Here is a 72,089-nt window from a genome sequence, read left to right as displayed (position 1 = left end):
TCTATCAACCACAACAAAAATTGAATCCCTCCCCTTCTTAGACCTCGGTAGTCCTAAAACAAAATCCATAGAAATATCTACCCACGGTTCACTAGGAATGGGAAGTGGAGTATACAAACCATGTGGATGTTGTCTAGACTTTGCTTTCTTACAAGTCACACATCTTTCACAAATTTTCTCAACATCATGCTTCATATATGGCCAATAAAAATGTTCATGCAAAATTTCATAAGTTTTAGCCACACCAAAGTGTCCCATTAAGTCACCCCCATGTGATTCGCTCACAAGTAAATCACGAATAGACGACTTAGGAATACATAACTTATCCTCCTTAAACAAATACCCATCATGCATGAAGAATTTATCTTTTGGACCATGCAAACATGACACATATATCTCACAAAAATCAAGATCACTAGTATATAACTCTTTCACATACTCAAATCCTAAGAATTTAGAATCTAGAGTAGATAAAAGTACATACCTTCGTGATAGAGCATCCTCTACCACATTTTCCTTCCCTTTCTTGTATTTGATAACGTAGGAAAAAGTTTTCACAAACGCCACCCACTTAGCATGCCTCTTGTTTAGCTTTTGTTGTCCTTTGAGATGCTTCAATGATTCATGATCCGTATGAATCGCAAATTCCTTTGGCCTCAAATAGTGTTGCCATGTCTCAAGTACCCTTACCAATGCATAAAACTCCTTTTCGTAGGTAGGATAATTCAAGGACGCCCCACTAAGCTTCTCACTGAAGTAAGCAATCGGTCGCCCACCTTGCATCAAGACACCTCCAATTCCTACACCTGACGCATCCCATTCAATTTCAAAAGTGTTAGTAAAATCAGGTAATACAAGTAAAGGAGCATTAATTAATTTATGCTTGACAATAATAAAAGACTTCCCTTTTCCTCGCCCCAATGAAATGAAACGTTCTTATTGATCACTGCAGTCATAGGTTCCGTCAAAGTACTGAAATCTTTCACAAATATCCTATAAAAACTTGCAAGACCATGAAAACTTCGAACTTGACCAATAGAAGTAGGCGTTGGCCAATCTCGAATTGCACTTACCTTGTCCTCATCAACTCTGACACCTTGGGAACTCACAACAAAACCAAGAAACACAAGTTCTTTTGTACAAAACACACACTTCTTCAAGTTAGCATACAATTGTTCAGCTTTTAGTGTGATTAGCACAATTCTCAAATGTTCGACATGCTCATCCAAATTTTTGCTATATACCAGGATATCATCAAAATATACCACAACAAATTTTCCAATATAAGCACGCAACACATGATTCATCAATCTCATAAAAGTGCTAGGTGCATTAGTTAGTCCAAAGGGCATAACCAACCACTCATACAAGACGTATTTGGTTTTAAAAGCAGTTTTTCACTCATCACCTTCTCTCATCCTAATTTGATGGTAACCACTTTTTAAATCAATTTTACTAAAGACGCTAGAACCATGCAACTCATCCAACATATCATCTAGTCTAGGAATAGGATGCCTATACTTGATGGTAATGTTATTAATGGCTCTACAATCCACACACATTCTCCATGAACCGTCTTTCTTAGGAACTAACAAAACAGGCACAGCACACGGTGACATGGACTTACGCACAAAACCTTTATCTAAAAGTTCACTTACCTGTCTTTGCATCTCTTTTGTTTCCTTCGGGTTGCTCCTATACGGTGGACGGTTTGGCAACGCACTTCCGGGCACAAAATCAATTTGATGTTCAATCCCCCTCAAAGGTGGTAAGCCTTGAGGCAAATCCTCCGGAAATAAATCTTCAAATTCCTGCAAAAGAGAAACAACAGTGCTCGAAAGATTTCCGGCTATATCACTTGTGTTAAGGAGAAACTCCTTATAGAAAATCAACACAAGTGGAGTATGCACATGTAAAATCTCTCGCAACTCACTCTTTTGGGCCATAAATATTTTTTTATCGGCCTCTTTCCTCTCAATTTCTTTTTCATCTTTTTTTTCTCAATCTTTTTTTCTAAGGCCATCTCACTTTTTTGTTCACTCTTTTTTTCGGCCTCCTCTTTCTTTTTCTTTTTCAAATGGTCCTACAACACTTGCTTTGGAGTCATAGGTAATAATACAATAGGCTCCTTTTTCAAGGTAAAAGAATAACGATTTTTAAAACCGTCATGTATCACCTTCCTATCAAATTTGCACGGCCTACCCAACAAAATATGACAAGCTTGCATAGGCACCACATCACACAACACTTCATCTACATACTTACCAATGGAAAACGGTACTACCACCTGTTTATGCACTCTCACCTCCGAGCTATCATTAAACCACTGCAATTTATAAGGTTGAGGATGCTTTATAATAGGCAAACTCAACTTTTCCACCAGCTCATAACTCGTTACATTAGTGCAACTCCCACTATCAATAATAACACTACATACTTTGTTATTCACAAAGCATCTAGTATGGAATAAATTCTCCCTTTGAGTTTCTTCCTCCTCCTTTTGTTGTACATTCAACACTCTCCTGGTCACTAATAATTCTCCAACCACCGCATCATATCCCTCTTCATCAGGATCCTCCAACGCAGGCATACTATCATATTTCTCATCCTCACTCTCCGACTCAATCTCACCACCAGCATTCATAATCATAATTTTTTTATTAGGACACTGACTAGCAATATGACCAAGTCCTTGACATCTAAAACATTTAATATCTCTAGAACGAGTATTAGTAGTTTCAGGTGTACCTTTACCCCCTTGTTTTGGTGCCTCCAATTTGGTGTCAAATTTTGGCTTGGATACCGACTTGTTGTCCTCCCGTTTTGCAACGTTTGGACGCCAAGGAGTCGACGATACTCCACCGATAGGAAGTCGACCAGCTCCTCTCCTCTTGAGCTGCTGCTCCACCTTCATGGCCGTCTGCACCATCTCATCCAAATAAAAATAGTGGCGAAGCTCCACTTGATCTTGGATTTCTTTATTCAAACCGCACAAAAATCTGGCCATTGTAGCTTCATTATCCTCCTCAATGTTGGCCTGGATCATTGTGGTTTCTAACTCCTTGTAGTAATCCTCCACACTTCTTGGACCTTGCTTCAGAGTTTGTAATCACCTGTATATGTCACGATAATAATAGTTAGGCACAAAATGCTTCTTCATGACACGCTTCATCTCCTACCACGTCTCAATAGGCGTCTCTCCACACCTCCTTCTAGTGGTCACTAATTGATCCCACCAGATTAACGCATAGTCTACAAACTCAACCACTGCCAACCTCACTTTCTTAAGGTCAGAATAGTGATGGCAATCAAACATAAACTCCACACGCTTCTCCCATTCCATATACGCCTCCGGGTCAGACTTCCCATGAAACGCTAAAATTTTCATCTTAATACTACTAATATTTCCATCCTCCTTACTGCACTCCGTATGTTTTCCTTGTACTGCTTCTCGCCTATGTCTACCCCCATGTACTCTCCTCTCTCCATCCCAATTCTCATCAAAACTCTCCTCATCTCCTTCAAAATTATTCCCCTTCCTATCTTTATTTTTTTTTCCACTACCACTACTCTCTTCCAATCTACTCATCCGCTCATTAAGAGGTTCCAACTCCGTCCTCATCACCCTAGTAAATTGACCCATCAACGCATCCATTTGAACCTTGGAAATTCCTCACACAAGTTCTCACAGATCACTCCAAACGAATCACTCCAACACTCTTTTTCTTTCCACTCAATTTATGTAGGCTTTTCCTTTGTGTAAAAGTGAATCAAACTCTCAAGTTCACAACTTTTAGACGCTTGAAGATCGACTCTCGAAGATCGACTCTCGAAGATCGACAAAAACAAGAAGAAGAAAATTTATGTATGCTCGAATTTTGACTCGCACCCAAGGATGAACAAGAACGAAAATTGTCCACAAGTTATCTTGCTTATTCTTTTTTTTTTTTTGAAGCCCCCTTTTTTTTCGATCTCTATCTTTCTTTTTTTTTTTTTGAATTTATAACTTGTAGCACAAGACACGAGACTTGGATAACAAGTTTGAAAGAATGACACAGAAATTTGAGATGAGATAGATGAAGAACGAAGAACGACGAACGATGAACAAAGAATGAAGAACGAAGAAATAATATAGATTAAAGAAGGATACGACTTACTTGAGTCAAAACCTTAAGCTTTGATACCAAATGATATGATTCTTATGTATGAAAGGCAACACGATTTCAACGAATCGCACCTCAATTCTATAACAAAAGAATTCAAAGATTTTGTCCCGACTTTGAAACAAGTAACAGATTTTGGAATCTCCACCTCTAGTTGAACCTGTAACTAGCAACAGAGAATTCACGATAAAAACAATCAAAGATTCAATTAGATCTTCAAATGAACCTGTCTTTGACAACCCAATTGAAAATAGATTGACAAATGCCACAAAGCTATGAAACTTTGATAAGTTTGATTTTGGGTAAAGCAAAAGCTTTGATAAAATTCTAGAGAGAATTTTGTATTGAATAATCAATAATCAAAAATCTTAATTATCATTAAAATAATGAATGTTGTAGTATTTATATTACAACCCAAAATATTGAAAGATAACGCAAAATAAATCAAAAAGATATCAAAGATATCTCCTAAAGTTTCCTAGTAGGAATAAAAAACCTAAAATAAACAAAGTAAATCCAAAATATTAAAAATCCAGAACACACACACAAACACCTTCGGTGCATGTAAAAGGGCATGGCGCGGGCGCACCGAAGTTGCGCAGACAATTGCGCGGACGCGTGATAAGGTAGCGCGGGCGCACCGAGAGCTCGCAAAAACATCTTCAATTTGGCATCCGTAAGCGCGGGCGCGCGATCATGAGGCACGGGCGCGCTTCTTCTTCGCAAAATAATGGCGCGGGCGCGCCTTGGCTTCTTGACCTCCTTTGACCTCATTATAACTTCCTCCAAATTGAATATCAAGAAATCCAACGCCCTCTTGTGTCTTCAACAACAAAGATTGAAGTGCTTCCTTAAACTTCTGAGCTCGGCCTCTCGTAACCGGTCCTCGTGGTATCTCCAACAGATCCTTAGTCACTTGATCAGCATGCGAGCCATCCATGATCGCATCACTCTGTACGTTCTTTTTTTCTTTTCTCTTCCTTTTTATTCTTTTCTTTATCTTCTATTCTTCTTTTCTCTTCACAAATTCTCATTTTCTTATTCTTTTCCAAATAATTCAATAATTCTCTGTAAGCACAAAAACAACAAAACTCAGGCATAAATCTGCTCGAATTAAACATTTAACAATTAAAATCATAATTAAATTAAGTGTATAAAATACACTTATCAAGATTTTTTGAGTTTTTAGAATTGATTTGAACTGAATGAATGATATTTAATCCTTTGCATCTCCATACAGATTTTTTGGAAGGTTGTGAACTCGTAGTTGGTAGGATTTGAACCGACAAATTGATCGTGAATTGGTAAAATGTCTACCTTGTTATTTTTTTTATTTGAGTTAAGATGGATTTGATTGGAAACTCTTGTCTTTGAAGCTTATCCTGAGTTGGACCTTTGAATCGAGAAAGGTATAAGTCAACATCGAGATGAAAAGAAGTCGAATACTCGAATCTTAATTGAATTTTGAGTTCCCTGAAATCACATACTTGCATGTTATTTGAATTACTTGAATTATGTTTTAATGTATTAAGATTTCATATGCATTCATCTTGAGCCGAGTTAATTAATTTCATTTCGAATTAGACGTCTTGGAGACTATAATCGAGTGCCTGGGTTGTTGACGTCTCCCAGAGTCTGAATACTCCTTATAGTTGTATCAGAGTCTAGAGGATTGAGTTATACATAATCCACCTCGATCGGGAGAGTTGGTGAGTTGTTGTGATATCTTGTCCTCGGGATCCCAACCATAGAATCGAGTTTTTCTTTGATTATCCGATTAGATAATCCCGAATTTTAAAGACATGCATTCATTCTATTTCATCTATGGAGTTTGTTGTTGTGTAACGCCCCGATTTTATCTTAAATGAGCTTATTTGAGTTAATTGGAGATTACAGAGTTCAAGAGCCGGCTCGATTTTGATCAGGGTCTATTTTGAAAATTTTGGAAATTTCAGGGACTAAAATGCAAATTTTGGATTTTATATATTATCTTGACTTGGAATGACTTCTCTCATTCTTCATCTCCTCCCTTACACGCCTCCTCCTCCATTTTCACGCCTCCAAGCTTTGGAAATTCAGTCCGAGCTCGATCCGTCTGTTGGATTTAATTCTGAAGGCAGATTGGCGATCACTGCAGCGAGAGCTCCGTTTTATCGTAAGTTTTTCTATGATCAGATACATTCTATTTTTCGAATGTTGTTAGAATCGTTTGAGATTCAAGTATGTTGTTCTTGGCAGAGTTCTGATCGTTTATTATCTGTTGGTTTTGAAATAGAGCGACGTTCGGAATTGTTATGATTTTTGGAAGCATATTTTCGAAAATGAGATTTTGAGATATGTTGAAATTGCCTTGTTATTGTTGTCTTAGCATTGTAATAAGTTAATATCGTTGATATACTACTGTCTGTATTTCCGGTTTGTTCAGTTTATAGCTGTTATGCTGCCGGTTTGAGTTTGAGAGATTTTGAACCGTTTTGTGTTGTTGAGCCTTGGCTTATGAGTTGATCGTCGTTGTTGATCTTCTTTGCCTCCATACAAATTTGTTTGGAGTTTGTCGAGCCCTGTGTTAGCAGCATTGGATCGTCGAGAGTTGGACGAAGAACGGTAAAGAGATTACCTTGAGCAGTTGTTGTTGTTAGTTTGTATAGTTTCTGATATAACCTTTTGTTGTAGCTTATCTAGAGTTGGAGCTACTTGCATTGAAAGGTAAAAGCAGCCATCGTTAGCGGGATAGCATATTCGGGACAGTTTGTTCTCGAGTTTCCCTTAAAATCACATACTTGCATCCATACTTGTTCTAGCACGTGGAACTTGAATTTTGTGTTGATTAGCTTTTGTATATGGCTTTATGGTTATGTTTTCTTGTGCATTCATCTTGAGCCAAACCTTTGATTTAGGCGGGCAGAAGAGCCCCTTTTTGTTTAGACGTTTTGGCGGCTATACTGTGAGTGGCCTGGATGTAGAGGTTCACTTAGTGTCAGCATACTCCTTATAGTCGCACCAAAGTATAGGGGAGTGGGATACGTGGCACCACCTCGATTGGGAGAGTCGGTGAGTCGTTACGTGATCTCATTCTTGGGATCCCAAAAGCATAGCAGCAACCCCTTGTTTATCAGAGTTGATATCCCTATTTTAAAGACATGCATATCATTCATTTTGATTTGATTATGTTGTCTTGAAAGCATGTTGTTACTATATTACATGTATTGCTTGTTATGTTGCTTTTACTGGAAATATCTTTCTCACCGGAGTTATCCGGCTGTTGCTTTGTTTTGTATGCGTACTTGGCAACAAGAGGGGCAGGATCAAGTCAGCGAAGACCTGGTTAGCATCAAGAGGGAAAGTTAGTAGTGGGACTCGATTTAGAAGTCGTGTCAGCATGTTTATCTAGTTTAAGATATGTAGCATGTTAGAACTCGAACTTCTTATGTTTTGTATTCGGATTGTAATAGCTAGAACCGATGCATGTTTGATAGTTGTGTTTTTGTTGCATTTGTTAGTATCATTATTGTTGTTGTTTTGCATTAGTTGCATGTTTTATTTTAGCATTTTGTTCGTATTGCATTTTCTGTGTTTTCATGATGGGATTCTTGTTTTTGTGGTTAGGTCGCTTATTTTGCATACTAAGATGGAACCTCGGAGGAAGGGAGATTTGAAGCAAGGGAAATTCAAGCCAAATTCTGGAAAGGCTTTCTCGCTCGATCTGCAAGATATTGCGGATCGAGCGAGCACTTATTTTATGAAGACAGTAGGATGGAACTTTTCTCTCGCTCGATCCGCAGAATGTTGCGAATCGAGCGGGCGTCGTTATTCCGAAAAAAAATATATATTTTTGGAAACTTTGTTAATTTAGTTCCTAGACTTTATTAGACTATTATTCCGTTTTAGGAGGATTATTATCAGACTTGTGGAGATACATTGGAGGCTAGGTTTTTCTTCAAAAATTCTTAATTCTAGTTTTCTTCTTTTTCTTTGAATTTTGTGAATTTTGCTATGAATCGTTGTAGCTAAACTCTTTTACTTGGTTGAGGGAGACGAACCCTTGGTATATTTCATTTATGAGATTTGATTTGTAGTGTTTTAATATTTATTAAGTATCAATATTTGATCTGTTTTATTTTATGTTTGTATGCGAGATTTTAGGATTGGCCATCTTAGGATTTTGTATTGCAAGCGATAGCTAAATTAGAATTCAAATCCATAATTATTTGAAACCTCTAATTTGCGAAGCAACTACGTGTGATAATTTCTACTGTTGAATTTATTATCTCGTAGGGTCAATTATTGGATAGGCTAAATATAACCGCTGGTGTTGTGTTGTCTAGTTTCGTCAATTTTACTAGTTTGAATGCTACTGTGGATTTAAATCTAGATTGCTGTTATCGGGTTGGTCCATTGGTAAGGGTTAATTAAGAATGTTGTTTTCTAATTAACTAATATTACGGTGAAACAGGAATTGAATTTTCAATGACGAATATTTAATAAGATTAATTATTTTAGAGGATCGATGATTGAATGAATGATATCAAGGGTGTAGTCGACCGATACCAAGTCTCGTCTCTTATTGAATTTCTCCAATCTTTTATTTAAATTTTGCATGCTAGTGAATTTTGATTGTTTAAAGTTTTTAGTAGTTAATCCAAACTTGAAAACCCCCCATTTATTTTATTTAGAACACATTGAATTTACCTTTCCTCGTGGGAACGATCCCTACTCACACTACTACATTTTCAGTGATTATCTGCTTGAGTTGGGTAATTTGGGCGTGACACGATAAGCGTTACCAAATTTTGGCGCCGTTGCCGGGGAACGGTGTTAATTTTTTTGTGTTCTTTTATTTTGTTTTATTTTGCTCTATTCTGTTATTCTCACTCTTTTTTTTCTTTTCTCTGGTTCTAGCTTTCTCTAGTTCATGCTTTCAGGTGATCTTGTTGAAGAGGATTTTTTCTACGATCCAGAGATCGAAAGAACTTTGCATAGGCGAAGGCGAGAACTCCATAGGCAACAACAAGAAGCCGCTGCTAGAGCTGCTTTTCCAGAAGAATAGATGGCTGCTAATGCTAACCTGAGTCTCAGACAATTGGGCACTCCTGATCCCAATCAACAACCTCTATGCATTACTTTTCCTACATTAAAAAATAATGCTACTTTTGAACTTAAATCTGGTTTAATTCACTTACTACCTCCTTTTCATGGTCTCAGACAATTGGGCACTCCTGATCCCAATCAACAACCTCAAACACTTGATGGAATTCTACGTGGTTTACACTAGTATGAAATCCCATGGAGTGACGGAGGAGCAGATTCAACTGAGGGCCTTTCCTTTCTCTTTGAAGAGTGCTGCTAAGGATTGGCTATACTACTTGCCCTCTGGCTCTATCACCACGTGGACGGAGATGAAAAGGATCTTTCTGGATAAATTTTTTCCAGCCTCTCGAGCTGCGAACATTCGGAAAGAAATTTATGGCGTCAAGCAATATTCAGGGGAATCACTGCACGAATATTGGGAGCGGTTCAAGAAGTTTTGCGCTAGTTGTCCGCAACACCAGATAAGTGAAAACCAGTTGATTCAATTATGCTATGAAGGTTTGTTGCCTCATGACAGGAGCATGTTGGATGCGGCGAGTGGAGGTGTTTTCATGGACAAAACGCCGGTACAAGCAAGGAATTTGATTGAAAATATGGCTGCCAATTCTCAACAATTTGGCACCATAAGGAATGATCATCCACCACGAAAGAACAACGAGGTAAATGTTTCTTCCCTTGAACAGCATTTAATTGAATTGACGACTCTTGTGCATCAGATGGCTGTAGGAAATGGACAGACTGCGAAGGCATGTGGCATCTGCGCTGCAATAGGACATGCCACTGATATGTGTCCTACACTTCAAGAGGACTCAGTTGAATAGGTAAACGCTACTAGCGGATTTCCTGGACCACCACAACGGAAGTATGATCCTTATTCCAACACATTCAATCCTGGTTGGAAGGATCATCCAAATCTAAGATATGAGAATCCTCAAGCAAGTCAATCGGGGCCTCAAGCACCACCACATAATCACACTTATAGGCCGCCGTACCCTCAACAGCAATAGCAGAGACCTCAGATACCAAATCCAGGTGAGTTTCTCGAAAATATAGTTAAGGAACTTGCCACTAACACTGCATCTTTTCAATAGGACACCCGGGCAAGTATACAAAACTTAACCACTCAAATGGGACAGCTAGCCACAGCAATCAACAAGCTGGAATCACAAAATTCCAGCAGTTTGCCATCTCAAACTGTGGTGAATCCAAGAGAGAACGCAAATGCGATAACTTTAAGGAATGGGAAGGAGTTGAAAATGAAGGAGAAAAAAGTTGAGGTTGAGCCCAAAGAGAAGCTGAAAGAAGAAGAGCAGAAGGTAAGTGAAGAAAAATCATCCAAGGATGATTCGCCAAGAGGTAAGTTTCCTCCTTTATCTCAATATAAGCCTGTTGCCCCTTTTCCCTTAGCACTTAAGGACTCTAGAAAAGGTGAGGGGATTAAGGAGCTCTATGAAACTTTTCGTAGATGTGAGGTCAATATTCCATTGCTAGATGCGATTAAGCAGGTATCTCGATACGCAAAGTTTTTGAAGGAGTTGTGCACAGCAAAGAGGAAGCATACATTGAAGGGCTGTCAAAAAGTGGAACTTGGTGAGAATGTATCTGCAGTGATCCAAAGGAAACTACCCGCAAAATGTAAGGATCCAGGTATGTTTTCTATCCCATGCACTATAGGGAATGTTAGACTTGAGAAGGCCATGCTAGATCTAGGAGCATCAATTAATGTTATGTCTTATTCTATATATGCATCCTTAAAACTTGGCCCATTGAACAAAGCTGGAATTGTCATACAGTTAGCGGACAGGTCTAATGCATACCCTAGGGGAGTAGTAGAAGATGTGTTGGTTCAAGTAAATGAATTAGTATGAGACCTCGGTTCCAAACAACTAATCTCGGGATTAAACAACAATAAGGCATACAATAACCAAAGGTTAAAAGCAATAAAGATTATTTTTTTTTTTTTGAAATAGTGCCTCGCTCGATCGGTAAGATCTTACCGATCGAGCGAGCCAAAAACTTAAAAGGTTCTGCCCGAGAAAACCAGCCCTCGCTCGATCCGCAAGATCTTGCGGATCGAGCGAGCCACAAAATTTCAAAACAGAAACTGCATCAAAATGCACTCGCTCGATCCGCAAAATAATTCCGATCGAGCGGCGACAGAAACAGAGCCAAAAACAGCAGAATTTCATGTTAGAAACTTGAGTCCGATATCAACAAAATATAATCATGCATTACAATCCCAAACTCTCCAATTAATGCATGAAGTACTGGAGTTATACAACCGCTCCAAATATAGAATATGTGATGATAACATGTTGACAAGGCTCGCATAATCAATACAACATAAAAACGAAGTTCGATAACTAAACATGTTCTAACATATACTAGGTAGACATGCTGACACGACTTCTAAATCGAGTCTCTCTACTAGCTCTCCCTCTTGATGTTAACCAGGCCTTCGCTGACTTGGTCCTGCCCCACCTGTTACCAAGTACACATACAAACAAAGACAACAGGCGGATAATCCGGTGAGAATATAATTCCCAGTAAAAGATACAAACATTTATATCATAAAAAGATCTCAAACGAAATGCATCAACTTCCAGATATTCAATTAACAACCATGCAATTTCAAAAGCATATATAAACTCAATTCAGATGCATAAATGCAATGCATGTCTTTAAATCTGGGATTATCAAGTCGGATAATCAAAAGAGTTGCTGCTTTTGCTTTTGGGATCCCAAAAACGAGATCACGTAAACAACTCACCGACTCTCCCGATCGAGGTGGTGCTATGTATCTCCATCCTCCAGACTTTGGTGCGACTATAAGGAGTATGCTAGCACTAGGTGAAATGGCTACACCCAGGCCACTCACAATATAATCCCCAAAACTTCTATCATAAAAGGGTCGTCCTGCCCGCTGCTCAAATCAAGGATTCTTAGTTCAATATGAATGCAATGCAAAACATAACTCAAATAACTCAAATAATCAAATAACATGCAAGTACGTGATTTTTTCGGAATACTCGAATCAAGTCGGATTCGAGTCACACGTTCCATTCCAGTCTAAGTCATCTTATACCTCTTTCAACAACGTCGATGCTCCAAAACCTGGAAACAACAACGATTCCTTAATTCAAGATTCATTCTAACATTCAACGATAATAAGCAAGTCGATACTATACCGGCTACAATCTTCAAAGCGATACAACTCTTGAAATCTCGAAACTCAACGGACTACAAACGAATCTGTAAAAGAAGTAATAAAGGCTCGAGATCAATATCGACAATCCAACTCGACTGAAAACGGTTCGATTCAATTCAAACCAAACTATAGCCCAAAATTCAAACCGGCAGCATAACGGCTATAATCTGATAAAACCGGAAATGTAGACAGCATAATATCAATCCAATAGACTCCATTCAACCAAAAATCCATCAAAAAAACCAATTCTAACAAATCACAAAATTCACTTTTCGAAAAATCTTCCAAAATTCACAACAAATCCGAACGACGCTCTATTTCAAAACCGACAGATAATAAACGATCAGAACTCTGCCGAGATCAACATACTCGAATCTCAAACGATTCTAACAACATCCAAAAACTAGAATGAACCTGATCGTAGAAAAACTTACGATAGAACAAAGCTCTCGCAGCTGTGATCGCTAATCTGCCTTCAGAAATAAATTCCAACGGACGGATCGAGCTCGGGATGAAATCTGGAAAGCTTGGAAGTCGCTTTATCGTCTTCAATGGAGGGGAGGCGTGTTGAAGGAGGTGATGGAGTGGAAGAATGGGTCAACTTATGCTTAAATATCTATTTAAGTCCAAATTTGCGTTTTAGTCCCTCAAAAATCCAAAATTTGCAAAAAGGACTTTGATCAAAATCAAGTCGGCTCTTGAATTCTGGAATCTCCGATTATCTCAAATAAATTCAATTAAGATCAAATCGGGGCGTTACAATTAGTGTTCCCTACAGATTTATATGTGCTAGACATGGAAAACGGTGATCATAATAGTCCTATTTTGTTAGGCAGACCGTTTTTGAAAACTTCCATGACGAAAATTGATGTTCACAATGGCACACTTACTATGGAATTCGATGGCGAGGTTGTAAAATTTAATATTTATGATGCCATGAAATTCCCTGATAGTGATGATTGCATGTTTTCTGTTGATATTGTGGATTTCTTGGCACAAGAGTATTGTGAGCATGCAGGGAAAGATGATCTAGAGGTGGCTATTACAGCACCCATTATGCAGATGGAAGATGGAATTCGATGCAATCAAGAAATAGAAGAGATTGAGAAACTTTTGAATAGTTCGCCTGAGCTACCTCAGTCAGGTAATGTCTCTTACTTAGCTTTTCCAGTTTCTAATACCAGGCATCTTCCATCTATTTTGCAGGCACCAGAGGTCGAATTGAAGACACTTCCAAACCATCTAAAGTATGTTTTCCTTGGTAAAGGAGAAATATTACCGGTTATCATCTCCAACAGCTTGGAAGTTGATCAAGAGGAGCGATTAGTCAAGGTGTTACAAGAGCACAAGACTGCTATTGGGTGGATCATAGCAGACATTAAAGGAATTAGCCCGTCTACATGCATGCACCAAATTCTGATGGCGGAAGGAGCAAACCCCTCACGTCAACCGCAACGCAAACTGAATCCACCAATGATGGAGGTGGTAAAGGCTGAGATTCTAAAGCTACTTGAAGTTGGGGTTATCTACCCAATTTCTGACAGTCAGTGGGTCAGTCCGGTCCAAGTGGTACCCAAGAAAACCGGAATCACCGTTGTGAAGAATAAGGATGACGAGATGGTTCCCACCCGTATTCAAAATGGTTGGAGGATTTGTATTGACTATAGGAAGCTGAATGCCGGAACCCGAAAGGACCACTTTCCTTACCCTTTCACTACAAGAAAAACGGCTAAAGACAACGCTTTTTCCGCGTTGTTAATGACCCGAAAAAGCGTTGTCGTAGCCAGTGTTGTAAAAGACCACACTCAAAGACAACGCGGAAAAAGCGTTGTCGTTTCTGGAAAAGACAACGCTTAAAAAGCGTTGTTGTATCTAAAAAAGACAACGTTTTTTAAGCGTTGTATTTTATAAAAAAGCGTTGTCGTTTCTGAAAAAGACAACGCTTTTTAAGTGTCGTTGTATCTGGAAAAGACAACGCTTTAAAAAGCGTTGTCTTTTCTGGAATAAAAAACAAAAAAAAAATTAATTCACAAATTTTCAATATTATAAATAACTCAAAATTCAAAAAATTGTAAAATAAAATTTAATATAGAGTCTTTCAATATTATAAATCATTCAAATATAAAAATAATCGAATTCTAAATTAAATCATTCACATATAAAAATAATCGAATTCTAAATTATTGAACACAAGGAAAAAACTATGCATTAATCTCGAAAAACTTTGATTCCTTCCTTCAGCACATGTTAGCGTCCCAAGCTTTCATAAAAGCCGCAACAATCTCTTTTCCTTTAATTTGTATCTTCATACTGTAAATTATTAAAAATAAAAACAAACATAAAACAAATATGAATAAATTAAAATAAAACGTAAAAGCAAACACATATTTGGCAGCAACGAACATGAACTGCGAATTACGAAATTCAAGCCACAAGTTGCTAAAAATAAATGGTTTAACAAATTATAATTGTTGAACAAACTACATTCCTAGTTGCAACCCCATTACTTTATGCATTAAATAACAATCAAAATTAGAGGCAATACGAATTTATTTGATACACTAACAAAGTAACAATGACTGGGATGTATGCAGAACATCAAATAATACACCCTTGTTATTAAAAGTAATGAAAAGTGTTCCATACCCAAGCACGAAAATCACATGTAAACTAAATTTCCACGTGCCATTTATTCAAAAATATTAATCGGAAGAATTTTTTTTTGCTATTTTCCTTTTATTCATCATAATTTGCTTGCATTAATTATATAGAAATTCTGACCAGATAGTAGAAAGTTATTCATGGACTATATTGGCTTCCTTCACAGACCATATGTGCAAGAATTTATCCAGTGATCCATTGGCCAGATACTCACCATTTGTGCTAAATAATGCAACAAAATAAACAAGATCCCTGCAATCTTTGGATTGGTGGACATTATAGTGAGTAGAACTAAACACTAGTTCTATTCAATGAAGTCAAGCTATATAATAAGTGTTTTATTTTTGGGTTTGTCATTAGGTTCAAAGTCTTAATTATCCCACCAAACTTAGTAAAAGCAAGTCATGGTTCGAATGTGAGAGATGATAATGTTTGTCAAACCCTTTTCTTGTTTATAGGATCATTACGCACGAGAAACACTTCTATGGTTTTGTGTAAAATTCAGACATAGTTCCATATGGTATAAGGACTTACTGCTTCCATAACAATGTCACATGTAACACAACAAAGAAATAATAAAGTATTTAGTATTCAATATATCATAAGATGGTTTGGCTGGAATATCCCGGCACTGAAAGGGAATGAAAAACCTTTTGGACTAAGAAATAGCTAAATGCATATCACTTACATTTATGGCCTAAAACTTAAAATCCATATTAACTTGATAAGGAAAATTGGAAAAAATAACATAAAATAACAAAAATTTTGACCTATACTCACCCAAGAGATTTCAATCCACCAATAAAGTCATGCTTTGAGAACTCACACATTGTGGCATCCCGCAATGCCATGAAACAACCAACTACAATCCAAACCAATATAAACTTTATGTCATGATTGTGGCCATTCCCACATCACAGACCAAAAACAAAATCAATGTTTTTAATTGTCTTTGTCACATCCATATGCAAATACATCAATAGACAACAACTGCCAAGACTTACTTGCAACCAATTCCAAGTTGTTTCACGAGCATCCTTGCTAACTGAGAGTCCAAAAACAGCATTTTGACTCCTTACCTGCATATGTAAGAGGAATAAGAAGAGAATATGAAAAATAAGTGTCATAAATATATGAAAGTGTCGAAACATAAATGGTAGCTCGTAATGGTATCAATAAAAAATTTTGTAACAAAGGGTACGAGAGTAGTATATTCTGAAGTATATTCGATTTCTTAGATACCTCGTCACGAATTTTAGACAGATTTTTAGAGAAGACTAAGACAAACTAAAGAATATAGACTCAAACTAGTAGAACACTCATATGGAATTACTTCTACATCAGATACATCAGGTATTGATTGAAGCAAATGTTCCAACTCAGCTGGAGGCACCTTTAATATCATGAACTGATCCCATCAATACAGAAAAAATCATGAATCATTCAAAGATTTCTTGGAAAAAATTAGATTACAATGGCTCATGACCATGTAACAGTGGGGAGTATGGAAAATGTATGGCCTCTCATGTGCCTCACAGATACATCCAATGAGCTCCTGGATTCATGAGATGATCAATGTTTTACGTAGCAAGAAGCAAGTTTAACGGCATTGCATCAAAAGAGATTAAAGATCTACAAATGCCATCATCTACCATGTAAACAAATACAATATGAGAGTAAAATATTATTACAGTAGCTTCAAGCAGTAATAATACTCATAATGGCAGCAAATAAAAGATGAGGAATGACCAGTGTTGCATTCAAGAGTCCAGCCACTGCCACTGCATTACAAATCTGCAGGGAAGAAATAGTAACAAGGAAAATAATACTTTTCAGCAAAAAAATTATCTGAATTAATATTTTATGAATAAATAAAGAAATTAAAGCACAAAAAATCAAACCATATTGCGAATAGAAAAAAAGAACATCACTAGCAGCAGGTCTCAATCAATATTCATTTCATACCTGTAATCGAACTCATTCATGAACCATGAAAATTCTGGTCTAGAGTGCCGGACAAAATTTAATTTTGAAATAATTAAACAACCTCCTATTATGAAGCTAGAGTGCTAGACATGTAATAGGTCAACAAAAAAAACATATATTTCAAAGTTGTAATCAAATTGATTCCCATATATTGATCAAGATTACTAAATACTCAATCGGGCCTGAAATTCCTACGATCATGCATGAAAGGAAATATATCTTAATAAATAGTAGCTTCAAGGTTTTTCCTCCCCTTATGAACAGAAACTAAACAACATTAGTGGGAAGGTCTAAGTTATGATATCGAAATATTTAGTAGTGGAAGTTCTGCTAGTTTTGTAATACATTAAAGTTTGATGATTCAAATTGTAAGTCATCCATTTTAACAGGTTGTGATTCCACTACATGGGTTAATATCTCCTCATAAAGTTAAAGACCCTCTGAACTTTCACTAGTGCCTTCATGTTTGTCCATAACTCCTAGCATATTAAAGCTCCAACTATAATAGTAGAGATCAATGCTACAAAGTTGGTAATCAATCATTCATAAGAAAGAAACAGATAATGACCGCAATTAAGTACCGAAATATGGTCAAGTTACTCATTGAGGGAATGCATTGGGCTTTCTTGAATCTTTTTAAATGATTCTCCAAAATCTTTTTTGTTCTGCACTAGAAGAAGAGTTCATAAACAAGGAAGCAAATAAAACAAATCAAGAAGGTGCTACATATAAGTGCATGCACATTTCTTAAACCGCTAGTCGCAGCAAAATCTTGCATAGAATACAGAAAGTATAACAAATATATAATTTAGTATATCTTTCTTTTAAAAGTAAAACATTAAAAAGATATAACCGAATTTTGGAATTAGATTCATCCATCTTAGGCACGAAGTGTTTATAACTTGTGTCATGTACCCAATTAACAACTAAATGTTAATGATGTTTTACATCTATCTAAAAAACATAAAGAACCAAGTAGAGCTAGTCTGATTAATCTACAGTACACATCTAATTATTTTAGTAAAGAATTCCCAAAAATTATGCACTTCGATGAACAAGGTCATTAAGTAATCTTCATTCTTCAGAGACCAAGAAAGCCCAGAATCACTTAACCGTCTTTTTTGGGACATCATCATTGAAAGCATTCTGGTCAACTACACCAGCCTGAGCAATCGATCAACTTAAAATATTACCAAACATTTGAAAAGATAGTATACCTTTTCTATAGTTAATTCAACATATTCGCATAGAAAATTAGCAGAAAGTAATGGGTCCATATTGCTTAGAATAAAAATACATACACTGAGCCGTGTCAACTCCCCATTATTTGCAAGGCGTAAATCCAGCCCCACAGCTCCCCATGAGTTTAAACAGATCGTGCAAGATGCCACTTTCTCTCCCTCGTCGCCCAAGTTTAAACAGAGGAAGGTAAATCCGAAGTCTTCACAAGCTCATCAACTACAAGAGCAGAAACAATCTCACTTTTAACGACCTGTTGTTGCCTGAAGAGGAGGCAAGACAACCATTTCTGCAGAATAAAAGAGCCCAGTGTTGGAAAAACTGGCGAGTTCCCAGACCAATTACGATTGATACCCGGTGCAGCGGAAGTTTAAAAAAATTTTCATGGAACGTTTCCATGGTATGGGTATCAACCGTTCATCGATTGAATTACGTGTGTGTAAAATTTAAATAACAATTAAATAAATTTTACCTCAAATCTCGCAACGAGATTAATGGACACCAACAGAACAATTCTGCTCTTGTTGTCTCTCCCTGGAACCGATGAACGCCTTCAATCAGGTCCACGAACAGAGGTTTAATCCCTCTGATAGATTGCACTAGAAAATCTATTAGAAGTTTTCTGCGAAGAGAATACACGAATCTGATTCGTTATTCCTTACTGCGATTCAAAATCACAGACCGGAATTTTCTCGGGCAGAGCAAGGAAGGGGACGGCCGATTATCACTTTGAGAGGCTAGGGTTTTCGATTTTTGCTTCTCAAAAATAATGAGCTATCGTGTGTAATTTCTGTACTGAAATAACTTATTTATAATGCAGGCCACTAACACCTTAGGGCCCATTAGTCATAAGCTGGGGCCCGACAAGCAAAGCCCGCTCGTTCAGAAATTAATATAAAATTCATCGTGACTCCGATTGATGAAACGATTTCACCAATGTGCACAGAAACCATTTCTGCACATTTTAAAGTCAAAATAAATTTTCCTGAATCCGAATTCAGTGGTTTCCAAAAATGTCCATCCCTATGTCATTTTAGGAAATCCTACTCCCTTACTCTTATTTAAGAAGTCCAACTCCTTAGTTCATTAAATTTAACTCTTTAAATTTAACTATCTCAACGGGGATTAAAACTCCATTACACTGTGTGACCCTCAATGGTTCAGGGATACAGCTAGCCGTGGGCTCACAACTCCTTGTGACTCGGAACAACACTTTCCGACTTGCCCAACGAATCATGGTAAAGCGCCTAGCAACATCGCCCCATGATTCCCTAGGTATCACTGATAGTGCCTACAAGAACCAGTAGATTTTGGTTAACGTACAGTACGGTCCCTTCATCCATATATCCCGATCGAATCAACAACCATTGGTATATCGAGAGTCGCTCAAGATTCGATAACTATGCAATACATCTTGAAGATCAAATTAGTGACATCGCATGTGCTACTAAGAAACCATTTCTTAAATCACATCAAGTACTCTGGCCAGAGATTTGTCACACTAATATCTCCTCAGATCGCATAGGATATCCACACTCGCAAGTATGTGGTGAATCCTTGACAACAATGCATTGACTCCTATATGTGTCGTAACTGTACCCAATCTCGACACCTGATGACCCCCTCAGAGTCGGTAAACGAGTCAAAGCACAGTGCTAGCATATAGAGTCTCCATGATGTTTCAAGTCGTAAGGACTAATGGTGTACAACCAAAACCGCGGACTTTATCCACTCGATAAGTGATAACCACTTGGAAAGTCCGAATAGGGTAGTTCGACTATTCATCCTATGAATATCCATTTGCATGCTTCGAACATCTCCATGTTCCCTACCAATGAAACGTGGTACTCCGCATCGCAAATGCTAGTCTCAAACTCGAGCGATCCTTATCCTTATTATCGGACGGCTCAATCGACTAGGAACGGTTTTAGAATATACAGTGACTATAAGATGTATTTCATGATAGACATCTCCATGTTCTACCACATCTTACATACACTATAGTATATTCAAGGTCTTTATCAAAACAACAATAGTATATCACAATATAACAATATGAAGTAATATAAAGTCATTGCCATAAAAGTGTAAATAATATTAAACAAAAGATTGTTTATACAAAGAGTCAACAAAGCCCATAGCCACACAGTTGGCTCACTGGGCACCCACTCTTACAATCTCCCACTTGCCCTATAGCCAACTAGTCATACTACGTAGACCCATTGCTTCGCGATGTTTGTCAAACAATGGTCCTGGCAAAGGCTTAGTAAGTGGATCAGCGATATTGTCTGCAGAGGCCACTCGTTCGACACTGATGTCTCCTCTTTCCACAATCTCCCGGATTATGTGGTATTTCCTCAGTACGTGTTTGGATCTTTGATGAGACCTTGGTTCCTTTGCTTGAGCAACGGCACCCGTGTTGTCGCAGTACACCGGGACTGGACCAACAAATTCAGGAATGACGCCCAACTCTTGGACGAAATTCCTCATCCAAACGGCCTCTTTAGCAGCAGCTGATGTTGCAATGTATTCAGCCTCAGTGGTGGAATCCGCTGTGGTGTCCTGCTTGGAACTCTTCCAAGAGACAGCACCACCATTGAGCATGAACACAAATCCAGAGGTTGACTTCGAGTCATCCACATCACTTTGGAAGCTAGAGTCGGTATAGCCTTCCAGTTTGAGTTCTCGTCCTCCATAAACCATGAACATATTCTTAGTCCTTCGCAAGTACTTAAGAATGTCCTTCACGGCTTTCCAATGCATCTGACCAGGATTAGACTGATATCTGCTCGTGACACTCAGAGCAAATGCTACATCCGGTCTGGTAGATATCATCCCATACATGATACTACCTATAGCTGACGCATATGGTACATGTGTCATATTCTCTATCTCTGCATCAGTCTTGGGACACATAGACTTGGATAGAGAAACTCCATGACACATGGGTAGATGTCCTCTCTTGGACCCATCCATTGAAAACCGTTTCAATATGGTATCGATGTAGGTTGATTGAGTGAGTCCTATCATTCTCTTAGATCTATCCCTATAGATCTGTATCCCAAGAATGTAGGATGCCTCACCCAAATCCTTCATCGAAAATCTACCTGATAACCATATCTTTGTTGACTGCAACATCCCTACATCATTCCCAATGAGTAGGATGTCATCAACATAAAGTACTAAGAATGTCACCGCATCCTTAACTACTTTCTTGTACACGCAAGGTTCCTCCGGGTTCTTGATGAAACCAAAATCTTTTATTGTTTCATCAAATTTCTGGTTCCAACTTCTTGATGCTTGTTTTAGACCATATATTGATCTCTGAAGCTTGCATACCTTATGCTCGCTTCCCATGGATGTGTACCCCTCAGGTTGCTTCATATAGATTTCTTCCTTAATGTCTCCATTAAGAAAAGCAGTCTTCACATCCATTTGCCATATCTCATAGTCATACCATGCAGCTATGGCAATTAGGATTCTTATGGACTTGAACATTGCAACTGGTGAAAAGGTTTCGTCATAGTCAACTCCTTGCCTTTGAGTATAACCTTTAGCCACCAATCGCGCCTTGTAAGTCAATACCTTACCATCAGGCCCAAGCTTTCTTTTGTAGATCCATTTACACCCTATTGGAACAATTCCATCGGGAGGATCCACTAAAGACCAGACTTGGTTAGTATGCATCGAATCCAATTCTGACTGCATAGCTTCAAGCCATAAATTCGAATCCGCATCAGAAATTGCTTCCTTGAAGCTTCTTGGATCACATCCAATGTCGGGTTCATCTTGACCCTCTTCAAGAAGAAGACCATATCGAACTGGAGGTCTAGAAGTCCTCTCGGATCTTCTAGGTGCAGGCGTGTCCAGCAATGGTTCCTGAGGTGTGGGATCGTTATTTTGTATTTCGGGTTCTTCTCGAACTTCTTCGAGTTCCATCATCTCGCCTTTCTTATCCAATAAGAACTCCTTCTCCAAGAAGGTGGCATTCCGTGAAACAAACACCTTTGTTTCAGCAGGATAATAGAAATAATATCCGATTGAATTCTTCGGATACCCCACAAAATAACACAAGCTGGATCGACTATCCAACTTATCTCCCACTGTCCGCTTCACGTAAGCAGGACATCCCCAAATCCTCAAGTATGAATACTTAGGAGCTTTGCCATTCCATAACTCGTATGGTGTTTTGTCCACTGCTTTAGTGTGGACGTTATTCAACAACAATACCGCCGTTTCAAGCGCATAGCCCCAAAACGAAGGTGGAAGCTCAGTGAAGCTCATCATGGATCGAACCATGTCCAACAAAGTTCGATTACGACGCTCCGATACACCATTAAGCTGTGGTGTCATAGGAGGAGTCCACTGAGAGAGAATCCCATTCTCTTTCAGATAGTCCAAAAACTCGGTACTCAAGTATTCTCCACCTCGATCCGATCGAAGTGCTTTAATACTTTTACCTAGCTTGTTTTCTACTTCAGCCTTGAATTCTTTGAACTTTTCAAATGCTTCAGACTTATATTTCATTAAATATAAATACCCATACCTTGAATAATCATCAGTAAAGGTAATGAAGTAGGTGTGGCCATGTTGAGTCCCTACTCTAAATGGACCACAAACATCTGTATGGATCAAATCCAACAGATTTTGACTACGCTCAGGTTTCCCCTTAAAAGGAGATTTAGTCATTTTCCCTTTTAGGCAGGATTCACAAGTAGGTAGAGAGTTAATATCAGACATATCAAACATGCCCTCTCCCACTAGCTTGTTCATCCTCCTTGAGGAAATATGACCTAGCCTAGCGTGCCAAAGGTTTGCCGGGTTTTGACTATCGATTTTCCTTTTGTTTGTTGTCGCCGGTTTGTCAATACAATTCACTGGAACGTCTTTTAGTTTTAAATTGTATAGATCGTTTTCAAGTTGTCCATTTCCAATTAAACATTCATTCTTGTAAATATTGCAAATCCCATTCACAAAATTGCAAGAATAACCATCTCTATCAAGCATAGAAATAGAAATAATGTTTTTAATTAAATCTGGCACAAATAAAACATCTCTTAACAATAATTTAAAACCGTTCTGCAAAATTTAAATAAATATTTCCCATAGCTATGGATTTAACTCTGGAACCATTCCCGAGCCTTGACTGGGTCTCACCCATCCTTAGCCTATTACTTCTTATCATCATTTGCAACTCATTGCAAATATGAGATCTACATCTGGTATCCAATACCCAAGAAGTAGTATTAAAAATATTTATTTTAATGTATAACATACCCTTTGCAGTTCGCAACTGCTCGAGGTATTCCTTGCAGTTACGTTTCCAATAACCGGGTTTCTTGCAGTGATGGCAAACTTGTTTAGACTTGTCCAATTTTGTATGTAACATTTTGCCTTGAGATCATGGTCCAACCATTTCTCTAGTTACATCAGCCGGGGCTGTTTTCGGAGAAGCCTTTTCTAACACTTAGAAAATCTTTTCCGAACTTAGGACAATCTTAACTTATGGAATCATTCTGTATTTGTTTGCGCCAATAAGTTTGTTTTGTTGGAGAACAGAAACATGTGGATTACTGAGAAAAACAGACAATTATCGATGATTGTTTAAATAATTTACTAAGACATAAAATTGGCGAATTTTATTTTATGAATCTCACTCCCACTATTTTAACGATTTCACCACCCTCTAGTGAAAACGGGAAACTTTTTCCTTAGTGAGAACATGGAGTCCAATTGACAAACTTATGGTCCCGAATAATATCAGCCAACCATAATTCTCAAAAGGTAGAGCCCAATTGCTTCCAAAGCAACCCCCATGTATTTACCTCATGTCCAATAAGGGCCCAATAATATGACGCCGTTTAAAGTGACATGTCAAGATGACCCATCAATATTAAGTTGTGATGGACGGTCGCCATGTGGATCCCCCAATAATATGAGCCGATCCCATGGGAGTTCCACCCAACTTACAACATTTGTCGATCCAATGTACAGCTTTCCGACGGACGGGCCCCCCCAATAATATGAGCCGGACCGTATCCGCGGGTAGCATCACATACATTTACCGTTGATGGAAGGTAGGAACATTTAAACAATATTTAAATTTCCTTTATTTATCTTGATATAAATTTTAAATCATATTTAAAATGAGGGATTTTTATTTATAAAAATATTTGTCTCATCATATTTAATTTATTGCATGCATTGCCGGATTCACGCAATTTATGTCTAAACATGCATACAATCATAATATCACATATTATATAGGATGATCGATTCCATTTCTAATTGACCCGTGGTTGCCAATCACGGGTCTTAGTCCAATCCTAGGTAATATGCAGTATGCAAATGCAATCCTATTACATATGCTTCCAATTTACATTTCTTCAGTCTTCATTGTCTGCTGGGCCCACCATCTTCAAATCTTGATCTCCCACTAAATCTAATGTATTTACAATTAAATAACAATGACAAGTAGGGGATACATTTTTAGGGGGTGGGAACGGGCTATAAACCAAGCCCACTTTTATTACATATGACATTCATATCGGGCCATAAACCAGGCCCATTAATAAAACCAACAACAATAAAGACAAAATGTAAATTCCTAACATACACCTACAAAATTGGTCATGGCAATCGATCATCCTTATCCAATAATATTTAATTCAAAATTAATTTATTGGATAACATGCTGTGGCAATTCAAATTTAAACAAGATAAAATCATATTTTATATATAAAATCACATTTCACATATAAAATCATATTTTATCTCCATATCAAATAAAATCATATTTTATCTATAAAATCCAATTTTACAAATAAAATCATATTTTATCTAATATATCATAAGATCATATCTTATCATCAATTGTACCAAAATAATTGATTTCAAAATTCAATTTACGGATAAAATATTAAAATTTTCCAAAAATTCAAATTTATCCAAAATCAATTTTAAAATTTACGGACTCGAACAATTCGATCCGAAATCTCGTGAACCAATCAAAAACAATTTTTGACCGGACCAAAAATAAAATTTTAACATATTAAAATTAATTTTAATAAAAATAATAATTTTTCCCGCGGGCCGCCCGGGACACTCCCGGGTTGGCCCGCACCCGGGGCGCGGGCCGGGGCAGCCCGGCTGCCCCCCTTAGGGCAGCAACACTTGCTGCCCTGGCGGCGCCTGGCGCCGCCGCTGGGCGGCGCCGTGCGTCGCCCTGGGCGGCGCTGAGCGCCACCCCTGGGCGGCGCCGAGCGCCGCCCTGGGCAGCGCCGAGCGCTGCCCTGCGCAGCGCCCAGCGCTGCGCTGGGCAGCGCACAGCGCTGCCCTGGGCAGCGCCGTGCGCCGCCCTGGGCGGCGACGGTCGCCGCCCTGGGCGGCGCCGTGCGCCCCCTTTGGGCGGCGCCGTGCGCCGCCCCTGGGGGCAGCGACCATCGCTGCCCCCTCCGGGCAGCGATCCAATCGCTGCCCGGGTTTCGCCCCCGGAAAAAAAATTTTTTTTTATTAAAAATATTTATTTTGTTTCAAAAACCGAGACTCAAAAATTTTGTACAATTGATTAATTCAATCGATTGATCTGAGCAACCTGGCTCTGATACCACTGTTGGAAAAACTGGCGAGTTCCCAGACCAATTACGATTGATACCCGGTGCAGCGGAAGTTTAAAAAAATTTTCATGGAACGTTTCCATGGTATGGGTATCAACCGTTCATCGATTGAATTACGTGTGTGTAAAATTTAAATAACAATTAAATAAATTTTACCTCAAATCTCGCAACGAGATTAATGGACACCAACAGAACAATTCTGCTCTTGTTGTCTCTCCCTGGAACCGATGAACGCCTTCAATCAGGTCCACGAACAGAGGTTTAATCCCTCTGATAGATTGCACTAGAAAATCTATCAGAAGTTTTCTGCGAAGAGAATACACGAATCTGATTCGTTATTCCTTACTGCGATTCAAAATCACAGACCGGAATTTTCTCGGGCAGAGCAAGGAAGGGGACGGCCGATTATCACTTTGAGAGGCTAGGGTTTTCGATTTTTGCTTCTCAAAAATAATGAGCTATCGTGTGTAATTTCTGTACTGAAATAACTTATTTATAATGCAGGCCACTAACACCTTAGGGCCCATTAGTCATAAGCTGGGGCCCGACAAGCAAAGCCCGCTCGTTCAGAAATTAATATAAAATTCATCGTGACTCCGATTGATGAAACGATTTCACCAATGTGCACAGAAACCATTTCTGCACATTTTAAAGTCAAAATAAATTTTCCTGAATCCGAATTCAGTGGTTTCCAAAAATGTCCATCCCTATGTCATTTTAGGAAATCCTACTCCCTTACTCTTATTTAAGAAGTCCAACTCCTTAGTTCATTAAATTTAACTCTTTAAATTTAACTATCTCAACGGGGATTAAAACTCCATTACACTGTGTGACCCTCAATGGTTCAGGGATACAGCTAGCCGTGGGCTCACAACTCCTTGTGACTCGGAACAACACTTTCCGACTTGCCCAACGAATCATGGTAAAGCGCCTAGCAACATCGCCCCATGATTCCCTAGGTATCACTGATAGTGCCTACAAGAACCAGTAGATTTTGGTTAACGTACAGTACGGTCCCTTCATCCATATATCCCGATCGAATCAACAACCATTGGTATATCGAGAGTCGCTCAAGATTCGATAACTATGCAATACATCTTGAAGATCAAATTAGTGACATCGCATGTGCTACTAAGAAACCATTTCTTAAATCACATCAAGTACTCTGGCCAGAGATTTGTCACACTAATATCTCCTCAGATCGCATAGGATATCCACACTCGCAAGTATGTGGTGAATCCTTGACAACAATGCATTGACTCCTATATGTGTCGTAACTGTACCCAATCTCGACACCTGATGACCCCCTCAGAGTCGGTAAACGAGTCAAAGCACAGTGCTAGCATATAGAGTCTCCATGATGTTTCAAGTCGTAAGGACTAATGGTGTACAACCAAAACCGCGGACTTTATCCACTCGATAAGTGATAACCACTTGGAAAGTCCGAATAGGGTAGTTCGACTATTCATCCTATGAATATCCATTTGCATGCTTCGAACATCTCCATGTTCCCTACCAATGAAACGTGGTACTCCGCATCGCAAATGCTAGTCTCAAACTCGAGCGATCCTTATCCTTATTATCGGACGGCTCAATCGACTAGGAACGGTTTTAGAATATACAGTGACTATAAGATGTATTTCATGATAGACATCTCCATGTTCTACCACATCTTACATACACTATAGTATATTCAAGGTCTTTATCAAAACAACAATAGTATATCACAATATAACAATATGAAGTAATATAAAGTCATTGCCATAAAAGTGTAAATAATATTAAACAAAAGATTGTTTATACAAAGAGTCAACAAAGCCCATAGCCACACAGTTGGCTCACTGGGCACCCACTCTTACACCCAGAAGTACGAAATAAACAAGAAATGAGGAATTTAACACAAAAACTAAAATCGGAAATTCTCCAGCAAAAATTAGCCTCGGAATCGTGATGCTTTGCTGGACATACAGAAGTTAGAGCCATGAGCTTCGAGGATTTGAGCGGAAATCCAAGCATTCTAGGTCGGAGGAGGAAATAACAGAGGCATTCGGCGGAGCTGGAGGAAACAGCAATGGAAATGTCGTCGCAACACTGAGGAGGACGAGATTCGGTGAGGTTGTTGGGGGAGACGGAGATGTAGAGAAAAGGGGAGACGATTTCATGAAGAAGCGACAATGGAGACGGCGGAGGCACAGGAGGAGGATTTCGGTGGAATTAGATGTTACGGGAAAATGGGCTAGGGTTGTGGTAGGAGAATATTAATATATTTTTAATAATAATAAATTATAAATATACAAAGCAAAAGCGTTGTTGTATATTGTAAAAAAGATGGTCATAGACAACGCTTTTTACAAAGTGTTGTCGTATATAATAAAAAAACGCTCAAAGACAACACTTTTCAAAAAGCGTTGTCGTATATAATTAAAAAAACGCTCATAGACAACGCTTTTAGTTAAAAGCGTTGTCTATTAAAAAATAACAACGCTTTTTACAAAAAGCGTTGTCTTTTACCTGTTGTCTTTCACCTTTTTTGTTGTAGTGTTTATTGATCAAATGATTGAAAGGTTAGCGTGTCATCCTTACTATTGTTTTCTTGATGGATATTCTGGTTATTTTCAGATTGCTATCGCGCCAGAGGATCAGGAAAAAATGACATTCACATGCCCGTTTGGAACTTTTGCTTATCGACGGATGCCCTTTGGACTTTGCAACGCACCGGCCACTTTCCAACGGTGTATGGTTAGTATTTTTTCAGGCTTTGTTGAGCATATCTTAGAAGTTTTTATGGATGACTTCACTGTCTATGGCGATTCCTTTGAAAACTGTCTATCTAACCTTGCACTTGTCCTTAAGAGGTGTGTCGAAACCAGAGCACCGAGAACTTTTGGAACCATTAGATGGTTAATTTAATTAGTGATTCGACTATTGTCGTAAGCCAGTCAAGTTATGACTTGGTCTTCGTTAGCTTAAGATTTTACTAGAGATGATGATCTTGATCAAATGGGTGTCTGCATCCTTCATGATCAGTGAGATCGTGGTTACGACGGAGGACGTATCGGTACTGTGATACGTTAGTGTCAAGGAATATTGGTTGTCATCAAGTAACACAGTGGTTTTCAGCTAGGAGAATGCTAATTTGGTTTAGCATTTATGCAGATGGCAGATAAATCGACGGGAGTCTGAGTGTGTTGGAGGATATTTCGACCAGACACTCGAGCAAGGGTCTTTAATATGTTCCGAGGTTCTACCCTAGATTTCGAGGACGAAATCTTTTAAGGGGGGGAGAATCTGGTGACCCGTATCCAGAATTGACGATTAATGAGTAATTAATCGCGTAATCATGTTTAGATTAAGTAAAACATGATTAAGGAAATTCCAAATGGGATAACGAAGTCCAGAAATGGATTCAGGACACTCGAAAATAGCCGGGAAGGTCCCAAGGATCCGGAGGGTTCGGAAGCTCCGAACCAAGTCAGGAGGTTCCGAACAGGATCGGAGGATCCGAAGTCAGGATCGGAGGCTCCGATCGAGATCGGAAGCTCCGTCGGTGAGATCGGACGTTCCGATCGGGACCAGGGCATGTGTCATAGCTGACGTCAGCAAAGTGACGTCATGGCTGACGTAATATTGGGCGATCGGATGCTCCGAAGATGGGATCGGAGGTTCCGATCGTGTTCGGACGTTCCGAACCGGGTTCGGAGGCTCCGAACGTTGCCTATAAATATATGGGCCGAGGGTTCATTTGGAGTGCACCTTTTCCTCTCTTCTCTCTGATTCCTAAGCCTTCTAACTCAGATCTAGGGAGTTCTAGGCATCCTGTTGGGAATCCGAAAGTGGCATAGCGATCCAGGCGTCGTAGCGGAGCTGTGGCCTAGTTTTGAAGCAATTGTCATCAGCGGGCTGACGACGGACGCAGGTATAGCTATGGTCTCCTTAAATTATTTAGGAGTATGCAATAGCTTAGTTAAGGCTTTTAGAGCTTAAATAATGATGCATGGGTATTTGCATTGTAGAGCTGATATAGGCTTGGAACCTAGAGCGGGACTGCTAGAAACTGCCTGTAGTAAGGTACGTAAGTACAGATTGAGATAGCCAGCGGGTTTTGCATGCTTATATGTTGCATTTGTGTGTCATATTATTATGCAGCATGTGCATATCATATTGTGCCTGTCCATCTTTTGAGATGAGCCATTTAGGGCCGCTCAGCCCTATCTGGACGGGTGATGTCTAGTGCCCAGTGACTGATGGGTCATGGGTAGTTAGCATCTGGGGACACAGTCCACGTCCTATAGGAATGAGCAGTGTACGCAGGGTTTGATCCCTGGGTTGTACCACTCATGTCCTAGGCGCCATTACTGAGCAGTTATATACAGTTATATACAGTTATCCCAGATATGGATACCCTATCATTTGCATGCATCATATTTGTATGTTTTACCCAGTGCTTTCGTATTGAGCTTAGAGCTCACGTCCAGTCTTTTCTGTGTATCTGGACACCCCATTCGACGGGGCAGGTGTAGGTGCAGTATTGAGCACCAGGAGCTTGGAGTAGCCAGTGACCAGTGAAGACAGCAGGATTAGCTTTAGGTTTTTCCTTTAGGCTATTTATTCGATTTGGTTGTATAAATCGAATTGGTTTAACCGGTTGTATTCTGCAGGTCTCTTTTTATTCAAGTCTTCCGCAACGATTTAAAATATGCATGTTTAATTATGCTCTTAACTCTGATTAGATAACGAATCCGGGTAGGGTCGCTATAGGAACCCATACCAATTAATTTCCTTCCAACATAAGGACTTTTCGGATCAGTAAAGCTCCCAAACTCACGCTCGAGCGGAGGATTTTCCCGCTCGCGCGCGCAATGAAAAGCAACTTTCTGGAATTGTAACTCGCGCGCGGGAGAGTTCAAATCTCGCTCGCACGCCTAACATTTTCTACTTCGAGCGACGATTTTGAAAAATTCATATCTCGAGTTCTTGCTGTCGGATCGGGCTGAAATTTGGACAGCAGCTTCAAAACATCTTGATATTCATTCTGAACAGTGAAGATTGGATTTGGATCTCTCTAAACTTAAAAATGATTTTTCGACCAAAGCTGCTCTGTGATTCACTCTTCAAAAATCCGTTTTCCTATAAAATCAACCGGGAGAGTGAAATACACACACATGCACTAAAACACAAAAAAAAAACACATAAAAATAATATGAATGCACACAAAATAGACATAAAAATATCACAAACTAATACACACAAAATGCACTTATCAAGATACATGCATTTGTGGCAACCATCATTATGAGCACATCATTTGGAAAGGCTTCTCCGGAGCTCATCTCGGAGAACCAGTCCTAACATTTCATCCCTCGAGCACATCATTTGGAAAGGCTTTCCCGAAGCTCATCTCGAAGTACCAGTCCAGTGTTTCCATCCCGTGAACTCATAGTTTGGAAAGGCCCCTTCGGAGCTCATCTCGAAGTATCAGTCCCGTATTTTCTCCAAAAATTCATATACAACATCCAAATACTTTTCATGCATCATCATAACATCATCATACATCTCATATCTTCATCGTCTCATACTCTTAGAACTTTCGTGAATAAACGTCATCATGCTAAAACCGATGCAAATTCATTCATGCATATAATACTTCATAAGATTTCATGGTAAAATAACTTTCATGAAGGAATATATCACATAGATTCATTACATAACTTAATTGATCCACGTGAGTCGTTCTGTACGTTATTGACATTTAAACTTGAACTTTTTGCAATAAAATATCTTAAAAATAATTAAAACACCTTAAAAGATCATAAAAATGCCCTTTGTATATTGAAAATGGTTTTTTAAAAAAAGTAAAACTAGGCAGCCACAGGCGCTGAGGCGCTTCCAGGAGGCGCCTAGGCGCGTGGACTACACATTGGCTAGCGCTGGTACTTCGACCCTGGGCAGCGCTGGGGCGCTATCCTGACACACAAGGGGAATACACAACATGATTTTGGTCCTTTTTTTTTTGCTCCTTTTTGGCTTCAATTGTTTTTCAAACAAATCAATAATATGATGCAAAAAATTGATTTCACTCATGAAAAACCTTCAACGTTCAAAAAGGAATCGATCAAAACATCACAAATTCAAACGTTTTGGACCAAAAACAAATCACCACCAAAGATTTGCATTCAAATACACACACAAAAATTCTCAGTTTCAAATGTCTTTTCTAATCAAATCTCAAAAATCTTTTCATAAAACGTCAAGAACGATTTACTTATCACAATCCTATATCATGCTCTTATAAACTTTCATAGAATCAATGCAATATACATAACTTACACATCAATAAGTAAGATTTTCATATAAAAATACCTATATTCTTGAATGGTGGTTTCAAAACATTAAAAACTTGCCTTTGATTGCTGGTATGGAGAAATCCTTGATCTCGGGTGTGAGTTAGTCCTACGAGCGAATGATGATCGAACGTGTTCTTGCTAAGGGTGGGGGCAGATTTTCGAATGGGTAGGTGAGAAGGGAAAGCAACGTGAAGGGGAGAGGAAGAGGAGAGAAATGTTTGACGCACAACTTTGGAGAGTACTAATGGGCCGAAAAAGCTGGCCCGCTAACTAAAATAACATTCTTTAAGCCTTCCACCACTCTAATTTTTAAAATAAAAGTTACACACAACTCTTGTATGAACAATCTGCCCACAAACACATTTAACTTAAAATTTTGCTTTCACTTCGTTCGTAGACTAATCTCGACTCCTTTGGCCTCCGGAATTAATCCATACCTGGACAAAATTAAAACTAACAAGAAATCATTAAAACATCGGGCAAAACATATCATTACATAGAATAATCATAACATTTAAATTTCATGATTAAAATGCATAAAGTCATATAAATCAATTAAAATTTTTCGTGATTGAGCTAGTGGACTTTTGGACCTTACATAACCAGTGTTCTAAAAAACTCGCTTAAGCAACACTTTATTTTGCTTAACCTTTAATACACTTAATCTTGATTAAGCGACCTCTTTTTAGAATAGAAAATATCATTTGTTTTTTAAAATGAAAACAATTATATAAGTGTGTATATTTATACTTTAGAACTTGAAATATATATAAAATCTTATATTTATGGTAATCTATTATTTTATTTAATATTTGCCTTAAAATAATTAAAATTATAGTAAAAATTGATAACTCTTTTTTACGTTTAAACTCGTTCTAAGCTCGCTTAAGCTTGAAAAGCTTGAAACTTGACCTCAACGCGACATGCTTCACATTTTTAGAACCGTGATATTAACACAATAGCATTATATTTTAAAGTTATTTTATAAAGATAACAATTTTTTTTTATATACCGACATTGTCTGTTACCGTAGTTATTATATAGAGCTGTCAAAAGGGGCCGACGGGATAGGCCAACCCGCAACCCACCAAAACCTGTCGATTGGCGGGGCGGCCCACCATTTAGACGGGTTAAAAAATTATCAACCCAACTCACCTATTTGGTGGTCTGTGGCGGGCCAATTCGCCAATTTTTAGTTATATTTGACGGGTTGACCGGCGACCCACCGCAACCCTCTACTTGGCGGGACGGGTCGACCTACTATTTAGATGGATTGAAAGTTATCAACCCAACCCGTCTATACATCAGGATGGGACGAGGCCCAACTCACTCTGGCTGCTCTATTATTATTATTATTATTATTATTATTATTATTATTATTATTATTAATTTTACCCATACACACCTATTTATTAGAAGAAGTGTGTTGAAGACTAGTAAGGCCCCGTTTGGTTTCAAAAGCCAGACTAAAAAAACACTTTTTTAAGTGCTTTTCAGTTAACAAGGTATTTGATTGACCAAAAAAGTGCTTAAGTCAAAATTAGAGCTTTTTCAAAAGCAAAAAATTATAGCTTAAAAGAAGTGTTTTTTTAAAAAAATGTGTACCAAATCCAAACTGGGCCTAAATATATATATGTATATATATATATATATAAGAAGTGGGTTGAAGGCTAGTAAATAGGTGTGTATGGGTAAAATTGGGTTTTGATTAAACAAAGCAAAGCATCCACACGTGAGGAGTTTTGATAAACTACACATATGACTGCACTGATTCAGAATCCCAATTTGGTGAGATCAGTCATCCAATCCAACAAGAAGAAGAAGGGAAAGAAGAGCTGGAGCCTCTACAGGAGTCGCAGTCCTTGAAGCCCGGCGGAGGAAACGGCCAAATCCGATACCGATCTCCATCGGCTGCTGAGCTTTTGGATGCGCACATTGATCAGATTCAGATGGAGAAGATGACCAAGCGCAACCGCCAGCAGCAGGACTCCTTCTCCGACAAGATCCAGAGGTGGCGTGGCGTCCTCTTCTTGCTCTTGGTCCCTCTCCTCCTCATCTCCTTCGTGCTCTTTCTCGGTTCCGCCAGGCCCGCTTCTGATTCCATCGATTTCTATTCCCGCAAATTCTCCCCCGATTTCACGGCCAATAAATATGCCGTTATTTTCGATGCCGGCAGTTCCGGTAGTAGGGTTCACGTTTTTTGTTTCAATCAGCAGCTGGATCTTGTGCCCATGGGGAAGGAGCTCGAGCTTTTTCGATCGGTATGCGCTATTTTTCACTTTTCTTGGTGGATTTGATGAGTTTTTGTAGGATGACAGATGCTATTGATCGTTGTCACTCTTGATCTAATTCATTTTCCACCTTGTCTTTTTATATATTTGCGATCTCTATTATTTACCTGTCTAGATTGACTTTAATCTTGTAGATCGAACCAGGTCTGAGTAGTTATGCAAATGATCCTACGGCTGCGGCTAATTCTCTCTTATCACTTCTTGAAGAAGCTGAAGCGGCAGTTCCACAACAGTTGCGAAGCAACACTCCTGTTAGAGTTGGGGTACGAAAATTTTATAAAATGTGGCCGAAGGATTCTCGTATACTATTGACATTGTTTAGTTTTCTTTCAACTTGTACACTGATTTGTTCTGCTGATGTTTACCTAGGCCACCGCTGGTCTAAGACAATTGGAAGGCGATGCATCCGACCGGATTTTGCAAGCGGTGACTTCTTAAATCAAACAATACTTAATAAATTTATATTTCTTGTTTCTTTCTCGAAGTTTTAGTGGAGTTACACTTTTAAATTCTTTGTAAAGGTAAGGGACTTTTTAAAGAACAAAGGGTCCCTGACGTCCAAGTCTGATTGGGTCATAGTTTTGGATGGAAATCAGGAAGGTGCCTATCAATGGGTATGTTGAACCATACTTCTTTTGTATCTTTATTTGTTGAGGAAATGTTAATACATATTTATTTATTCAAGCTATATTTTTGTTGCCAGAGCTTGGTAAAGATAAAATCAATCTGTAATTGTTGACATCATCCATAAAGTAATTGAAATAGTCAGGATGGTATTTTAAAATTTTTTTAGTATGCTACCATGGTACCTCTAGGGTAAAAAGATATCGTGTTAGAAAGTTTAAAGAGCTAAAGAATTTATTTTCAGTTATTAATTTTGTATTTAAAAATAAAATCACAATTTTGCTTTATTTTTTCGCGTATCTAAATATAAGCGGTAAAAATCTTGAATTGTTGCTTTTGAGCGTAAAAGAATTTTTTCTTGGATTTACTTTTGTTTTTCGTTGCCATGTATTTATATGAGAATCAACCACTTTTGCAGACAGCTAGATTCAGGCAACGAGGTTGGCAAGAAACAATTTATTTTCTATATATATTAAATTGGTGTGTTAGAGTGGTATGTTTTTTTTTTGGGGGGTGGGGGTGCTGTTAATGCAAATTTTACTAGTATCGATTGAGGTTTTAGAAGAATTACACTATCTTTAATTTGGTTGTTAAAAAAATTGAGGCTTTATGAGAATCAAAACTATCTTTAATTTGATTGAAGAAAGTAACTTGGTTTAAATGAACGGGTATGGATAGGTGCCTTGGTTTTAGAAAGGATATTCACAGGTATACCGGTTATATTCTGAATGTAGTCCAACTGGGGCTCAAAAACAAAGTTTTGCCCCAAGTATTTCAGATAACTTAGCATAGAGTAGCATAGCTGAATGTAGAAGTATAATAATGATTTTATTTGTGTCTGCGATGGTTTTGTATGAAAGCTTGTATCTGAATTTAATTTGCTTTATCATCAATTCACTAGAAACTCTCTTGTACTTATCCTGATCCGCATTTACTTGCAGGTGACTATTAATTATTTGCTTGGAAATTTGGGCAAAAAATACTCTAGTACTGTTGGTGTAGTGGATCTTGGGGGTGGTTCTGTGCAAATGGCATATGCCATCTCAGAAGAAGATGCTGCAAAAGCTCCAAAAATAACAGGTGGAGAAGACTCTTATGTGCAGGAAATGTATCTCAAAGGAAGAAAATATCACCTTTATGTTCACAGGTCTCTTGTCATAAGGGGATTATTACCTTTGAGTTTTTGGTTCTTAATCGACTTTTGGATCTTTGATAGTTGTGTGTTTGTTTGGAGAATCTATTGAAATGTTCCGCTTCTTATCGCGGATATGATATTTTTTGCTTATAAGTTAAATAAGAAGCTTAATAGCATTGGGAAATTTATGTTTAGTTGCCTGTTTGATATATGGTTATTCCTACTTGCAGTTACCTGAAGTATGGTTTACTCGCTGCTCGAGCTGAGATTCTGAAGTTGAAGGGAGAGCCTGGCAATCCGTGCATATTAGCTGGTTATAATGGTATGTACAAGGCTACTTTGCTGGATTTAGTGTTGCTATTTTACTTCCGAATTTATCGGCCCCTTACTCCCTCTTTCTTTTCCTCCAAATTTTCAGTTTTTAAATGAATCACCTTTTAACTGCAATGTTATGGTTGGAAAGGTCACTTAAACCGTGTAGTCATGCTATAACAGATAGAGGATCATGATTGGAGTCAGACAAAGCAAGTCCGGGATGATTTTGTAATCTAGAAGTAAGGATCCATACTCTCTCGATGTCAGAAACCCAATAAAATCAAGGGGTATTTTTGAGGCTGAGATTTTTTTTTTCTGGCTTTTAACACCTTAGCATAAAACAAAGGCACTATAGATTCATATGATACAAATAAATGGGGTAAGTGAGTCTAGCTCAAACTCAGAGTTTAGGAAATTGAACTTGATTTTGAGCTCGAGCTCGGGTTCTCAAACTATTTAATGACCTCATGAATAACTAAAGTTGAGCTCTTTAGGAATCTCGAGCTCAAAGAATTCTTCATTTCATTGAGCTCAAGCTTAACCTGCTGGACACTGTTGTGATTTGAGTATTCGACTCAACTCGTCTTATACCATCAATAAAAACTATTGGGTAACAGTAGCCTCTGGCAAATTTGGAGAAATTCATTATTGAAGAATACATGCATTGCCTTTTGATTTTTGCATATGTTTCTGTCAAGGTAATGTGGTTTAAACCTGTTAAAACAGCTAACTGCGAGACTGTCTTTTGATAAATATAGCAATGATATGTCAATGACAGGGTTGCTAAAGAAAGCTAATTCGATTAGTTTTGTTAGCATGTTGCTGCTTTATGATGAAGTATTGGGAAAAAAATGCCGTGTGGTGTATATCCTTTCTTTTCTTTTCGCTCTAGCAGCAAGATAGAATGAATGCTGGTTCTTGATGTTTTAAGAATAAAGCAAGAAATCTATTGCGACCAGTGAGTTTCTGTAGGTAAGAGTTGATTTTGCTTGATACTGACGAAATCCTCAATACAGTGCACATGGATTTATTAGAATAACTTTTTTCATAATGCCTTCTTTCTATAAATTGTTTCATCACATAAAATTACAATATTTACAAGTATGTAACAAATATATTACACAGAACGATTTAGTGCAAAAAATTATCAAGGGTGGTATAATGTGCTAGCGAATTGAATCACCCATTGCTGTCCTTTCCCTATTAGCTGATCAATTTGAAACTGGAGTTTTTCGTTTTGAAGGTTCATACAAATATGGGAGAGAAGTTTTTAAAGCTTCAGCTTTGCCATCTGGTTCCAGCCTTGATAAATGTCGAGAAAATGCCATACAGGCTCTGAAAGTTAATGAGTCATCATGCACCCACATGAAATGTACATTTGGAGGTATATGGAATGGTGGGGGAGGAGATGGCATGAAGAATTTATTTGTTGCTTCATTTTTTTTCGACAGAGCTGCGGAGGTAAACAACTGAGCATGACTTCAAAATTAAGAAACTTCAACCAATTTTAATTAAGTTTCAGTTCCCGTGAGAAACGTTACATTCTGCCGTAAACCAATATTAAATTTGGTGATTTACTTAAATAGGCTGGTTTTGTCGATAAAAACTTGGCTGTTGCAAAAGTTCGTCCTGCTGATTTTGAGGAAGCTGCTAAACGAGCTTGTGAAACCAGTCTCGAGGATGGCCACGCTACTTATCCTAATGTGGAACAACATAACCTGCCATACTTGTGCATGGACCTTGTTTATCAATTTACACTGCTTGTTGATGGTTTTGGTGAGTAAACTTCCTCGAATATTTTTGGGAAGCTCAGAAAATTGATCTGTTTAGCTTTATTTCCCGCAGAAACATCAGTCTCTGCTTTAATCGTAACAGGTCTTGATCCTTGGCAAAAGATTACTTTGGTGAAAAAAGTTAAATATCAAAATTCTCTAGTTGAAGCTGCGTGGCCGTTGGGCAGTGCCATTGAGGTCGTCTCATCTCCGGTCTAACAAAAATGTAATGGTTCGCATATGCTGTCGATCTTTGATGCTTTGACGTACGAACCCGGCCTTCGTAATATGGCATGGCCATGAAGTTCAGGAACAAAGTTAATCTTTGGAAATGAGCACAAGTAGAGGTGAATAATGTGCAGAGCCTTATGATTTTTTGTTCCTTTTTAAATATTGGTGTACGTGATCCGTTGAAAGCTTGGTAATTGGTAAGAATAGGCAATTGATTACAGATTTGTGAGAAGTTTTGGTTTAACCCCATTTTTGTTCTGCCTCTTACCATTACAATTATTTTTTGGTCCGTATTTTATTTTAACAAATATGTGTGTTATAAAACAAAAACAAAATTATAAAAAATGAGCATAAAATCCAAAAAAAAAAAAAAATCCAAATAATCATAAAAGTGTTGTCAATGATGCAACAGGCATAGGAAGCGTATCTTTTCTCTACCCCAATGGGCTTAAAATAAATAAAGATAACTGAGGTCCATATACTTAAAAAAGTTATACTGTTGCTTCGTTTTTTTAATTTAATTAGGTATCATTTGGTTCGAGTGATAAGATAAATAATACATAGATAAGTAATATAATTTAATATAAAATAAATAAAAAATTATAGTTAATATCGTATTTGATTTGATTGATAGATTATAATTTATTTGATTTGATAGATTAAATTTTTTATAAAAATGATAAATTGTTTGTTCTTTTAAGAATAAATAATATATGAATAATATTATTTATAAAAGTAATATAATAATTTAAATTCAATGATTTGATTGATGTAAGATAAATAATTAATGATTTGATTGATGCAAAATTAATAATTAATAGATGAATAAATAATATGACGAGAACGCGAGATTGAATAAGATAAGCTATATATAAACTAATAATACCTCGTACCAAACGGTGCCTTAGAGCACAACGGCTATTGAAGAATTAAAAAAATCTGGGTTAGACGGTTTCATAAGATTTTGTGTTTTTATCAAATATAAATGTGTGACCAAGAAAGGATAATTTAATTTGATGGTGAAAATAATGTTGAAAGAAATTATTTATTTTTATCATACGCAAATATTATTATTTTTAGTGCTAAGAAATATGTTCATATTATTATTTTTCGGATATAAACTTCATATCATTTTGTAATTTCTCGAACTTTCAAATCAATTTTCATCACTCTCATATAATATTTTCTTTCTAATTTCAATTTACGGTGTAGTATATACAGGTTAAAAAACCATTCAACAAGGGAAAACACATAATAAATTTGTAGTAACCCACATCATGTTTTACAAGATTAAATATTAAAACATGATTAAATGATCATTATCCTAATCAACCAAGTAATTAACCGGATCAGAAATAAGTAAACTAGACTTTGGAACCACCTTAGAGTTCGGTAGGTCCGAACTCCAGTTCAAAAGCACCGAAGAGATCATTGTTGAGTTCGGAAGCAAAGGGACGTTTGTAAGGTCCGAACCCCAAATCGAAAGATCCGATCAGAGTTAGACCATGTAGAATGTGAGGTGTCAAAAAGTTTGAGACATGTCAGTGCATGCAGAGATCGAAAGGCCTTGTAGTGACCGGCTTCGGAATCACGTACTAATCAAAATTAAACATGCGATAAATGTCTTAAAGCACAATAATCAATTAAAACCAGCGAAAACTCAAATGATTCAACAATACCAACAGGAGAATACAACCGTTACTGAAATCAACTGTTATATAACCCGGTCGAATGACAATACTAAAAATCCACAAATGGAAACCTGGTACGGAAACAATCCCATGCACCACTGCTGCAGCTCAATGACTGTACCTTCTGGTCCATCCAACCTAAGCCCTATCCCGTGAAGGGTGTCCAGAACCACAAATCGAGGACATGAGCTAACAACGTTCAATACAAAAGTATAAATATACACATGCTATGAATGCTAATGCAAATAAACGGGTACCAGAAACCTATCAAGGTAAAACTCTGCTCAAACAAAAGGCATCATGGTATGTAGCACACTAGACCATCGCATCAGAAGGTGACTCAGATACCAGAAAAGAAGTGTGGATATAGGTGATCTGATCCAGAAATACAACGGGTCCAACCATCCATTCAATAGCTCGGAGCTGAACGAACCCACTACATGTTATATCAAGGTACATGCTCAACTTTATTGTTGAGGAAATTAAGTTTCCGTGTTCTTAAATTCAATTGCATAGCCAAACTGCACAACTAAACTGAACTGGGCAAAAACTGGTTAAGTAAACTTTTCCCGACCCAAACTGCTAAATAGACAAAACATTTTACCTACCCCGACTACTTAACCAAGAAGTTTGCCTACCTGAGCTCACGTCACCAAACTTCTCACGTCATCGAACTACTCATAACTTAACTGCTCACGTCACCGAACTTCTCTCGTCACCAAAATGAAGTACGTGAATTCAGTCTACCAACATTCTAAGAATAATCGATTAATGTCAGTATACTTCAATGGATAAAGTTTTTCGTACTCTTAAATTCTGCAACAAACTCTGCGCACTCAAATTGAAATATTGCATCAGAGAATGTTGACGTGGAAATACAAACAGTACAACAGGCAAAACTTGAAGACAACAGATATTATTTAAATATTGTGACCGTTAGCACCAAAGCCTATAAATAGGCTATATATCAGTTTTGGTAAGACTCTCGATGTGAGACCTTGGTTCTAACAATCTAATCTCGGAATAAATCATTTATCTAGAAACAAAAACCAAGAATTTTTTTTTTACAGCGCAGGTGCACCTGGGGAACAGCATGGGTGCGCCTAACTGGGCAGAAACATTTCCACGCCCAGAGAGCGGGTGCGCCCGGACAGCGCGGGTGCGCCCAACTTGGCAGAAAAAAATACAAGGCCAATAAATTTATTCTGTGCTCGCTTTCGACATGAATTCAAATACATACACAAAACGGGGTGTAGAGAATACACGCAATAACAAATATCAATACTAAGCATGATTTCACAAGACCTAAGATCAACAAGAAGTCTAGATTGATAAAAGTCCTAAACATGCTTCGGTCCAAGTTATAAAACTCCGAAATACAAATGAGTTCGAATACAAAACATAACAAGTTTGAGTTCTAACATGCTTCAATCTTAAACTAGATAAACATGTTGATTCGACTTCTAAACCGAGTCTCACTATTATCCCTTGATCCCGAAGCTAACCATGACTCTTTTGACTTGATCCTGCCCAATCTGTTGCCAAGTGCACATACAAAACAAAGCAACAGCCGGATAACTTCGGTGAGAATAATATTCCCAATAAAAACAACATAACAAGTAATATATGTAATAAATCAACAACATGCTTTCAAGACAACATAATCAATACAAAACGAATGATATGCATGTCTTTAAAACAGGGATATCAACTCTGATAATCAAGGGGTTGCTGCTCTGCTTTTGGTATCCCAAGGATGAGATCACGTAAACAACCCACCGACCCTCCCAATCGAGGTGGTGCCACGTATCCCATTCCTCTAGACTTTGAGAAACTATAATGAGTATCTAGCACTAGGCGAAACGGCTACGACCTAGGCCACTCGATTATAGCTCCCAAACGTCTAATAAAAGGGCTGTTCTGCCCGCTGAAACAATAATGTTGGCTCAATATGAATGCATATGAAACCATAAAGCATTAAGCCATATAATAACATTCAAATAACAAATACAAGTTTCACATGCTAGAACAAGTATCGATGCTAGTATGTGATTTTAAGGGAAACTCGAGGACCAACTATCCGAGTATGCTATCCCGCTAACAATGAATGCTTTTACCTTTCAAAAAAAAAAGCTCCAACTCTGGATAAGCTACAATAAAAGGCTATATCAGAAACTATACAACCTAACAACAATATCGGCTCAAGGTAAATCTCTTTACCGATTCTTCGTCCAAATATTCTACGAACGAATGCTGCTAACACCGGCTTGACAAACTCCAAACGAATCTGTACGAAGACAATAGATTATCAACAAAAACTATCAAACTCATAAGCCATAGTTCAACAACTCAAAACGGTTCGAAATCTCAAAACTCAAACCGACGGCATAACGACTATAAACTGAACAACCGGAAACGCAGACAACAGTACAATACCGATACCAACTCAATTCAATACCAAGACAACAACAACAAGGCAAAACCCATCAAATCTCAAAATCCAAATTTCGAATAAACTTCCAAAAATCATAACAATTCCGAACGATGCTCAAATACAAAACCGACTGAGAATAAATGATCAGAACTCCGCCAAGAACAACATACCCGAAACTCAATCGATTATAACAACATCCAAAAAACAAAACGTATCTGATCGGAGAAATACTTACGGTATAACGGAGCTCTCGTTGCCGTGATCTCTAATCTACCTTCGGAAATAATTTCTAACGGCCGGATCGAGCTCGGATTGAAATCTGAAAGCTTGAAGATTCAAGAGGGCGTCTTCAATGGTGGAGCACGGCTAGGGGAGGAAGATAAAGTGCCAAGAATAGTCAACCCATGCTAGATATAATAACAATTTCAATATTTGCGTTTTAGTCCCTGAAATTTCTAAAATTTGCAAAATAGACCCTGATAAATATCAAAACGGCCCTCGACTTCTGAAAACTCTGATTTCTTCAAATAATCTCAATTAAGATAAAATCGGGGCGTTACAATTCTCCCCCTCTAAGAAGAGATTTCGTCCCCGAAATCAAAAAAATCAATCACATAAGGTAGAATGAGGAACCATAACTGAAATAAAAACTCACATAATCAGAATAGCTCTGGAAAAAGCTGTTTCATATTTGACTCGGTTTCCCAATTTGCTTCCTCGACTCCGTGTCGGCTCCACTGCACTTTCACTAACGGAATGAACTTGTTTCTAAGCTGTTTCTCCTTCCGATCAAGGATCTGAATTGGTCGTTCAAAATAGCTCAAAGTTTCATATAACTCGGCTTCGTCAGGCTGAAGGATATGAGAAGGATCTGGATGATACTTCCGCAGCATAGAGACGTGAAAAACGTCGTAAATACCAAATAAAGATGGAGGAAGTGCAAGTCTGTAGGCAAGATCTCCTATCTTCTCGAGAATCTCGTACGGACCGATGAATCTCGGAGATAACTACCCTCTCTTCACAAATCTGACAGTACCTCTGAAAGGAGAAATTTTAAGGAATACACGGTCTCCCTGCCCGAAACTCAGAGGTCTACGTCTGACATTCGCACACTTCGCCTGTCTATCCTGAGCTAACTTCATTCTCAACTGAATGATCTTAACTTGTTCTGCCATATCTCTAAGAATATCCGGTACCAAATCAAGTGACTCGGACAAATCATCCCAAAACAATGGAGATCGGCACTTCTTTCCGTACAAAGCCTCAAAAGGCACCATACCGATACTCTCTTGGAAGCGGTTGTTGTAAGAAAACTCGACAAGAGGCAAAGAATCTTGCCAACTAGTGCCAAAGTCTAACACTACCACTCGCAGCATATCCTCTAACGTCTGGATAGTCCGCTCTGACTGTCCATCGGTATGAGGATGATAAGCTGTACTCAGATGCAATTGAGTACCTAGTTCCTCCTGCAGACTATGCCAAAAGTGCGAAGTGAATCTAGGGTCTCGGTCTGAAACAATCGACTTCGGCACACCATGCAATCTCACAACATTTCTAACATATAACTCAGCCATCTGATCATGACGATACGTCATCCCGTACGGAATAAAACAAGCAGACTTCGTCAATCGGTCGATCACTACCCAAATAGCATCGCATCCTCGCACAGATCGCGGTAGCTTTGTGACGAAATCCATAGAAATGTGATCCCATTTTCATTCAGGAACAGATAGACTGTGCAAAAGACCGCCGGGTCGCTTCCGCTCTGCTTTCACTTGCTGACAGTTCAAACATCGAGATACAAACCTAGCAACATCGCTCTTCATTCTCTTCCACCAAAACTGATTCTTCAGATCGTTGTATATCTTCCGACTTCTAGGATGAACACTGAACCGACTGCAATGAGCCTCTCGGAGAATACGCTGTCTCAAATCCGAAATATCAGGCACAACAATACGGTTATTCACAAACAACACGTTATCTCTAACTTGGAATTCAGACTGATGCCCAGATCTGACTTTCTCTACTGAAACCTGAATGCTCGGATCAGACTTCTGTGCTTCTTTGATCAATACAAATAACTCTGGCTCGGCTTGAATAGAAAACACTCTGATAGTCTTCCTATCTGTTTCAAACTCCAAACCCGAAGTGCAACAATCGTCGATCAACTGAGAAACACCGATAGTATAAAGAGATAAAGAACAAAGATTTTGGCTCAAGGCATCTGCAACTGCATTCGACTTTCTGGGATAATACTTGATTTCGCAGTCGAAATCCTTCAACAGATCTAACCATCTTCTCTGTCTCATATTCAGCTCTGCCTATGAAAAAAAGTACTTAAGACTCTTATGATCAGAAAAGATCTCGAAGGACTTACCATACAAATAGTGACGCCAGGTCTTCAAAGCAAGCACAATCGCAGCAAGTTCAAGATCATGAACCGGATAACGAGTCTCATGCGGTTTCAACTGCCTTGATTCATACGCTATCACATGCTTATGTTGCATAAGAACACAACCTAAACCTCGGTTAGAAGCATCACAATAGACTGTGAAACCTCCAGTACCTTTCGGAATAGAAAGAATCGGAGCACTGGTCAGTCTCCTCTTCAGATCAACAAAGCTAGCCTCACAATCTGCAGTTCAGACAAAAGGCGCATTTTTTCGAGTCAGCTGGGTAATCGGCTTGGAAATAGATGAGAATCCCTCGATGAATCGGCGATAATAACCAGCTAAACCCATAAAACTTCGGATCTCAGGTACTGATGTCGGTCTAGGCCAATTCATAACCGCTTCAATCTTGCTGGGATCGACAGAAATCCCATCTTCTGAAATAATATGACCGAGAAAGACAACTCGATCCAACCAGAATTCACACTTAGATAGCTTTGAAAACAACTGTTCAACTCGCAAAATCTGCAAGACGATCCTCAAGTGCTCTGCATGGTCAGTACGGTTCTTAGAATAGATAAGAATATCATCGATGAAGATAATGACGAACTCATCTAAAAAGCGCTGAAAGATATGGTTCATCAAACCCATAAAAACTGCTGGAGCGTTAGTCAAACCGAACGACATGACTATAAACTCAAAATGACCATACCTCGTTCTGAATACGGTCTTAGGAACATCTTCCTCTCGCACTCTTATCTGGTGATAACCTGACCTCAGATCAATCTTTGAATAAACAGAAAAACCCTGTAGCTGATCAAAAAGTTCATCTATTCGGGGTAAAGGATACCTATTCTTGACTGTAGCCTGATTCAGTTGACGGTAGTCGATACAAAGCCGCATAGAACCATCCTTCTTCCGAACAAATAGAACAGGAGCACCCAAAGGCAATACACTAGGTCTGATGTATCCCTTGGAAATCAAATCCTCAAGCTTCTCCTTCAACTCTCTCAATTCAACTGGTGCCATACGATACGGAGCTTTGGAAATAGGTTGAGTACCTGACACCAAATCGATGCTGAATTCGATCTCTCGAATAGGCAGCAATCCAGGAATCTCTTCCGCAAACATATCAGAAAAATCTCTAACCACCGGTATATCAACCAATGTTGGGCTAGATTTCGTACATCAGCTGCATAAACCAGAAATCCCTCTGCACCTCTCTGTAACAAACGAGTCATAGATAACACTGAAATCAAAGGAATCCTAGATCGAGAACCCTTACCAAAGAATTTTCACTCGTCTTCTATTTCAGGTCTGAATCTAAAAACCTTCTGAAAACAATCAACGGTTGCTCTGTACTTGGTTAAAGCATCTATACCAACAATACAGTCAAAATCTGACAGCCCAAGTACAATACAGTCGAACTCTAACAAATTCCCCTCAAAACAGAGCTCACAGTTCCTGACTAATTTTATAGAAACAATTCCTACAGCTAAGGGTGAAGTAACAACTACTACAGTAGGCAACAACTCAGTAGGCAAAGCATGCAATAACACAAATTTCTCAGAGATAAAGGAATGGGAAGCACCTGTATCTATCAAAACATGAGCAGAATAACCGAGAATTGAACAGTTACCTGCTATAACATCGTCAGGTGCTGCCTGGGCCTGATCCTCTATCAAAGCAAAGACTCGTGCCTGCTGTCTCGGAGGCTGGTTCACACTAGGATTACCTTCCTGTCTGTTCTGCTGCTGAGGCTGGAAGGAGTAAACTGAAGAAGACTGTCTTTCAGGCTGAGCTGTAGGTCTAGATGAACTCCCACTCTGAGCTCGATCTCTACTACGCTGAGGGCCCACCTTAGAAAAGTGTCCCGGTTGTTGACAGGTATTGCAGTTCCCAAAGACTCCTACACACTGATCCAATGAGTGCCTACCTCCACACTTGTTGCAGAACAAAGAAGAAGATCCAACACTCTGTCCTGAACCAAATTTCTTGGAACCACTGGAACTAGAAGAACTGTTCCCCGGTCTCTTGAACTGTTTTCCCCTTGCCTTGTAATGATCCTTTCTATTACCCCCACTGCTACCTCCTTCATACTTCTGCTGCTGATTCTGATACTGAGACGATTGGTTCTGAGACAGTCTCTGCTGCTGAGGTACCATCTGATTTCCTCTCTGCCTTAACAAACCCTCTTCAGCTCCCTTTGCGTGATTCATGGCATCCGCAAAGTTATCGGGCCTAGCAGTATTTAACAACGTAAAGATGTCGGGATTCAAGCTGTTGATGAACTGATTGGCTTTGGCTTCTTCATTGTTGGTAATGTGCGGTGCAAAACGCAACAAGTTGTCAAACTTGGCTACGTACTCCTCAATGTTCAGATTCCCTTGCCTCAGATTGGCAAATCGGCTCCCTTGTCCTTTCGGTACGAAACAGGGAAAAATCGCTTATAAAACTCAATTTTGAAAAGAGACCAAGTGACAACTGTACCTCGATTCTCCATGGATCTCTTCGTTGTGATCCACCAGCTCTTAGCAACACCACGAAGCTGATGAATGACTAACCTAGTTCGGCGGTCGTCAGAGTAATCAAGGGAATCGAACAACTGATCAATGTCGACCAACCAGCTTTCACAATCAACCGGATTTTTTGTACCCAACAACAAGGGCGGATTAAACGACTGAAACCTCTTCAGCAAGGTTTCCATTGGGGTCGCTGTAGCATCCAACTGGTCAACTTCAGTACTAGATTGCTCCGTCGTAGGAATAACTGGCGGTGGGTTTCTGTTTTTAACTCGACGAGGACCCATCTGATAATCAAAGGTTAGGACACATGATATCTCAATCGCTACAATTCGGTGCCCTTTTCAACTGTTCAGAAAACTGGATACCACTCGATAACAGAAACAATCATATCTCAAGTAGATCATGCTTTATAAATTAAATCACATAAGCATGTAATTCAATTAATTCTCAATTAATAAAGCATGCTCGCATGGAATAAAATAAACAGTTAAATAACTCAATCACATGCGAGGAGCCAATACACACAGACTCGATCTACCCCGCTCACTCTAGTTAAACCAAAAACTTATCGCTCTGATACCACTTAATGTGAGACCTCGGTTCTAACCATCTAATCTCGAAATAAATCATTTATCTAGAAACAAAAACCAAGAAATTTTTTTTTTACCGCGCGGGTGCACCCGGGGAACAGCACCGGTGCACCCAACTGGGCAGAAACATTTCCACGCCCAGAGCGCTGGTGCGCCCGGACAGTGCGGGAGCGCCCAACTTGGCAGAAAAAAATACAAGGCCAATAAATTTCTTCCGTTCTCGCTTTTGACATGCATTCAAATACATACACAAAACGGGGTGTAGAGAACACACGCAATAACAAATATCAATACTAAGCATGATTTCACAAGACCTAAGATCAACAAGAAGTCTAGATCGATAAAAGTCCTAAACATGCTTCTGTCCAAGTTATACAACTCCGAAATACAAACGAGTTCGAATACAAAACATAACAAGTCTGAGTTCTAACATGCTTCAATCTTAAACTAGATAAACATGTTGATTCGACTTCTAAACCGAGTCTCACTACTATCCCTTGATCCCGAAGCTAACCATGCCTCTTCTGACTTGATCCTGCCCCACCTGTTGCCAAGTACACATACAAAACAAAGCAACAGCCGGATAACTCCGGCGAGAATAATATTCCCAATAAAAACAACATAACAAGTAATACATGTAATAAATCAACAACATGCTCTCAAGACAACATAATCAATACAAAACGAATGATATGCATGTCTTTAAAACAGGGATATCAACTCTGATAATCAAGGGGTTGCTGCTCTGCTTTTGGGATCCCAAGGATGAGATCACGTAAACAACCCACCAACCCTCCCAATTGAGGTGGTGCCACGTATCCCATTCCTCTAGACTTTGAGAAACTATAATGAGTATGCTAGCACTAGGCGAAACGGCTACGACCTAGGCCACTCGATTATAGCTCCCAAACGTCTAATAAAAGGGTTGTTCTGCCCGCTGAAACAATAATGCTGGCTTAATATGAATGCATATGGAAACATAAAGCATTAAGCCATATAATAACATTCAAATAACAACAAAATACAAGTTCCACATGCTAGAACAAGTATCAATGCTAGTATGTGATTTTAAGGGAAACTCGAGGACCAACTGTCCGAGTATGCTATCCCGCTAACAATGACTGCTTTTACCTTTCAAAGAAAATCTCCAACTATGGATAAGCTACAATAAAAAGGCTATATCATAAACTATACAACCTAACAACAATATCGCCTCAAGGTAAATCTCTTTACCGATTCTTCGTCCAAAACTTCTACGAACGAATGCTGCTAACACCGGCTTGACAAACTCCAAACGAATCTGTACGTAGATAATAGATGATCAACAACAACTATCAAACTCACAATCCAAAGTTCAACAACTCAAAACGGTTCGAAATCTCAAAACTCAAACCGACGACATTACGGCTATAAACTGAACAACCGGAAACGCAGACATTAGTACAATACCGATACCAACTCAATTCAATACCAAGACAACAACAAAAAGGCAAAACCCATCAAATCTCAAACTCCAAATTTTGAATAAACTTCCAAAAATCATAAAAATTCCGAACGACGCTCAAATACAAAACCGACTGAGAATAAACTATCAGAACTTCGCCAAGAACAACATACCCGAAACTAAATCGATTCTAAAAACATCCGAAAAACAAAACGTATCTGATCGGAGAAATACTTACGGTATAACGGAGCACTTGTTTTCGTGATCGCTAATCTGCCTTCAGAAATAATTTCTAACGACCGGATCGAGCTCGGATTGAAATCTGAAAGCTTGAAGATTCAAGAGGGCGTCTTCAAAGGTGGAGCACGGCTAGGGGAGGAAGATAAAGTGCCAAGAATAGTCAACCCATGCTAGATATAATAACAATTTCAATATTTGCATTTTAGTCCCTGAAAATTCAAAAATTTACAAAATAGACCCTGATAAATATCAAAACGGCCCTCGAATTCTGAAAACTCTAATTATCTTAAATAAGCTCAATTAAGATTAAATCGGGGCGTTACACTCGAACTCTCAAACGAACTTGCTTTATTGCATACCAGTCTACCAAAAGCTTTCATAGTTTATCAAGCATTGATCAAGAACTCGAAGTAGATATTATCTGATCATTGAAGGATCATTTTGTAATATTGTAAATGAGTTGTAAACACTTTGAATTAAATTCATTCTAGGACTCTTTTTGTTGTTGAGTTACTAGGAGTTCTGAGATAGGCAGACCCTAGTCTTGAATTGAGATTTTACAAAGAGTTGTAAAGTTCAAAATCTTCAAGTGTAAACCTTCCTACCAAGGAAGAAGTGGTGACGTAGATGTTAGGGATCGGTTATCTCGTGCCCGAAAACGCAGCGAAATTAAAATTTTTAAAGAAAAACCGAGAACATATGTAGCATTCAAAAACATTAAACATCCATAGGGTGTTTAAGAAATTTTTACCTATCAATCTTTAAAAGTTGATTATGGCTCCAACTAAGTTGTGAACAACTTAACTCTTGAAAAGGTAGATAGTATCTACAAGCTTCCAAGAGCACACCTTGCTCGAAAATGGAAAAAGATTCCAAAAGCACACCTTGCTTGAAAATGAACTCCTTTATTCAAATTAGGTCCACGACTAGTCAAACTAGATCCACTCTAAATATGTACTAGAATATTTATAGCATTTTTCATTGAGAATTTCTTCGTCTTTTCTCCCAAGATGAAAGAAAAAAATTGGAGAAAAGTTAGAGGAAGTGTTTGGCCATATTGAATTGTGTAGAGAGGAATACTGGTTGCCTTGGTACTTAAAAAGTATGTTATGATAAAAGACAAAGCATGCATGAAAAAACTTAAAGCATGCATGAAAAAGTGTGCATATTCTCTTTTAACCCTTCATATTCTCTCTCTCTCATGCATTTTATGTATTTATATGTCAAACATATACATAAATGACTCATGAACTTAATATTTAATTAATTATCAAACTTAAATCCATTTAAGTTTAATCAATTAATTAAATCCAACTTAAACTCATTCAAGCCCAGTAGTAGAATAATTATTCAACAATATTTCTATTTGGGCTCTACGAGATCCAATAGTATTTAATTAATCCAACACTTGAATTAATTTAATTATTTAGACTCTACAAGATCCATTAGTGTTTAATTAATTCAACTCTTGAATTAATTTAATTAAGTTCATAATAGTAGTTTTTGAAAATCACCATTTTTCAAAAACTAACTATTTATTCAAGTCAATTTTTAATCTTGGAACACATTCACAAATTAAAAATTAATTTTCCCTTTATTCTCCTTTATAAGTCATTCTTCTAATTTATTTCACTTATAAACTGCTTTATAAGCCGTTCAACACATTGAACTAATTTTATTCTCTACGGGATCTAGAAAACTAGTACTTATGTGACCCTCAATGGTTCAATGATACAACTAGCACTGAGTTCACATCTCCATGTGATTCGGGATTAACAAGTCTCTTATATGAGCATACCCTATATAGCTTCATTCTTATTTATCAAATCCTTGATAATAAGAACGTCAGAAAACTCAAGTCTGATGGTACCCAACCAATCATGTTAAACGTCTAGCAGCATCGCTTAAATTACTCCATAGGTATCAAATGGTAGTGCCTGCAAGGATCATTTAATTATGGTTAGCGTACAGTACGGTCTCTTCAACTCATATGTCCTGACCAATTCGACAACCATTGGTTTATCGAGAGTTGTCATTGAATCGATAACTATGTGTCATGTCGTAGTTGCATCGAATGTGTAATTCAAGAAACTCTTTTCTTAATTACCACCTATTCTGATAAGAGATTTCAAGCTACATATGCATGATATCACATAGGATATTCATACCCAAAGGTAAGCATTGAATCCCCGACTACAATGCATTGACACCTATATGCTTCGACACAACACCCAATATTGTCACCTGATTACCCCAGTTGATTCGGTAAACAAGTCAAAGTGAAGCACTAGCATATAGAGTCTCCATGTTGTATCGGGTCATAAGGACTATGTACAACCATAAACTAGGACCTTTCCACTCGATAAGTGAGAACCACTTGAAAAGTCCTTTAGGGAGGGTTGTTCAGTGTACTTTACCACCTATTTGCATGCTTGGACATCACCATGCCCCTACCAATGAAACGTGATACTCACATCGCAAATACCAGTCTCAAGTTCGAGCGGCCTTTATCTTTCTTTGTGGCGGTTGAATCGATTAGGAATTGTTTAGAATATAAATTATTCCAAATATGAGTTCATGATAGTCATCACATGACCATCTCATATTCTTTCTACTATCTGTATATTCAAGAGATTTATCTATGCAACTAGCATGAGTATACAGATAAAGAAGTGCCAAATTAAATAATTTAAATATTATTAAAATAAAAATTGTCATACAAGATTTATCTCAAGGACCACCGGCTAACACTTGGCTTGACGTGTACCTACTCTAACAATCTCTCACTTTCACTGGAGCCAACTACCCATATGCTTCAAACCCATTGATTTGCGATGTGTTTTGAACAATGGTCCTGGTAAAGGCTTAGTTAGTGGATCAACAACATTATCTGCGGAGGCAAATCTGTCTAACGACACCTCTCCTTTTTCCACAATCTCCCGGATGATGTGGTATTTTCTCAGTACATGTTTGGATTTCTGATGAGACCTTGGTTCTTTCGCCTGAGCAACGACACCCGTGCTGTCGCAGTACACTGGGACTGGACCAACTTCATTAGGAATAAAGCCCAACTCTTGGACAAAATTCCATATCCAAACAGCTTCCTTTGCTGCATCTGATGAAGCAATGTATTCTGCCTTATTGGTGGAATCCGTAGTGCTGTTTTGCTTGGAACTCTTCCAAGAGACAGCGGTACCATTGAGCATGAATACAAACCCAGAAGTTGACTTTGAATCATCCATATTTCTTTGGAAGCAAGAGTCAGTATGACCTTCCAATTTAAGTTATCCACCCCCCATAGACCAAGAACATATTCTTAGTTCTTCTCAAGTACTTGAGGATGTCTTTCACAACATTTCAGTGTGGAAGACCGGGGTTTGATTGATATATATTTGCAACACTAAGTGCAAATGCCACATCAGGACGTGTAGATATCATCCAATACTTGATACTACCAATAACAGATGCATATGGAATGCGTGTCATCGCCTCTATCTATGCATCAGTCTTGGGAGACATGGACTTGGATAGGAACACGCCATGACACATTGGTAGATGTCCTCTCTTGGAATCTTCCATCGAGAACCTCTTCACGATGGTATCAATGTATGTAGACTGGGTGAGACCAAACATTCTTTTCGATCTATCCCGATAGATCTGTATTCCCAATACAAAAGATGCTTCACCCAAGTCCTGCATCGAAAACTTACTCGCTAGCCATACTTTAGTTGATTGAAACATTCCTATATCATTCCGAATGAGTAGAATGTCATCAGCATAAAGTACCAGGAATGTCACAGCACTCCCACTAACCTTCTTATACACACAGGGTTCCTCAGTATTCTTAGTAAAACCAAACTCTTTGATTGTACCGTCAAATATGAGGTTCCAGCTCCTAGATTCCTTCTTGATACAATAAATAGATCTCTGAAGTTTGCATACCATATGCTCACTTCCGATAGATTGAAACTCTTCAATCTGAGACATGAAAATCTCTTCCTTAATATCCCCTTTAAGAAAGGTTGTCTTTACATCCATCTGTCATATTTTATAGTAATACCATGCTGTTATGGCTAACAGTATCCTTATAGACTTGAAGATTGAGACTGAAGAAAAAGTTTTCTCAAAGTCAACTCCTTGTCTTTCAGTATAACCTATTGCTAACAATCGCGTCTTGAAGGTCACCACCTTCCCATCTTCCCAAAGTTTCCTTTTGTAAATCCATTTACACCCTATAGGAACAATTCCCTGAGGTCGATCCACAAGATTCCACATTTGGATCGAATGCATGAAATTCATCTCAGATTCCATAGCTTCAAGCCATTTGGATGAATCAGCATCAGATAACGCTTCCTTGAAGGTATTTTGACCACGTCCATGGTCAGGCTCATCATGAACTTCTTAAAAAAGCAGACCATACCTCATAGTTGGTCTCAAGAACCTTTCGGATCTCCTAGGAGCTTATATCTCCCATATTCTATCCAATATAAATTCCTTCCAAGAAGGTTGCATTCCTAGAATCAAAAACCTTTGTTTCTTTAGGATGATAGAAACAATATACAATCAAATTCCTTGGATATCCCACGAAGTAGAAAAAAATGGATCGATCATCCAATTTATCTCCCACTGTCTGCTTCAAATAACCAGGGCATCCCCATATTATAAGATAAGAATACTTAGGAGACTTTTCCATCCATAACTTGTATGGTGCCTTATCAACTTCCTTTGAATGGACATTATTCAATAATAGTGCCGCTGATCAAGCGCATATCCCCAAAAAGATGGCGGCAACTCTGTGAACCCCATCATAGACCCAACCATGTCCATCAAGTCCAGTTACGACGTTCTGAAACACCATTCAACTTAGGTGTAGCAGGCGGAGTCCACTGCGAGAGAATCCATTCTCCCTAAGATAATCTTGGAATTCAGCACTCAAGTACTCACCACCTCGACCCGATCAAAGTTTCTTGATGGTTCGTCCCAACTGTTTCTCTACTTCATTTCTGAATTCTTTGAAACTTTCAAAAGCTTCAGATTTTTATTTCATCAAATACACATACTCATACCTTGAGAAATCATCGGTAAAGGTGATGAAGTAAGAATGTCTATGCTTGGTGGTGATGCTAAGTGGACCGCACACACCTGTATAGATCAAATCCAACAATCATTTGGCTCGCTCCACATGGCCCTTAAAGAGAATTTTGGTCATCTTTCATTTTAGACAGATTTCACAAGTATTAAGAGAATTAATATCTTTCATATCAAACATGCCTTCTCCCACTAGCTTGTTCATCCTTCTTAGGGAAATATGACCTAATCGAGCACACCACAAGTGTGCCGGATTCAGAGTATCTTGTTTTTGCTTGTGTGTTGTTGATATTGCTTGGACATTATTCAACGGAATATATTTCAATTTTAAATTATAGAGATCGTTTTTCAATTAGCCTGTACCAATTAAACGTTCATTCTTGTAAATATTGCAAACACATTTGCCAAATAAACAATAATATCCATCTTTATCAAGCATAGAAATGGAAACAATGTTTTTCACTAAATCTGGTACAAACAAAACATCTCTCAATACTAATTTAAAATCATTGTTCAACAATAAGTAAACATCTCTCATGGCTTTGGCGGCAACTCTTGCCCCATTGCCCATCCTCAAGAAGGTCTCACCTCCCTAAGTCTCCTACTTCTTGCCATCACCTGCAAATCATTACAGAGATGTGAGACACAGCCGGTATCCAATACCCAAGAAGAAAAGTTAATTGAAATGTTTACTTAAATGTAGAACATACCCTTTCTAGAACCATTCTGGGCAAGATATTCCTTGCAGTTACGCATCCAATGTCCAAGATTCTTGCAGTAATGACAGACATCACTTTTCTTTTCAGGCTTTACTGGTGTGGCTGACATAACGGGATTCGGATCTTGCCTCTTCAAGGGCATGTTCTCTTTGGATGAGGAATAAAACGCTTCTTTCTCTTCCCACATGGTTCTTTATTCACACCAGATGAGGAGCTCACATAAAGAATCAGCTTCTCCTTCTTGATTGTGTACTCTTACGTAACAAGCATGTTAACAAACTCCTTAAGGGTCGGTTCCATCTTGTTCATGTTGAAGTTCACCACAAAAGAATCAAACGAGCTCGGCAGTGAAAAGAGAAACACGTCCCTGATCAACTCGGCTGACAACACAAGATCCATGCCAACGAGTTTTTCCACAAGCTCAATCATCCTCTCACCATGCTCATGGACCGAAGCCCCATCTTGCATGCGCAAAGTGATCAGCTCCTTGACTGTAGCATGTCTAAGGGGGCGTGTTTGATCACCAAAGAGCTCTTTGAGATGCAAATGAATGTCAGCAGCATTCTTAGCACCCTCAAAATGCCTCTGCAGCTCATCATTCATAGAAGCCTGCATATAACACTTGGCTCTCAAGTCATGGCCACCAATCCTTGTAAGCTTGCAGCTCCTCAGGATTGCATCTAGTCGGAGCCTCAACAGGGGGAGACTTCTCAAGGGTATATTCTATCATTTACGAATTCAAGACGATTTTTAGATTTCTTAGCCAATTGAGATAATTCGGACCGGTCAGTACATTTTTGTCGAGTATTGCAGATAACAGATTGCGAATTGATGACATGTCAAAAACTTTGTATTGAAAAATAACAACAGATAAATGTTAATGACTATTTAAAATATTTAATAAGATATAAATACTTTTACTTTATAAATTTTCGCTCCCACTGTTTCGACATTTTCACTACCCTCTAGTGAGAAACGGGAAACTCCTTTCCTCAGTAGGTACGTAAGGTCCAATTAGCCAATCATGATCCTGAATAATATCAGCTAATCACAATTCCTAAAAGGTAGTTTCCAATTGCATCTCCATGAAACCCTCCAAGTAAACTTTTATCTCACGTTTGATTAGGACCCAATAATATGACGTCGTTCATCTTTACGTGTCAAGCCTTACCCATCAATATTGAACCTTAATGGATGGTCGCCATGATTTCCACCAATAATATGAGTCGAAATCATGGAAGTTACACGTAGTTCACATCACCATATCAATGGATGTTACAGCTTTCCGACATCCAAGACACCCCCAATAATATGAGCCGAGCATTGACCTCGAGTAACGTTAATCATGCACTCATTGTCGATGAAAGACAAGAAAATTATAAACACCTTTATAATTCCTCTTTTCGAGCTTGATATAAATTTTGAATCTTATTCAAAATGAGGGTTTTTTTTATTTTGAAATGGTCTCATCATTAATTTTAAAAATCTCTCCATGTTTGTTCGTATGATCGTCGGATTCATGCAACTTTGTTATTATTAAATAATAACGCACATACTCATTATTTATAATATATCATGCATATATTATAAATAATAAAGTAACAAGGATGATCAATCGCCCCAATATTATTTTGCTCGTGTGAGCCAAACATGGGCGTAGGTCCAATCCTAGAAAATGTACGTGATGCAAAAACAACAATTACATAAGCTTCCAATATTTACATATCTTGAATCTTCATAATTCATCACGGCCCACCATCTTTCAATCTTGATCTTCCACTATCAAATATTTTACATTAAAATATCCATGGCAAATAGGGATACATCTCATGGGGTGAGAACGAGCTATAAACCAAGCCCACTTTAAATTTGATAATTATTACAACACATTCAACATAAAATATCCTAGCATACACCTAAAAAATTGGGCTTGGGCTTTTGATCATCCTTCATGCATAATATCACATATCATACACCATCAATTAATTATCACAATAATCAATTGATCAAATATTATATATCTTGGTCCAATCACTAACCGTCACAAATATAAATTAAATTAACAAAATGAAAAAAACACCTTTGTTTACTTTCTAATTAATTTATTTATAAACGAATTTCTTGTAAATCACCATTTACTATAAATAATCAAAGTCCCAATTTAATTATTTATTTAATGAGAAAATACATATATTTAATAAAATTTAAATTTTCATAAAAATCAACCACTTCAATGGCTCAACGACTTAGGGCCCATGACACTTGGATATCACAAAACACCTTTTGGAAACCCTAGTCATCATAGTCATTTCCAGAGATCCGTCGGGGGATTTCGGCCAACAACAATTTTTTTTTTAATAGAATGGGCAGCCCGTAGGCTGCCCTAACTGCCCTTTGGGCAGCAAACAGGCTGCCCAAAATGAGCCAAATTTTTTTCCCCAAAAAGTGGTTCAATTTTTTCACGCGGTTAAAAATTGACCTCAATACAATATTCAACAAATGCTACATAATAAAGAGTAATCTAGGCTCTGATATTACTGTTAGGAATTGGTTCTCTCGTGCCCGAAAACGCAGTGGAAGTTTTACATTTTTAAAGAAAAATCGAGCACATGTATACCATTCAAAAACATTAAACATCTATAGGGTGTTTAAGAAATTTTTACCTATCAATCTTTAAAATATTGACTATGGCTCCAACCATGTTATGAACAACTTAGCTCTTGAAAAGATAGATGCTATCTATAAGCTTCCAAGAGCACACCTTGCTCGAAAATGGAACAAGATTTCAAGAGCACACTTTGCTTGAATATGTACTCCTTTATTCAAATTAGTTCCACGACTAGTAAAACTAGATCCACTATAAATATGCACTAGAATATTTAGAGCATTTTTAATTGAGAATTTCTTTGATTTTTCTCCCAATATGAAATACAAAAATTGGAGAAAAGTTAGAGGAAGTGTTCGGCTATATTGAGTTGTGTAGAGAGGAATATTTTTTTCCTTGATAATTAAAAAGTGTGTTATGACCAAAGACAAAACATGCATGAAAAAAAGTTAAAACATGCATAGAAAAGTGTGTATCTTGTCTTTTAACCTTTCATATTTTCTCTCTCTCTCTCTTTCATGTATTGTATGCATTTATATGTCAAGCTATATATGCATGAGATCACATAGGATATCCATACCCAAAGGTAAGCGGTGAATCCTCAACTACAATGCATCGACTCCTATATGTTATGACACAACACCCAACATTGCCACCTGATGACCCCAGTTGAGTCGATAAACAAGTCAAAGTGAAGAGCTAGCATATAGAGTCTCCATGTTGTCCTGGGTCATAAGGACTAATGGTGTACAACCATAAACTAAGACCTTTCAACTCGATAAGTGAGAACCACTTGGAAAGTCTTTTAGGGAGGGTTGTTCAGTGCATTCTGAAAGGAGCACCTATTTTTATGCATGGACATCACCATGTCCCCTACCAATGAAACGTGGTACTCACATCGCAAATACTAGACTCAAGCTCGAGCGGCCTTTATCCTTCTTTGTGGCGGCTGAATCGACTAGGAACAGTTTAGAATATACAGTATTCCAAATATGAGTTTCATGATAGTCATCACATGACCATTTCATATTCTTTCTACTATTTGTATATTCAAGGCCTTTAACTATGCAACTAGCGTGGGTATACAGATAAAGAAGTGCCAAATTAAATAATTCAAATATTATTAAAATAAATATTGTCATCCAAGAGTTATCTCAAGGACCATTGACCAAAACTTGGCTTGAAGGGCACCTACTCTAACACTAGAAGTATTTAACTCTCCGAACATCCAGAAACATTTGCTCATGTTTTCATTACGGTTTACCATCTATTTTCAGTCTTGCATTTTATTTTGCTACTTAGTGTTCAGAATCTGTTAGTTGGCATTTTTTTGCACAATTAATTTGTTTGACAATTAGCATTGACAGTCAAGAAGGAGAGAATTCAATTGCCAACCCAATTGATTTCTAGTTTTCATTAAAGAGAATTTTTGTGGTGTATTCACCCTCTCTCTACACCTTAACCGATCCTATTAAGTGGTATCAGAACGCAGAATCTTTCTTGTCTCTGAACACTCCATCAAAATGACTTCATCCAGCAAGATTCTCATGTTCTCTATAGAATATTTTGATGATTGAATGATAAGAACGCAAGCTCATCTATCTGCGTTGGATGATGACATGTGGTATGTCATCACTGATGGTCTTATTACCATCACAAAGGCCAACACAACAATTTCAATGACATAAGGAGCTCCCCAAACTGTTGAAAATCCCAGAAGTGAATGGACAACTGAAGATAAGAAGAAGGCCAATCTAAAAAATGTTGCTAAGGACATCTTTTATAAAACTCTTGACAAGAATACCTTCAGAAAAATCAAGATGTGCAAAACTGCAAAGGAAATTTGGGGAAAACTCATTTAGCTCTGTTAAGGGAATGAACAAACAAAGTAAAATAATATGTTAGTGGCAACCCAGAAATTTGACAGTATTAGGATGAAGCCTGGAGAATCCATGTCAGAATTTGATGAAAGAGTTCACGGTAGCATCATTGAGCTCAACGCACTTGGCAAAACATATCCAAAACGAGAGGTTATTTTGAAGGTTATCAGAAGACTTCCTAAGGAGTGGGATGTCAAAACCATGGCAATGCGTGAGTCAAAAAACTTAAACAAGCTTGAACTCTATGACCTATTTGCGATCTAAAAGCTTATAAGTTTGAGTTGAAAACTAGAGAGGAAGATCAGTGTACCCCTTAGTTGATCACAGCCCTTGCAACAATCAAACTGGAATCATCAGTTTCAGTAGAGCGGACAGCGGAGAAGTTGAGCAGTGATGCTATGTAACTATTTGTAAAGACGTTCAAATTTTTTTTACAAAAGAATCAAGGAGGATCTCACAGAAGAAGCTATCAAAAGAAGGACTCAGTCTATGAGTCTAAGGCGTGCTTTAACTATGGGAAAACTGGTCACTTCATAGCAGACTGCTCAAAACCCAAGAAGGATGAGTGGAAGTCTGTAACGCCCAGAAATTCGCCACGTAAATCCGCATGCATAACTAAGAGATTTAATAATTTTAAAATAATGTGAAAATGTGTTAAATTGTTTTTATGAGTTAGTATGTGAATTATGTGATTTCTTTGCATGTTTTAAATATTGTTTCGGTATTTAAATCTGTATGATGTGATTTATGAATTTATTTGAGAAAATCATTTGATGATCACGTAGGCGGAACCGTGGACGGACGAGATGTTAGTTTTCACCCAAAATATTTTATGAGATTTTTAGGAGCCTTAAAATATTATTTTAAGGTAAGATTTTAAGAAAATTATGGTATTTATATATATGTATATTTATATGTCCAGTTTTACCCAAAATAAGTCATTTTAATAACTTTTGTTAAGCTTTAAAAATCCCATTAATTATAATTTCGGGATTTATTTAGTTTTAGCAAATTAGAATGTATTTTAAAGTTTAAAATTAAAGTATTTAATTATCCTAATTATCTATTAATTATTTAACCTAGATTATCCCAAATATTATACCCTAAATCCCTCCCAAACCCACGCCTCACCTCTTAGCCGCCTCCATCACCCTTTTCTCCACCATTTTCACGTTCCATCAGAGTTTTCCCAGCCCCATAGTCAATCTTTAAAGGTTTTTGGATTATTTAGAAGATCTGTTCGTCCCGGCGAGCTCGATACGCGTCGTTTACGTCGTTTTGTATAAATAATTATCAAGGCACGTTTCGAATCCATTCTTGGCCATCATTTAAATCATATTACAAAGATTTTATGCTTACAAGATCTGATATTGCATGTGTTATGATCTATAAAAGAAAACATTAAAGTTCATGCATGTTACTCACGTTTTTGCACTTCATGGCTCGGTTTTGCACTATTTCTGGACATGGCTTGGTTCCACCTACTGGCTGATTGTTCATGGGACTAGGTGGGTTCCTAGGGGTCGGTTTATGCAGCGTGGATCACGGCTGGAAGGGCTGGAACCAAGGGAAAAGGGGCTGGGACAGTAGCTAGGCGGGCAGAGGGAGCTGTCTGGTTTAGGGGCCTTGGCCAAGCCATGCAAGGCTTGGCTCGGGCCAGGACTGGTCCGAGGGATGCACTTGGACCCTGGGGTGGTCCAAGTGCCGGATCTCTGGCCGTTGGTGGCCGGATCTGGTCGGAACATGCAAAGGATCATGGGCTGTCCAGAAAAGGGGGCTGCGCAGGTTGCATGAGGTTTAGGGGCCTTGGCCGAGCCATGCATGGCTTGGATCAAGCCAGGCCTGGTCCAGGGGTTGCCCCTGGACCCTGGGGTGGTCCAGGTGTTGGATCTCCGGCCATGGGTGGTCCAGGTGTTGGATCTCCGGCCATGGGTGGCCGGAGCTGGTCGGAAAGTTAAGGGGAGTAAGGGCTGTTCCAGGGGAGGGGCTGCGTGGAGTTTTCTTGGGATTTAGGGGCTGTGGCCGAGCCATGCAGGGCTTGGCTCGAGCCAGGCCCCAGGCCGGGGTTGCACCTGGACCCTGAGGTGGTCCAGGTGCCAGAGCTCCAGCCGGTGGTGGCCGGAGCAAGGTGTTTAAGGGGCTAAGGCGGCAGCTGCCGCAAGGGGGTTTGAGGATAGGTTAGGGCCGGGTTCTATGGTTTCAAGTGAGCCGGGCTCGGGTCTTTGGGCCCGGGTCCGGGTTGGGTCAAGTCTTGATGGGTCAAAATATTTTTAGTCCGGGTCTAGATTTTATTATTTGGGCTTGAGTCTGTTATTTTAATTAATTAAGAGTTTAAGTAGTTAATTGATGGGTTGAGCTTGTTTAATTAATTAATTGGACTAATTTAATGTGCTTTATTAATTATGGAGGTGAAACCACTAATTTATCATGGGCCGTGTGATCCATGAGAATTATTGGGCCAAGTTGTGTTGGGTTTAGTACTTTTATCGGTCTAATTTATAAGTTAATGGTTAGTTAATAATTTTATTAATTCAACTTTAAGTTAATAAGTTAATGGGCCTAAATTATGTTTTAAGTGAGCCCATTAGTTTTCCATGGGCCTGGGGGCCCATGAAACTTAATGGGCCAGGTCAGGTTGGGCTTTTGGGGATTTGAGTCAGTCTAGGAATTTGTGGATTTAAGTTCAGTGGTCAGGAGCTCGAACAAGTCCATGGAAAATAAAAAGGGTCCGTAAATATATATTTAATTCATTCATGTATTTTATTAGTTATATAAGTATGATTTTTAAGAAAATAAATTAAATATATATTTACGGGCAAATTTTCATGAAAATAAAGAAATAAGTGAGAATTTTCAAGTTCATGCATCATGTAAGAATTTTTATGATAAGTTTAAATGCATGTTAAGAAAAATATAATTTTTATGGAAGTTGAAGTGAAGGTGGAAAGTGATGTGGTTGGAGGCCGGGATACCTGGGCCCGGTGACCTTCCTGATGATGTTTATGTATGATGAGCTTATGGATCCAGTTGAGAGGGCTGGTGAAGTGGCATCACAGAGGTGAAAATCCCACCGCCGCGTACGTTGTTTTAAGATTGATCAATCGTTTAATATGAGGCCACCGACATGGATACGACCTATTGAGAACTAAAAAATCATGATAAGTCATTTTATGAGATTTATTAAGTATGATGATATATGTTATAGCATGATGATAAAACAGTATAATTATTTATTTCATGTTTATATGCATATAATTTTAAGATCATGCACGTATAGTTATATTCACGTATTTTATATGACGTGTGCTTGTGTGTGGTTTCATGTTGTTACATAAGGATAGAACGTGCTAAGCCTCTAGGCTCACTAGATTTAAATGGTGCAGGTGAGCAGAATGTTAATGAGGATAGTGTGTTCCCGACTGGCGGCGAGGGCATATGAGTATCCAGGCGGCTAGAACCCGTGACCATTGCTCTATGATGATTTTTATGTTGAGATTTAGAACATTTGTTTTCGCACATGTTTATTATGTCAAATTTTTGTGTATGCATGGATTTTAGATTTAAGTATTTATTTTAATGTTTGCATGGATTTTGGTGTAGAATTATTATTTAGAAATGTCATTATGGAATTTTTATAAATGAATATTTAGTAATTAATTTTAAGTATTTAATTGCATGTGTGTACTTTTATTGTATTTATTGTGCATTTGTATTTTAAATTAAGTAAAGTTATTTTTTTAGTACGATATATATATGTATGGGCATATATATATTCATATTCATTATTTTATAGTTAGAGATTTTTTTTTTTAAAAAAAATATTTCAGTTGTAGTTTTAGGATGTTTCAAAGTCAATTGACAAAGGAAAGAAGCTTTATGTGAATAGGAGAAGTTCCAGAGATGATAGAAGACCATCCAAGAAGAAACATGAAGCCCTAGTTGCTGAAGAGAGCAAGACCAAGTGGGCAGAAACTGATAGTGACTCATCTGAGTCAGACTGCTCCTCCAACTCGAGTGATGATGAAGAAATTACTTGTTTAATGACCAATGATCAAGAACTGGAGTTTACTAGTGGGTAGGTATTTGACTTTAGTTCCGATGAATTTACACGAGATGATTTAATAAATGCACTTCATGAGATGGAAAATAGTACCAAATACTATCAATGGAATTTGAGGAATTTAAAGGGAAGCAACATGATCTGCATGACATCTCAATTGAACCCAATTGGGAACAACCATTCAAGTGAATCAGTTTTGAAGTAGAGATTACCAAATTGAAAATTGATAATGAGCAAGTAAAGACAAATTAGTGTAAATACACACTTATGATATTTCAAAATATTTTTCAAACTCTTTGCGAGCAGTCTTACTAGTGTTAACTATTAAGACTATTTTCTTTATCCTCAAAAACACTTTGGACTACAAAATTAGTGCGGATAAACAGTCCAAATGCTTTTGTGATATCTTTATATTCAAATAGGCATAGATAATAAAATAGATAATTAGTTGAAGTAAATAAGGAAATATATGCAAACCGTTGTCTATAAGCGTGTTGTTGTTGTGTGATAGACAACGGTAAAGAGAAAAGAGGAAAATAATCTCTATCTCCCTCACTCAATCCCTAACCCCCTTTCGTAAAAAAATCCCTAACTCCCCATCCATCACTTTCCTTCTCCCCTCTCCAATCCACCGCCGCTGACACCATGCACCGCCAGGAATGAGTCGGCCAACCCTCCTCCACTTAGCTATTGACCTTTTGCAGACCCGTGTTTTTCTCCCCCAACTTCCCGTTTCTTTCCAACTGCAGCTCGAATTTTTTTGGTATTTCGAGCTTCGTATGTGAGTATGGCGGCTGAGGAACAAAAAAGTTACAATCCCCAATTCACAACTCAATCTCAATCTCAATCTCAATCTCAACCTCCGAATCAGGTTTTTCCACCCACGCTCGGGGAACTCTGAAGCTGGTGGCGGACCCTTCATCCATAACGGCGACGATGGCTATGGTCGCCGTGACCACAGGTACTGCATAAGCTGAACCGAATATGAAGACCTTGGTTCCGACTAGGTATTTGCCTTTTACGAATTTGTTTTTTGAATTTCTATCTTGTAATTTGTTTTCCCAATTTTTGTTCAGGTAGGACATTTGACGTGGGAGTGGAGAAAAGGATTAAACAGTTACTTGCATCCATTTCTCTTTGCTGCTTTTTATAAAGTCCTTGCCTTTCTTCGACTTGATTCACCTTTGTTCATGGTAACTTCTGCTTGATTTTTCTGGTGGTTCTGAATTTTTGTGATGTCTTATACATGGCATACAATGACATTTCCCACACATACACTTTCTCACCCTACCTCTCTCTGTATTTAGCACTAGGTTAATGTGTGAAAATAGTTTTATATAAATGTTCTTTTATCCGTGCAGGCATTTTTGGATTTTAGATGTTCTGTGGTTGAAAAATCGCTTCTATTTTTTATTTTAGGTGCGGTTTCACAATGCTCGTACACCTCATTCATATTACAATGGTTTCGAACTGTTTTTATAGTTGTGTATTTAGGAACATTTTCAAAGCGTTCTACAAGTCGTGACGTGTAAGAACAATCTTAAACCATTCCTACATGCCTTGGATATAAGAGCGATTTGAAACCACTATTAATGTTAGCAATTAAAGAGCGGTTTGAAACCGATTGTGCACATTGGGCATATTAGAACGGTTATGTAATGCTCCTATTTTTGTGCATTTAGGAGTCGGTTCAAAGCGTTCTAAAATCAGTGAAGTGTAAGAACGGTCATCTACTGCTCCTACACGCCATGCATTTAAGAGTGATTAGCGAACGGTGTTGATGGTAGCAACTAAAGAGCAGTTTGAAACCGATCGTACATGTCGTGCATATCACAATGATTTCGAAACGTTTCTGTTATTTTGACTTTAAGATCAGTTTCAAAGTGCATTTAAATTTGTGAGGTGTAACAACGGTCTTACACCGCTCCTACACTTCATAGATATAAGTGCGATTTGCAACCTCTATTGAAGTTAGTAGTCTAAGAGCGGTTTCAAATGACTCTTGTATTCCATCTGTATAAGAGCAATAAATATATGACCAGTGTCAAACCGCTTTAAAAACCGTTGGTTGTAAGAATGGTTTGGAACCGGTCCACAAAATATATTTCATTTCGAAATAATTCCTCAACCAATAAAATAGATAAATAATATACATCAAATAAACAATAAAAAAAAACCTTCATATCCAATAATTCAATAAAAAAAATGAATGCTAGCATTAATTAATAAAAAAAACTATTATTCAAAAAAATATATCAATAATAATCCAATTTCTAATATAAAATAAATAAAAATAATTCAAATTCATCAATAATACTCCAAATCCTAATAAAAGTAAATGAAAATATTTCATGTGTCGGGTTCATCTTCACATCCTCTGTTACTCGTATCTTCTCTATGAGATCTTCCACCTATATTTTAACTTTAACATTCGTTTGTTTGCCATACTAAATATCAAATCTGAAAAAAAAATTGAAGCAGTGCATTAAAAATATGCAGTTTTATTACTCAAATCAAACAAAATTTGGCATCGTTCCGAAATACAAAAAGTATAAAAAAAAATCCAATTTGGTGATGAGTAATTTTGAAGAACTAAACAGTGAAGCAAATTGCTAGAAACAAATTGCATTGGACGGTCAAATAAATTCAAAAATAAACAAAATACAATTTTATTTTTATTTTTATATTTGATAGGATGTAGTTCTGTTATGCTTATAAATTCAAAATTAAAAAGATAGAAGTAAATATATGTATAGGGATGCACGTTCTAGTATATCGAAACCATCATCGCAATTTTAATTAAATTAATTTTACATTCCTTGGTAAAATTATTTTGTACACAAATTAATAAGGTTGGAAAACCAAGGATTAAAAAAACATTAAAAAAATATATTTAATGAAAGTTTAAAATTTAAACATTTGATCAATTATCATCGTAGTCAATAATCAAATACTACAATACAAAATACAAAGTCAAATAATCCAAATTTCAGGATCCAACAAATGCAAAAATGTAAATGCTTGAGACTTGTAGGCAGAATTCCTTAAGCAGAATATTTGTTCATTTGATTTCTAAAAAGATCTGAGAAAAACAAAAAAAATATTTAGACAAAAATTTATTTGTGTTCCTAAATGACACGCGACAAACGAATCATGTATGAAACAAATTATAAAAACCTATCAATTACCAATTGATCAAGATTCAAGAAAAACGTAAAACCATGTAAGGAGTGTTCTACAAATTTTTTAGTGCAAGAAAGTAACCACATGTTGAAAAATAAATTACCTCCAAAAGCGGAAAGAAAACGTAGTTCGTGAAAGAAGAATTGAATGACGAGGGAAGATAAGAATTGAGAAAAAGACTGTGTATAAATTTTTGTACGACACTTTAAAACTTTAATAGGAAGGCAAAAGTTTTATAGAGATTAAATTAAACGATTAAGGAACTTTAAAATTTTAAATGAAAGTCTATCTTTTCAGAATTTTTGATTTGAGAAACTTTGATGGATTATCTTTATCACTACAATTTTGAAATTATAGAGAACTTTTGGTGGAGATATTTTTTTAATTCAAATGGTGAAATGAAAACTTTGGCGGTAAAACACGATCTACCGCCAAAATTTTTGTATTTATAAAATTGAATATACTGTTAAATAAAAAAATTCAGGAAACCAACATTATAATCTAATCAATTAAAAAAATTCAGATTGTGTCGTGAAGATGATCATATAAATTTATTTTATCATTTTCAGATTTTATGAAATTTTAGATTCCAAAAAATAAATAAATATTGAGATACCAAAACATCAAAATTATCTTATATAAACCACCTTCTAGAATATTGATAAATAATTTTGATTTATAACCTTAAATTGGAAGGATTTGTGTAGATTTAATTAATTTTAATTAAAATTTTCCATTTCAATTATAGAATATATTATTTATATTTTGTTATTTTGTGGATTTCAGTTTTAACTTTTAATTTTTGACTTTCATGCTTCTTTTTAAGCGTTATACATATTTAATTAATAAGGTAAAAAAAATAAAAAATTACTTGATAATATTTTTAAGACCATGTTTTTAAAATGAATCGGAGACTTTACTAGTTGATTTTTAAAAAACTTTATTTGCATTCATTTCCACTACACTTTGTGCATTTGACATTTATTTTCCGTATGTAGTGTAAAATTATAGCATCCAAGAGAAGTAGGGTTGTCAAAATTCAACCCAACCCGTCAACCTGACAAAAATCAAGCTGAAAAATATCGGGTTAAAATTAGAGGTTTTGATTTCGATTCGAATTGTGTTGACCCGAAAACTAATCTGGAAAAAAATTAACCGAGTTCGGGTAAACTCAGGTTGACTCGAGATGACCTGATTATTATTATTATTATTATTATTATTATTATTATTATTATTATTATTATTATTATTATTATTATTATTATTATTATATAAAATTAATAAAGATTTACTATATTTTTATATGTTGTATATTTGAAAAAAATTAAAATTATTGTACTTTGCTATAATAGATTTTCGTCATTTAATGTTTATTTTGCATAATTTTGATATTTTCAAATAATTTTTTAAATAAGTATGCTTTAATATTTATACAGCTAGATTTTCAAATTTAAATAATATATAAGTTTAGATTTGATTATTATGTGAATATTACTATTATTAATGTATGTTTTAAATTTTTATTTAATTATTAATTTAAAAAATAAAAAAATCGTGTTAGTTCGGGTTAGTCGGGTTTCGATTTGGATTGGATATTTTTGGGTTGGTTTGGGTTTGTGTAACGCCCCGTTTTTATCTTAATTGATGTTATTTGAGATATCCGGTGATTTCATAATTCGAGATCGGACTTTTTATTAATCAGGGACCTTTTTGCAATTTTCGGAAATTTCAGGGACTAAAACGTAAAAAGTGGATTTGTTATATTATAGACTTGTTGACTAAGTCTCTCATTCCTCCCTTATCTCCTCCAACTCGGTTTTACTCCATGGAAGGCGCCCAAAGATTTTCCAAGCTTTTGTGATTTCATTCCTAGCTCAATTCGTCCGATAGAATTGATTTCTGACTAGATATCTGTGATCACAACGACGAGTGCTCCGTTTGGAAGTAAGTTTATCTTAATTCTGAGAAGTTTGAATTATTGATGTTGTCAGAATTTGTTTATATTCGGAGAGGATGATTATGAGTTAGCAGTGATCGTTTATCTAAGACGGTTCGAAGATCTAACGACAATCGGAATTGTTATGATTTTTCTTGTCATTTTCGAAAATGATGATTTTGAGATGTGTTGATTTTGTGTTGGGTTTGATGTTTGAGGATTGTAATGAGTATTTTGAGCTGTTGTTTTGCTGTCTGCATTTCCGGATTGGTCAGTTTATAGCCGTTATACCGTCAGTTTGAGTTTTGGATATCGTTTCGATGTTTTGATCGTATTGAGTTTTGATGGAGTTTTGATATCGATTTTGATACGTGACTTCTTCTGATAGATTGATTGGGAGTCCTTGAAGTTGCTAGAGTTGCAGTTTTTGGCAAGTTTGAAAGAGTTGAGCCGGTATAGTATCGATGTCTTTCTATATCGATTAATGAACTTGATTGGATAGTTTTTGAATTGAGAATTGTTGTTTTCAGATTGAAGTTTTGGAACGACAAAGAAGAGGTATAAGACGACTTCGTAATGGAATGGGACGATTAACTCGAATCAGGATTGACTCGAGTGTCCTAGAAGAAATCACATATTGCATGTTTTGATTTCTTATTTGATTATATGATTGAATTTATATTGAGTGCATTAGATTACATTGCATTCATATTGAGCCTTGATTTGTTCAATTTGAATTAGACGATCTAGGGATTGTAGTCGAGTAGCTTGGTAGGTGATTTACTACCTTATCGAGTAGCTCACTATAATGCTCTTGAGTCTAGAGGATTAAAGCATGCCATGTCCACCTCGATAGGGGAGTCGGTGTGATTGTGGATGTTTTAGCCTCGGGATCCCAAATCGAAGAAAGAAAGAATGGAAGAAATTCATTGATTGTCTGAGTTTGACAAAAGTTTAAAGACATGCATATCATTTTAAATACAGTACTTGATTGGATTATTTGATTATATGGGGAACGAGTTTTTATATGACTTGATATGTTTATTTGATTGCATGTCAGTCTCTTTTACTGGGAATATTATTCTCACCAGATTATCCGGCTGTTGTTTTTGTTTGTATGTGTACTTGGCAACAGGTGGGGCAGGAACAAATCAGAGACAACATGGCTAGAGGATTGAGAGAATAGAGTGAGGCTTGGATGTTAGGAGTCACTTTGTAATTGAACTCCTTTTTGTATTGAATAAGTCCGAACTAGATGGACCTTATTATGCATGCTTTATTTTGTGAGGTTTGTATAACTCATTACATATATGTTGTATCTTGTTGAATGAGATTTTGATGTTGTTATTGTGGATTGAATGGAATTGGAAATTGGAGAAGAAAACCAGAAATTTTCTGGGCAGAGGGTCTCGCTCGATCGGCGAATTCTTGAAGATCGAGCGAGCACCTTAGTAGCAAGGCAGTGTATGTGAATTTTATGCTCGCTCGATGGGTAAGATTTTACCGATCGAGCGAGGGGTCTTGATCCTTGGACAGAGAACTGGAATCTTTTGGCCCGCTCGATCTGTAAGATTTTACCGATCGAGCGAGCACCACTTTTTAAAAAAAAATATTGAATTCTTTAATCCTATTCTTTTAATTGAGTTGATTAATTTAATTACCCTGAGATTGCATGATTAGAATCTAGGCCTCACAGTTTGGGTTGACAATTTGTTAAATAATATTTTCTACAACTCGACCTGAACCCACCGGAATTGACACCCTTTAGAGAAGTGAGTGACAAATATATGAATAGGGGTACCAATTCGGTTGGATCAGGTGAGTTCATGTCGGGTTGGTGCAAGAAACTAGTGAAAATTTCTCGTTCCAAACCCGAATCAACCTGAACCCGAATAGCCTGACTAACTAGATTTTATTTAATTTTTATTTTATTTTTAACAAAATAATTAAGATAAAAATTAAAAAACACACAATAATAATAGTAATATTCAAGGTTGTATAAATTTGAAGCGCGACGAAGAGTGGAAGTCAAGCTTCGTGCTTTTCAAACTTAAGCGAACTTCGTATGACTTTAACACTACTAGGCCACAGCTCTGCTACAACGCCTGGATCGCTACGCCACTCCCGGATTCCCAATGGGATGTCTAGAATTCCCTATATCTAAGCTAGAAGACTAAGAAATCGAGAGAAGAGCGGTGAAAGGTGTGCCTGGAAATGAATCTAGGCACCTCTATTTATAGACATCGAACGGAACATCCGTTCCTCTATCGTTGCATCCGTTCTACCTTCGTTGCGTCCGTTCGCCATCATTGCGTCCGAACGTCACATCATTTGCGTAAGCAGTGACGCATTCTTGCTGGCACGAATGTTGCGTCCGATCCTAGGACGTTGCGTTTGTTCCTCTTGACCCTCCGGACCATTTTTGATCATTTTGGGTCTATTTATGGACTCTAATAATCCATTAAGAGTTCCCTTAATCACGTTTAACTTAACTAACATGATTTATTGGAGTGATTAACACTTAATCACCAATTTCGGGTACGAGTTACTACATTCTCCCCCACTTAAGATATTTCGTCCTCGAAATCTGATCTTAAGTACTGAATGTAAAACAACATGCAGAAACATCTT

At 37.6% G+C, this 72,089-nt stretch overlaps 1 protein-coding gene and 1 long non-coding RNA gene across 2 annotated transcripts; both read left to right on the top strand.

Annotated features, from left to right (window-relative positions):
- Positions 1-34,014: 34,014 nt before the first annotated feature.
- LOC140879438 (apyrase 2-like) lies at positions 34,015-38,932 on the top strand. Its single transcript, XM_073283136.1, has 9 exons — positions 34,015-34,566; positions 34,731-34,859; positions 34,966-35,022; positions 35,118-35,210; positions 36,162-36,367; positions 36,586-36,677; positions 37,914-38,131; positions 38,257-38,446; positions 38,546-38,932. The coding sequence occupies exons 1-9, from the start codon at positions 34,255-34,257 to the stop codon at positions 38,659-38,661; spliced, it is 1,413 nt and encodes a 470-aa protein (XP_073139237.1). The 5' UTR covers positions 34,015-34,254; the 3' UTR covers positions 38,662-38,932.
- A 26,016-nt stretch (positions 38,933-64,948) lies between these two features.
- LOC140882127 (uncharacterized) lies at positions 64,949-69,911 on the top strand. Its single transcript, XR_012150140.1, has 3 exons — positions 64,949-65,300; positions 65,416-65,532; positions 69,847-69,911. It is a non-coding gene; the product is annotated as an uncharacterized lncRNA (long non-coding RNA).
- Positions 69,912-72,089: the final 2,178 nt, after the last annotated feature.

Source organism: Henckelia pumila, chromosome 1 (assembly GCF_033568475.1).
Source record: "Henckelia pumila isolate YLH828 chromosome 1, ASM3356847v2, whole genome shotgun sequence".
Classification (NCBI taxonomy): domain Eukaryota; kingdom Viridiplantae; phylum Streptophyta; class Magnoliopsida; order Lamiales; family Gesneriaceae; genus Henckelia; species Henckelia pumila.
This window is presented reverse-complemented; position numbering and strand designations above follow the sequence as displayed.

What these genes read in the sequence shown, in the direction of transcription:
- LOC140879438 (XM_073283136.1), top strand. Translation starts at nt 34,255, where the DNA reads ATGGAGAAGATGACCAAGCGCAACCGCCAGCAGCAGGACTCCTTCTCC. An exon ending in AGCTCGAGCTTTTTCGATCG is followed by an intron (nt 34,567 to 34,730) that starts GTATGCGCTATT and finishes TTAATCTTGTAG; the next exon opens with ATCGAACCAGGTCTGAGTAG. An exon ending in TATCACCTTTATGTTCACAG is followed by an intron (nt 36,368 to 36,585) that starts GTCTCTTGTCAT and finishes TCCTACTTGCAG; the next exon opens with TTACCTGAAGTATGGTTTAC.